This window comes from Harpia harpyja, chromosome 22, assembly GCF_026419915.1.
Source record: "Harpia harpyja isolate bHarHar1 chromosome 22, bHarHar1 primary haplotype, whole genome shotgun sequence".
NCBI classification, from domain to species: domain Eukaryota; kingdom Metazoa; phylum Chordata; class Aves; order Accipitriformes; family Accipitridae; genus Harpia; species Harpia harpyja.
In genome coordinates, this window is record NC_068961.1 from 5,563,782 (window position 1) to 5,635,870 (window position 72,089).

The 72,089-nt window shown below is 37.8% G+C and overlaps 1 protein-coding gene across 3 annotated transcripts; it reads left to right on the plus strand.

The window, feature by feature from the left end:
• The first annotated feature begins 29,822 nt into the window (after positions 1 to 29,822).
• Positions 29,823 to 53,982, plus strand: PNPLA4 (patatin like phospholipase domain containing 4). Of its 3 annotated transcripts, none has more exons than XM_052773969.1 (8): positions 29,823 to 31,111; positions 31,817 to 31,943; positions 37,653 to 37,837; positions 41,520 to 41,614; positions 41,795 to 41,930; positions 45,362 to 45,427; positions 51,014 to 51,166; positions 53,140 to 53,982. In XM_052773969.1, exons 1-8 carry the CDS (start codon positions 30,881 to 30,883, stop codon positions 53,269 to 53,271), a joined length of 1,125 nt encoding a protein of 374 aa, XP_052629929.1. In that variant the 5' UTR covers positions 29,823 to 30,880; the 3' UTR covers positions 53,272 to 53,982. The 3 variants fall into 3 exon arrangements, with proteins under 3 accessions (XP_052629929.1, XP_052629930.1, XP_052629931.1); XM_052773970.1 differs by lacking the exon at positions 29,823 to 31,111 and adding an exon at positions 33,675 to 33,822; XM_052773971.1 differs by lacking the exon at positions 29,823 to 31,111 and having other exon boundaries at positions 31,925 to 31,943; positions 37,653 to 37,742.
• Positions 53,983 to 72,089: the final 18,107 nt, after the last annotated feature.

Sequence of the window (72,089 nt, forward strand, 5' to 3'; positions counted from 1 at the left end):
AGTGTATGTGATTATGAAAGCCTACTGCTTATGTAGGTTTTATTCAGATAGACTCAGAATTTAGCTGGACTGCATCTAGGGATGGAGACCGTTGGAGCCGGGAAACGGGCAATACTTCTGGATCCTGCAATACATTTCTAACTTCTCATAATGTCAATACAGTTACAGTTAATAGGCTTGGATTCACTGGTTTTTGGCCGTAAGACTGGATTATGGCCAACCACCATGCCAAAGCTAACCAATAAATGACATGCAGTAAGTTTCTGCCACTTAGACTGCATTGCACTGTTTGCTTTGGTTCCTTACAGAGAATCCTAGATCTCTCAGTTGAGCTTCAGTGCTCTTGACAGTTGCATTTCTGGTTTTGGTGATAACCTCCTCAACAATTACATTTATCAGAATCAATTATAATTTCCTTAAAGATTCACACTATTGGCTTTTTGTGCACATTATCCAGTTACCTTATAACTAAAAAAAAAATTCACCTTCCATTGAGGAACAAATCCCTCCATTCTTTGTTATCAGAAACTGCAGCAGAAAATGTATCTTACAAAATTACAAATTTCAAGTAAAGCACAATTGCAACTAGATTTAAAATGTTTGCCAGTTTTTGCTTCCAGGGTTGAAAATCTTAATCTGCCCAGTAATTCATAATTTGTTATTAATATTGAACATTCAAATTACACATTTTTTCTTACCTTTTCTCAGGTACCAAAGCTCTATGGTTAGCAAAACAATCTTGGCTGATGTCATTCCTAACAAACCAGTGCCAATTACTGTAGGAAGCCTTGACACTAACGGAAGTCCTCAAAGTTTGTTTCAAAATTTCCCCATGACAACTTTATAATTTTAATAACAGCATAAGCAGACTTCCTAGGAAAAGGGTTCAGATTTGCCTTGACTAGTTGTTAGGACATTTAGCTTACATTTTTCAAAATTACCAATGTCAACAATTGGGAAAAAAACTTCATGAAGAAGTAGCAGTCTGGTTCCTCTTCCCTGGTGCAACTCTGGGTGAATCACAGAACTTTATTTTCCCTGTGAAAACTCTCACACCACCAAACTGAGACTACATGTAGGGAAAGAGAGAACATGCTTGCGATGGACAGCTCTGGGCTGGTCCTGGTCACCATCCTCCTCCCAGATCTGCTCCCTTACTGGGTGCTGTGGGATGGGGCTCTCATTACGGAGGGCCCAGACCTGCTGGCTCTGCGGCCACCCTCGGCTCCCAATTCTCTCCCTTGGCTGCACCCTAACCATAAAACCTGTTAGGAAAAGAAACTGGGCGAATATGTCTTTTGACGATAGGAAATGACTATTTGGGGTGTTTCAGGTAACCTAAAAGTGGATGAGAGAGAACAGTCCACCCAACCTCGGTGAGGTTCCTCTGATGACAGCCAGATGGCTTCCTCACTTCTCAGGGACCAAAGCTATTGCACAGGATACTGCCTTGAGAATCTAGGAATCTTTGGAAAAAGACTTCGGGTGGATGTAGGGGTTCTTAACATTGGTCCTGTTAAACCACAGGTGATCTCTTGGCCAGATGCAGCTTTTATTTACCAAAACTGCTTACTCTATATTCAGCAGAAATTATGGTAAGGATATGTCCACTTGAGTTTAAGATGGCAAAAAATCTTGACATGTGACAGCCAATTCAAGAGTCGGTGTCACTTGAATGCACAAGTTTTAAGTCCCTAATACATTTCACATCCTTTACAGTTTCACTTGGTTCAGTAACAAAGCCTGTAAAGGCCTAAATGTCGATAAGAACCTAAGATCTCTGGAATTTCATGGTATCTTTTATTTTGTAAAAATAATCTCAGAAAATAAAGACTCCTACAGTTCAGCTTCTAAACTTCTAACCTTCTAAAGTTAATCAGCCATATCCTAACTAGAAGTTTCTTTCTCAGCTCTCACGGATGTATGATATGTGTTCAACATTAATGAAGAATAGTAATCAGGTCATTAGACCGAGAAGCCTGTTAGAAAGTGGGACAATGCAATGAAAATAACACTTCTCTAAATTAATTTCTCTGCGTGAAAGATTTTTATAACATGAATCGCTGTAAGATTCAAAAATAAGGATTTTTTTCTTCATTTCAACCTCAAGTAATACAACTAATTCTGTTACTTTCATAATTTTAGGCTCAGGAAATGCCATTTATGAGTTGGGACTGCCAAAATGTCTGCCTCTAGTCATCAGTAGGCTTTAACTCCTTTCTGAAGAGAAAGTCTTCCTGAAAATTAGATTTGAAAGATGACACTGTTCATGTAAATGTGTGACTGTTGATTATCCTGAACACCCTATTCCTAATCCATAACCACAAACAGACTGCATTCTTCTGTGGCTGTCCCTCACCATCTGAGGGAACAGTTGCAGTTTTAATATATAACATTGTCATAGACAGGCAAAATTATTCACAACATGCCTGTCATAAGCCGGCTCTTACCTTATGAAAATTGTCACTTGTTGATAGTACAGAAAATCTTTGCATACAAAACAAATATTACAAATTTTTTACAGTTTAGTATGTTTTAAAAATGTGTTTTGGAAATGTGATTGTAATTTAGTTCTGCTCCTGGAATAGGCTCTTAAGGCCAATAAGGGCCTATATATTCCAGGAAAGAGAGAAATCTCATTTTTCTCCTATGAGGTAGGTAGTAATATTTTTAAGAGGGAGGACTACATGTCTTATATTAAATTACGAAATCTCCTTGCAATATACACTTTAACTTTCTGGTCACAAGTTATTTTTTCTTTTGCTGCTCCATGAGATGGAATGGAGGAATCACTACTACCCTGAGAAGTGATTCGCCAAACAGCCTCTCAGATTTCCTAGAAGTACTTTGTAGGTGCTTGGACCTGCACCTGACCAGTACTCTTCTGAAGCATTTCTACTGCTCTGTACCATGGTAGTAGGCTCTTTTGGCAGGGAATACTTCATCTGGGAAGAAAGGATCTTGCTTTATGTACACCAAGGAATGGGTTAAATGAAAACTGAAAACAAGAGCAGAGAAATGAATGAAGAGGCTTTTTAAAAAATAAATAAATAAGGAATAATCTATTTATTCTCCCCTTGAAAGAGAGAGAATTTGATGGACTGCAGGGCTTGGTTGCCTAGACTTGAGTAGTCAAAGCTGTGCAACCTGGGGTTACCTTCTGGTGTGGTCTAAGATACCAGAGGTTGGCTTGCCATGAACGTCTATACTCCCCTCTGTCATCAGCACTCAACTACAAAATAGTGCCTTTGTAATTTTGTAACAGCTTTGTACCTGACAGTCTCTTGCATGATTCACTTCCTTGATTCCACACCTGGTTTAGAGACTAGGATGAAGAATGAATTTCTCTATTTCTCATGAGCTGACATATCCTATCCCTGTCAAGCCTTTGGTAGTTCTCACCTTTCCTCGTCAGATCCTCTGACTTTATCACATCCTGAAGACCTCTTCTATTGTCAGTTTACAAAAGCAACATGAAGTCTTTCAGTAGAAGGTTTGTGGGTGTCTTAAATGCTCCTTTTATTTTTATGTTTTTTCCCTTCAGCCAAGTTACTAGGCTATTTTCTAATACAAAATGGAGATAGAGAATATTCTTTTGGCTTCCACCACCACCTAGTGCAATCCAGTGTAACAAGGAAGTAAAAGACTCAGTGTGCTGACTGGCTGAAGGCAAACGGGGCCCCTTTGCCAGCATCAAGTCTGTCTTGAATTCTCAGAAAAGCTGAAGAAAAGAAACAGGAGTTGCTATGTCCCTACCTCGGGAAGGAAAGCTACATTCTACAGCAGTAGAAGACTGGCAGATGTAAGGGTCTGACCAGATTGTGGGATTACCACCAAGGCAGAGTAGTTATTTCAAAGTGCTGTCAGTAAGAAACACTACAGAAAATCAGTTTTTTTCACTGTGGCTAATTCCTGGGTCCTTGGCAATAGCAATGGTATGGAAATTACAAAATAAGGTGTTCGAAACAATGACAATGAGATTCATACCTCAAACCCACCCAGCACAGAATAAAAGACAAGTTTTGAATGCAAGAGATCTTTCTGTGTGCTGGTACTAAAGAATCCTGTCCCAAAGCACTGGCAGTATTAAGGCTTTTTTATTATTGATTGGTTAACTCCAGGTTTAAAACTTTAACCGATTTTTCCCAAAGTTGCCTTCCGACATCACTATTCTATATATAGATAATACTAGAGCAATATCTAGGAGTAATAAACTACTTCTCACTAGAAAATTAAATCCACAGCTGCCTTTTTGTGTTTACCACTTGAGACTAGGGTGAGGAAGGCACATAACTGGCTCTACATCAAGTGATCAAATATTTTATAGCTAACCAAGGGCATTACAATTTTACAACATGAGCTTTCAGTTTTCTTTTGCATTCAGTAACAACGGAATTACTTTGTAACTGTCGTGAGCCAATCATCTTTCCTGACCTGTATATCTTTTAAACAGATGTCATTCTAGCTAAAGGAATTTGAATATTGAAGAATCTGTTGTGTAACTTACAACTACAAGTAAACACTGTTGATAAGATGCATATTTTCTATCTTCATTTTATTGTGCTGGGGTTTTTTATATGTCTTTTTCAGCTTTCTACTATGGAAGGAGAAAAGATGAGCTGAAAACCTTCAAAATGATACAAAAATGGAAATAAAAAGATATATGTTTATAGTCTTCTACTCCATCACTGTTGTCCATAAAATTCTATGTTTTGGATCTTGTAAACTCCCCATGAACAAAGAAATAATTATCTTATTCACATAAGACTTGTAAAGGGCTGCAAATTGTGGTAAATGAAGAAAATGTATTTTAAGCCAAAACTTCTAGTATGAATTCTTGGGATTCAACCTGAATGCCAGAGCCCTGACCTTTAACACTTCCTAGACCAAAAGGGAAACTATAACAAATATGTGTCAAGAGGTGATGACTCTTCTCTCTGTCATCTTAAGAAACCTAGCAGTATCTGTGCCCTTCCAAGCATAAGCATTATTACATCAATAACAAGTGATGTCCAGATGAAGCAAACAAATCTTTAACTAATTAAGAATTAAGCTGTTTTATATTGCTCACTATTTGGTTAGCTTTCATTTGATAAATGCTATCAAAATCTTTCTCCTTCCTCAATTTTCTCATTTGGGAAATGGTACCTCAAAAATAATCATAGAAACCTACTTTTGATCATCGTAACATTTACAATTATGAGACTTACCAGTTGATCTGTTAAGAATATAAAAATACATCTGCTTTCAGTCTAGAGGGCTATTAATGGAATATGGATGACTAAGTAAAGAGTTACTGACACACAGAATACAGCCTTACCTGAAAAAACTGGTGAGGAAATCTGTAAGAAAACTCCACAAATCATTTAAAAAAAATGTGGAAGTTAAGTCAGTTAAGAAATTTGTATAAATGAAAGGCACATCTGAAATAGATAATGTCACTATATTAGTGTGGATAATGTATTTTCCTTTTTGTGGGGATTATATGAAGCTACAGCAGTTTGCCATGCCTAACGGTAATGCAACTCCAATGCTGGTTTTTCTTTTTCCTAGAACATTGTCAAAGAGAGAAGAAAATGGTAAAAACCAAATCATTGGTTTCTTCTTCACAATGTGACAGAAAATTACTGTAATGCTAATGCAGGAAAACAATATAGTAAGTGAATTCTAATGGCCTTTAATTCAATTTTGACTAAGATAGAAATAAGGGTCTGCTGCAAGAACACAATGGTTATTGCAATGCAGAGAGTTTATCAGAAAATACAGAACATCAGGAACATGGTGTCAAATCTTTGCTTTAAGACTACAAAGAAGCAGCCAACAAATCAATAACATTTATAAGCAGTTTACTGATAAGTCCTGGAAATCAAATGATCTCTAGTCAGCTAAGCCTCTAATCTACAATTACTGTACCATCAAAATAGGTCTTCCATTTTCCCTGGGTATAACTGGATACAAACAAATTTGCAGAGATGACTGACTCCATTTTGAAAGAATAGCAGTCTGCTATCATAAATCACACTGCAACTAAACCAACTAAACCTTATAAGTCATTATAATTTGACTGCTAGTGGGAAAAGGGAAGAGACACAAAAAAATGTCATTTTAGGAGTGAAAGGGAGTAAAATAAGTTGCAGCTACCACTACAGCCATTCTACTGTACTTGCAGAGCTTGGATAGTCTTTTCCTTTTGAGTGGTTAGTAAATCCATCTCATCACCTTTTTCCTCCCAGTGACAGCTCTCAGGTCTGGTCACCTGCCCTTTTTGCTGACAGTTACAGCTTTTTTGTCTGCTTCTAAGGAGAAAGATTTTCCGTAAGTGAGAAGCAGAGAATGGTTGATGCAGTGTTGACAAATCAATGAAATCTGTATCAGGCCATTTGATCATCATATTCTGCTTGTATACAGAATCATATGTACATATTTTGGTACCTTAAGAGTGTAATTCCACAATTCCCAATGTTTATGTCTATAAGAGTCCATCTATTAACTGTGAAGTAGAAGTTATATATCAACTGGTTTGCACTCATTATAGGCTATAAATCTGTAAAATTCTACTACAGACAATACTTAAAGAATAATATATTTAATGAATTCTATGAAGAGTGACAAGTTATCCAACAGCACTCTCGTGTATGTGCATAACATATTAGCTAACATTTTATATTAGAACTGCTGGCCAGCTGAGATGCCATTTCTTGTTTCCTCTTTATAAATATAATTATAGCTATAAAAAACTATAGCGAGAGATTCATAATGTTTACAGACTAATTAGAATCACCAAATTAGTGAAGATATTTGAAATGTTATTAATGGATCATTTGCAAACTCTTTTTGTATACTACAGAAACTATAATTTGCATTTTATGTCCCATTTTAATACTATCATCCCAATACTCCTCATCAATGTCAGTAGTGCAAGAATACTGAAAAGTGTGCTTCAGCATGTAATTTAAATCTTCCTAATGTGACTTCTAAAACACTAGAGAAAAGTTCTTTAATGTCTTCAAAACAACTTGCCAATTTCTGAAAAAGAAGTCCAAAAAAAAAAAAAAATAGTCCAAACTTGACAGTCAAATGTCATAAAATGTTATCAGACAAATTGGTTGGAAAAAGTCCCAACAGCTTTCATTGCTCCTTTTCTTTGTATTGCAATGCCCCCTGCAGGTATCAAACACCCTCTGTTTCTCCATAGCATTTTCTTTAGCTCTTTGAGTGGAGCATCTCCTCTGAGAAACGCATGACTTGCAAAAGCCTTGCTAATTGCAAAATATTGTTTGAATCACAGAACAAACTTATAAAGTAGAAAACGGAAAGTAGAGGAAAAAGAAACTTGATCTATACTGTACCTTAGATGGAGAAGACTGTATGTGTAAGACATAGAAAAAAAACACGTTGCAGAGTTTAGTGAAAATTTGCGTCCTGACCTGTACTCTGTAAGTCTCAAGAGGTTTAAACTGGAGGGGAATATGACGGTCCTTTAATGCAATTTGAATGCAAAACTTCTGGCCTCAGTCTTAAATGAGCTGCTTGTTGTTATTATTTTTCTTAAATGAACACAACAGAAAAAGTAAATTAAGTCTTTCAGGATGATGACATAAGATCTCTGGGAGACCGTAAAGTGGCCTTCCAGTACCTAAAGGGGGCCTGCAAGAAAGCTGGAGAGGGACTTTTTACAAGGCCATGTAGTGATAGGACAAGGGGTAATGGCTTTAAACTGAAAGAGGGTAGATTTAGATTAGATATTAGGAAGCAATTCTTTACAGTGAGGGTGGTGAGGCACTGGAACAGGTTTCCCAGAGAGGCTGTGGATGCCCCATCCCTGGCAGTGTTCAAGGCCAGGTTGGATGGGGCTTTGAGCAACCTGGTCTGGTGGAAGGTGTCCCTGCCCATGGCAGGGGGGTTGGACTAGGTGACCTTTAAGGTCCCTTCCAACCCAAACCATTCTATGATTCTATGATAGATTTTGTGAACTACCCACCCACACCAATTTATGTTAAGCATGAACCCAGACAACTGACTTTATGTGATTACCATTATATTGTAGAACATACTTGACAAATAATGGATGCTCATACCTCTTTGACAGGTTTCAGATAGGGAGCTATGGAGCAGACAGTTGAAAAGACTGAGGAGGCAATGTGAACCTCTGAAACCCAGGTGGGGCCCTGATGCCACTCAACAGCAGTTATGTTGGTATGATTAGAGTGATTACGGGTCGATTCCAACTGCATTGTTAAACCTAGGTAATTTGAGGGATTTGTGGAAATTTTTCACAGACTAGTAGCTTGATTAAGGAAGCATGTCAAAAAAGAGAGAAAGCAAGGAGATTTCACAGTGGTTGGCAGGTAATATTTGATTGCATTAGTTAAGTGTCATGTTTCCTACTGTGTTAAACTCTGGAAGGATGTTAAGCAGAAACTCCATGAAGTAATTACAGCATACTCACACCAGATAGGGCATAGCTGAGGCAAGCAGTGGATACAGTGGTTTCTCCATTTTTGTGGAACATACACAGTCTCAATGTACGGACACAAGCTTCAACAACACCTGCAGTATATAAGGGTAACATAGATGAGTGTGTAGGCATGGTCCCTTGCCTGTCCCCCCATCCACAAATTTGAAATATGTAACTAAAAATTAATAAATTAATGCCTTTACTCTGTAAATTGTTTTCCCAAAGAAGCTGCTTCTATATAACTAGTACTAGAGTAAATTAAGAGAATAGTAATTGTGGTGGGTTGACCCTGGCTGGACACCAGGTGCCCACCACAGCAGCTCTGTCACTCCCCTCCTCAGCTGGACAGGGGAGAGAAAATATAAAGAAAAGCTGGTGGGTCGAGGTAAGGACAGGGAGAGTTACCCACCAACTACCCTCATGGGCGAAACAGACTCAACTCGGAGAAAATTAGTTTAATTTATTACCAATCAAATCAGAACAGGATAATAAGAAGTAAAACCAGATCTTAGAACTCCTTCTCCCCATCCCTCCCTCCCGCCCGGCTCAACCCCACTCCCGGTTCTCTCTCCCTCCTCCCCCCGGCAATGGGGGTTGGGGTCAGTCCGCCATACCTGGTCTCTGCCGCTCCTTCCTCCTCAGGGGGAGGAGGACTCCGCACTCGGGCCCTGCTCCGCCGTGGGGGGGTCTCCTGCGGGAGACAGTCCTCCACCAACTTCTCCAACATGAATCCTTTCCGTGGGCTGCAGTTCCTCACAAAATTCCCTGGCATGGGTCCTTTCCGCGGGCTGCAGTCCTTCAGTCCCAGCCTGCTCCAGCGCGGGCTTCCCCATGGAGTCCCGGCCATCTTGGGGGGCACCCACCTGCTCCAGCGTGGGCTCCTGTCTCCCCGGGCTCACCATGGGCTGCAGGGGCATCCCCTCCTCCGGCAACCCTCCTCCTCCTCCTTCACTGACCTTGGTGTCCGCAGTTGTTTCTCTCACATATTCTCACTCCTCTCTCCAGCTGCAGTTGCCCTAGCACATTTTTTTTTCCCCTTCTTAAATCCGTTCTCCCAGAAGCACCACCACCGTCGCTGATGGGCTCGGCCGTGACCAGCAGCGGGTCCGTCTTGCAGCCGGCTGGCACTGGCTCTGTCGGACATGGGGGAAGCTTCTAGCAGCTTCTCACAGAAGCCACCCCTGCAGCCCCCCTGCTGCTAAGACCTTGCCACGCAAACTTAATAAAGTAATTCAGTTCTAACTGAAGCTATGTAAATATATTATAGATTGTAAAAATGAATAAATAATGTTCCAAAATACTTTTGTATTTACAAGTAGTTTCTGCTAATTTTAAATCGACTTGGTCTTCAGCAGCACTGCATTATAATTTTGGAAGAGTAGAAGAGCACATTCTAGCTCTAAGGCTTTGATTGTAAACTTTTTTCCTTCAATTTTATAAATAGCTATTGCAGTTGATTAATTAGTAGTGACTGATCAAGTTGGTCAAATGTTATTTTTTTACCCATTAGATATATGTTGCAGACTTTGGAATTGAAAATACAAGGCATTCATAAAACTAGGTGACGGAAGTCTCATTAAGGAAATGTCTGTCAACAGATATAGCTCAACCTCCTATTTAGTGATGTCAGCTTATGGCACGAGGGGTTACAGTAGTAAAAAAAATATATATCTACTGAAATATAGATGCACATAAATGCACATGCATACCTATATATGGGCATGTCCTTCAGTTCAGAACTATTTAATACCTCCACTAGGCTGTATCTCTACCTTGAAAATCAAAACCAAAACATCCATGTGGAATTTTATTCTCCTTAACCCTTCTGACAGTGACAGATTCACTCAGGATGTATATTTCAGAAACAGAAGAGTATAATATTTAGGAAAGGGGGCAGGGAGGGCAGTTGTCACATGTAAGTACTTTCCCTAACTTCTGGCTTCTTCTAGAGTCACCTGCTTCATGTGCTTTTCTACTCACCTTTCTTTTATATCTGTATTTCTTCCTTCCTTTTCAGATGTCTTGCTGATCACTACTTCAGACACTTTTTCTTCTTGTCATTAATGGAGAAGTGTTTATAAACACTGAAAGACAATAGGTCTTAAGATAGTAGATGAGGACATTATTACAACAGCATTTTTGTTTAGGGTCTATAAAGAAGTGGCCATTTCCTATACCTCGCTAGCACCCAAGGTTTTGCTGTGTCTTGCGATCAAATTACATACCTTGGTCATTAGTGAGTTTTTTGGTATGACTTAGTCCTTGCAAACTGGATGCCCGCAAATGACCTGTTTGGTCACAGTTCAGTTTTCAGTATTGGTCAATCCATCTAATTAGTTAATTTAATGTGTATCACATATAAGGTGTTTTTTAAAATTGAAATCCTAATCAGTATAATTAAAGAAAATAACATACTTGAAGCAGTGCATGATTTGCTAAGCAAATTCAGAAGGTTAAATCAAAAGAAATTTTTTGTTGGCCTGCAGAGAACTGGAAATTCTAGAAAGAATTGGCTGCAGACTTGGTTTAACAACCATGTCTCATCTTATGGTTTATCTTAGTACTCTTACACAAGAATATAAAACCACATTAAAAAACCCCACAAGTACAAAAATTTCAGAATGAAATATAAAGGCTGCCCAACTATCATTTCTGTTCAGTGCTGAAGAGACACAGGAGATTAGCAAGCAAAACTTATTTTAATGCTTTTCGTGATTCATGTCTCTAAATTTGATTCTTCTTATTGAACTTTGGCTACCTACTCAGACGAACACCATGCTAAGTATCTGAAAAGAAGGTATTTAGTTGAAACTTATTCAAGGCTCCCTCTGCAGTCTGTGGGATGAGGCAACCCATCCCATGGCAGATGTCTAAAGGGCAATGGCCTTGATTGTTGCCTGGAGATGTTGATCCCCTTCTCCCCTCAAAGCAATCCAAGAGGGTATACAGTAAATAACAAGCAAACAGTGTTGGTTTTCAGTGAAAATTTTGAGAAGTAACAGTGGATAAGTGGAATCTTCTCTCACAGTGAGAAGAATGTGTGAATACAATTAGATATACAGAGCCTTAAGTGTTAAAGAAAATCACCGAATAGTCAGAATTAATGGATATACAATGGATACAGGGAAGGAGTTACACTGGGTTTGTAAAAGTTCCGTGAGACTAAGAGGACAATGACAATCAGTACATAAAACACAGTTAAAATTGTTGCCTAAGAAATGACAGCATACATACACTTTTGCTTAGGGAATTACTCAGAAAAATCAAAAGGAAGATATTATATTAAGAATTCTTAACCCATAGAAATAAACTACAACTATATTTATTTAAATATTGTAAAATGAATCATAGAAGAACTACATGTGATCAGGAATACACAGTCATTTTAATCTGTGCCTCTGGAATAGGAAACAGCTTTTTCTGAAAAAAAACTTTTCTTTTTTTTGTTGGCAGGACTGGGTCGTGAGTGATGGAGGACTTAGGAATAAGAGAAAAAGGGACTCCCTTTTCAACAGCAGCATATAACTATGCAACTTTTACAGAAACCTCTAACTATGGGCTTCAGCTTGCAGGGAACTAGATCCAGAGAGCAAGAAGTCTCTCCCACTTCTGTATATTATTGAAAGTACTCAGAAACTGAGGACAAATAACTAACAATTTACGGGGGGGGGGGGGGGGAAGGTTGAAAGCAAAAGCAGGATGAATCTACCCTAGACTAATATCCTTCTATAATCAGTGAATAAAAATGGACCAGACGCTATGTCTGAGTTCAGCAACTACACATAATTAACCACAGCACTAATATTTTGCTGTAATCCTGGAAATGTTTGAAACTAAATCCTTTAAAGTTCATGTGGGTGAAAGTGAAACAGCTTCCCTGTGCAGCACTGACAATATACATGTAAATACATTATGACCACTTTTGGATCATAAACACTTGCTTAAGATTCTTAACACTATAAATTAAACTCCAGACTAATTTGGTTGTATTTGATTTTCCTAACAGTCAAAAGATTGTGGCTGTGGTACTGAAAGAAGAGCTGAAGTGAACAAAATTAGTGACTTTTACTTTCATATGCTTGACTCATGGAGATCTGTTTCTCTACCGGTGCAGAAAAATATATAGCCCATCTTTTTTCTTTGCAGAGAAATCCAAAAGCTAGGCCTATTTTCATCTCTTAGGTTAACCTCTGCTTTTACTCTGTTAAACGCTTATGACATCAGTGATGACATTTGATGTTCAAAGATAAGAGCATAAGGTGAACATGAAACAACAAGGGCATTAACATGCTATGACAACCAAGTTCTATAAAGTTCTAATGCTTTTCTGAAAAATGCTAGATGAAGTTTCATCCAGATAAGTCATATGTGCTGATTTGTTGCTTACAAACAGCTCAAAGGCTGTGTCATTCCATTAGCTGAAAGAAGAAAGATACTTACCTACATTTCTTAAAAAAACCTAGCAAAAAATGCAGCACATTCATCTGAATTCAGTCTGAAGGCATCTATCCACACTTTCTGACTGAAAGTGCTAAAAATTAATCAAACACTTAAGAAGTTGTTTCACTCTAGCTTTATAAATACTTAATATCGAGATTGGGCAGCTCAAAGATAATAACTGGCATAAGTAGAACTCTTGCTCTAGAATGATCAAACAGCACTGGCATTTTGGAGTTTGTTACTTTCTTAAAAATTAGAAATCTCGTTCCATAATATCCTTTCTTTGATTCAATTTAAAATTATATAATTTTTTTTATTCAAAATAGGAAAGCAGAGAAAACTGGAACTGCAGTAAAGGTTATGCATAGGTATACCCTTTCAGAACATGCGGTGATGTAGCCCTAAGGTCACAGCTCTAAAATAAAACAGCTTTCCTTCCTACTGCAGTTTAAGGTCCAAGATACTACAGTCTTACAAGTGTGTCATATCCAGATCAATTTCTGACATCAAAAAATGAAATAACTGCTGTTATTTCTGCTGTTAGTTGGCCTTCTTATTAAGGGGGTATTTTTTTAGATAGGTATATATTGAATGTTACAACTGAATCCCAGTTCTGTTTTCCTTCAAAATGTGGTTTTCTTTTGTCTTACAAATTTACAGTGTCATGAAAGTTTTTCAATTCCAAACCACAGAAATTAGGCAAGCAGAGATCAATTGTACAGAAAAGGGAAATATAATGGGAGATATGCAAACCTGCAATCAAATTTATCCCAAGAACATTACCACACAGATTGAACTATTCCAGGAGCAGGCTAAAATGATAGAGGTTTTTCCCATTTGAGGATATTTGCCCCTCACTGATTGAGCCAAGCGTATGCAAATTTCTTCATTTTGTACAACTCATGATTACAAGGTAAGAATCATTTCCTCCTGAATTCACCTGATTTGAAAGCATAAATATCCAGAAACTGTCAAAATATATTGTGTCAATCTTAATTTAAAATTTAATAAATCAGACTCTAAAAGATGATAAGCAAAATCCTTTTGCAGTAAAAAAGCCTGAAGCAAAAAGTACCAAAATTACTTTTAGTAAAAAAAAGGTAATATACAAGGAGAAGATTTTTGCCCCAGATAGTTGCAATAATGTCACAGATTTTTGCTGAATAAACTTAATATTTTGTAGCACAAAGTCTATATGGCCACATGGTGGATTGTCCTGGGTTTGGCTGAGATAGATAGAGTTAATTTTCTTTCTAGTAGCTGGTATAGTGCTATGTTTTGGATTCAGTATGGGAATGCTGATAACACACTGATGTTTTCAGTTGTTGCTAAGCAGTGTTTAGACTAAAAGTCAAGGATTTTTCAGCTTCTCATGCCCAGCCAGCAAGAAGGCTGGAGGGACACAAGAATTTGGGAGGGGACACAGCCAGGGCAGCTGACCCGAACTGGCCAGAGGGGTATTCCATACCATGTGATGTCATGCCCAGTATATAAACTGGAGGGAGTTGGCCTGGCAGGATCGCTGCTCGGGAACTAACTGGGCATTGGTCAGCGAGTGGTGAGCAATTTCATTGTGCATCACTTGTTTTGCATATTCCAATCCTTTTATTATTGTTGTCATTTTATTATTGTTACTATTATCATTACTAGTTTCTTCCTTTCTGTTCTATAAAACTGTTCTTATCTCAACTCATGAGTTCTACCTTTTTTTTTCTGATTCTCTCCCCCATCCCACTGGGTGCGGGGGGAGTGAGTGAGCAGCTGTGTGGTGCTTAGTTGCCAGCTGGGGTTAAACCACAACATGGATTTACAGCATTTCACTATCTGACAGCTTGCACTTCAAAAACTTCCAGTTGCATGCATATTATCTGAACATGGACTGTCATAATTAAAGCTAATCAAACAGTAAATGGGTCACATATACAGATCAAGACAACTATGAAATTGTAAACAAACAGCAACTGAAAAATTTAATTCCTTTTAGAGGTTCATCTAACTCTTATCAAAACATCAGTCAGCATATACACTGATTTAAACAGAGAGGCATCACAGCCTCTGTCCATGAAGGTCTCATCCAGGTTACAACAGTACAGGCGTTGCCTTCATTTCTCCGGTGACAACAGGTTTACCTTGTGGTTTAGTCTGGTTGCAAGGGCAAAAAGCTATTTATGCCCTCAGAATTTTTAAGGTCAGTTATCACTTCTGAAAGCCTTAAGGCCAATTAAGTGTAATTGAGGTTTTTCTTGAAGTTCACACATTCGTGCAAAAGTGCAAAGAATGATTATTGTATATAGTATAATTCTAAAGCTACAGTTTTATTATTTATCAAATAAACTAAACTTTATATTGCTTACAGAAACAGAATGCTTCAATGAGCCTTCAATATGCATTTGAAGGCTGTGTACTTACTAAAACATTTTAAGATGTACTTTTCCCTGCCAGTTGCACTGACTGATCAAGAGGAAATGAAAATGCAACTCCCTTCTCCCTCGGGTTCTGCAGATTCCCATGCAGTCAGAGAGAAGCAGAGACAGCCCATCTTCCAAATTCAGGAGCTATGTATTCACCTATTCTACACATGATGGAGGCATGTAACCAAAGCTGCTTTTACGTCTCTTAAAAACATGTAGAAATACATTCTTTTATTCCCAATTTGTATAAGATGTTCATCAGGGGTTCTAACACTGAGCTGTCTTTAATTCTCCTGTGTATTCTGTAAGCATCTTTATCCGGAACTGGCATTTCTCATGAGGATCATGATCATGAAGATTGTCATGTATTTTAAAAATACCAGGAGTTATTTATTCACAACACAATGCTGGCAGAAGAGAATTTGGGGGGGTGGGTATCACTAACACTTCCAGCAAAGAGAAATGCTTTGTCCAGTAAGGACAAAGAAAAAGCTTGAAATGAAATATTTCTGCTTAAAGAGTTAGCTTCATGCTTATTTAACTATCTGAACTTATGCAATGCTTTCAATAGTTCACGTTCAGATTATTCAGAAATTGTCACCCATCTCTAATGATGATTCCAGAAAAGTATTTGCTCATTCCACTTAGTATTATCGCTCCAGTTCAACAAATGCTTGGGGAAATCTATTCATTGACTTGTAAATTATGAAAGAATTAAATTTAAATGCAATTTTTACCAATTAATAAATTTGCTGAATATTTAGGGAGATTTTTTTTGTCATGATCAAACCCAATAGGAAATTCACTAAAATACAGTTTTTGAAATTATGTTCAGTTCTGGAAGGTTATTATTATAGTGTATTTCACCTATGGTTTCCAAAGTTGGACTTTTTTTTGCAACAAAAATTTAATAGATTTAATTGCTTGGAAATTAGACTACTATCAATATGAAAAAATATAAGAAAGGGTGACTGACAGTAACTCAGAGCAAAATATCCCAATATTAAGCCATATTCAGATACCATACACTTAAAACACATTGATGCCCAAAGTCACCATGATCTATCTATAGCATTTAAAAGCTGTCATAAAATAACAAATTATGCTGAAAGTACCCTGATATTTTTTAAGTGTGCTTGTAAGGAAAGAAATATTTTTAGTTTGAATTTCACCTGTAAGAATTCCTGCACTCTGAAATTATTTTGTTGTTCCCAAAGTGCTCCGGTCTCCCCCAGGCTTCCCAGAGGTGACGAGCCTTGCTGTGATACGAGAAAGGTCTGGGCTGAGAATTGAGAAGTCCTTGCTCATGGGTAGACCTCTTTGCTCCCACTTAGGATTCCCAAGAAGCAGAGTCAGAGAATCATCATTCGACGGCAGCTCCTGCTGTTTGTTGCCACGTGTAACCTGGATTCAGAGAGACTTGACCCTTTCCCTGCTCTACAGTGGAAAACACTACGAGATTGTCTGTGCAGTATCTACAAAGCTCGTGCGAAGGCTCCTGAGGAGAGGATACACAGCAAGAGAATACAGTCAGACAGGATTGCCATGCAAAGACACTGGAATTTTTCAAGCATTTGTTTTTACCTATAGAAGCAAAACCATTCAAATGAAGACTGACTTTTAGAAAAAATTCTCAGGATGGCATTTCTGGTAGAAGAGCGTGCCTTCCCCCTGTGTGACTTCATGTTTAGACAATGGTCTTCATTCTAAACCCAGCTCTGCCCCATCTGGAACAGATTTCAACTCAGATGAGCTTTTCATCACTTAGCTATTTCAGGATAGGTATATTTCCACAGTTTCTATTGGAGCTAAGCTATTTAAATGCCTACTGAATTAAATTCACGTACCAAGAAAAAAAAAATGTTAGGGAGATGGGAAATGATATGACCAAACAGGAATTTTTATGTCTAGAATTCACATCTTAGAAATATTTATAAAACACTAGCATTGACAACATAAGTTAATTGATGGAAGCAGAGAGTTCTTTTATCCTTTTCATACAAGTCTTCTTTAGACTGTAATAACTTCATCTTCCCTATATTCCCCAGCAGCAAGGTTTCCACTTGTTTCAGGATATCTTCAGTCAGGCAGAAAACAGTATTACTGGATAACATTTCATCAAAACCCCTGCTTTGTCAGGGTAAAATCTTGATCTCCTGGTAGATAATGTTATCAAAATGATCACACTTTGTTCACCTTTATTTCTCAGGAAGATTCAGCAAATCTGTCAGAAAATGTTACTACAGCAGTCATGGTTAGTAAAGATGTTCCAGAGAGTGGCAGATTCAACTTTCCACTTTTTTGAGACATCAGATAGTTTAAAGTAAACATTACTAAACTGTTGATATTTCACAAATTCTTCTTTCTGGCTTCAGTTCCTCACTAAATTCCTTTGAGTCTGGTAATGGTTATTATTTTGTAATCATGGTTGGAAAGTGGTGGACATACACAAAACTTTCAGCACATGAACTTCAGGCAGGTTGCTATGAAGGACTGAAATGTTACATCTACTTTTGCCTCCTTTTTAAACTATTTCTTGCATGAATATATTGTATTTATACACCCGTGTCTATTACAAGATCTCCAAGCCATTTAAGCAGATACTTACTATAAAAGTGAGTCATTATATTGGACGGGTGGTAGAATCCTAAGGAAAGGTCCTGCAAACTCTTCACATTTATAGTTTCACTCTATCTCTGTCATAGAGTACAAATTAAATCTGACCTGTACTACAATAATGTAGAAGGAGCTTCAATTAGCAAGTGTTTGTCTTATGCAAATGTTGTTCAATAGCTTTTAATGATACTGCCAAGTACCATTCCAGTAATGTCTTTTGCTCATTTTACAGTGATGGAGATAATTTTAGCTAGTAAAGTTAACTGGCATAAAATATAAAGTGAAATAAGAGCTGAAGGAGCTGTGGAGCTAAAGCAGAACTCAGAACAGACAGATCTGATATTTTAAAAAATTACCCAATACCTTATGTGCCAAAACAGATCAAAATACAAATTGGAATTTAGACAATTTTGTCTTCTATTGCCTCCTGTCTACAGAATCTCTTATTCAGCCTCACCAAGCCCTTTCCTATTATCCTGCTCAGCAAATTCTCTCTTGCTTTGCATTGAAATTGCCACAGTTTCTTGTGAACGGGTTATTTTTAGATAAAGAAGAATGTTTTGTCATAGTAAATCAACAAATAACTTTCTTCTTGCATTCTAGTACTGTCCCAGCCAGAAAAGGAGACATTTAAGTTAAATGTTAGTGATGGTGTAGTTAATAGTATCTGTAGATAGTACAAAGAGATCATCTACTCTTGAGTTGTGTTACCTGGTGAAAGATAGGACAAGTCACTTTGGTCACTAAATGCAATTTGTGAGCACTTTGAGGCTGTGTCAACTCATCACATACTGCCTGCATGGAAAGAGGAAGCTGTGTTTTCACAGGGAAGGGAGACAACAGGTCATATAGAGATCAGAAGTGGTCCAAAAAATCTGAAGTGATCATTTATGTCCTTACTCAAGGAGTCTGGCTTTTTCCTCCATTCCTTTTTTTTATATTTTTACAAAGCTATGCATAGAAACAGAAAACAAAGATGAAAACAAAGCTGAAAACACTTTAGTATGTTTTGAGAGCTCTATTTTAACATCCGAACATTTTTTATGTCTACAAACTCAGTTATGACCTTTTTGATTCTGAATCAGTAGCTACAAAGAATTAATGGGGCCTAACTAATCCACTTCATATTCACACCATTAGTTTATTTAGATAAATTTTCTTTACTGTTCCTATGTGGACAAAAGCTTAACAAAGACTAATAAATTGATAGAAAGCATATTACAAAAAATAAACCCAGTAGTAATTTGCTTAATTAGTCGCTGAAAGACAAATGTTGTTACAGCAACACTATATTTAGAAATGTTGCATGCTAAATGTAGTGGATACATGGGAAATACTTATAAAGACATATGATGTAAGCATACGCATTAAGTTTGCCACTGTACATACTTTCAATTGGTTTAGCATGTGAAATAGAAAGAAGACAAGATAAAACAATGGGAAGGTGAGATAAAGGGTCAAAAGAGGACAGATGGCAAGAAGATAAAAAAAACAGATGAAAAATAATGACTTCTGGTAACTGCACATACAAGGCATTATGCAGTACAGGGAAGTTACCAACAGTATAAAAACTTTTAAATCTTTTCCAATCCACATAAGAATTATTTTTGCAAAGGTACTATAGGACTGGGATAAAAAAAGATAATTTCATAGAGAATCAGGCAAAAATGTAGTAAGTTATCAGTCTGCTAAAGTTGAAGTGTTAGGGACTGTGAAACATGCAAAAAAACCTAACTACCTGCATATGGAACAGGAACTCAGAAAGGAATGGTAGCCTACACATCAACAGTGATGATTATGCGCTCTCACTGTTTACAAACACATCTCTTCTCATTCCTGCACCAAACCTCAGTTACTCATATTTAACAGAAGAAACAACAAACCAACATCTACAGAAGGGTTTTCAGAGGAAGTGGTAGGGAAAAGAACACAAAATCACAGAATCATAGAATGGTTCGGGTTGGAAGGGACCTTAAAGGTCATCTAGTTCCAACCCCCTGCCCTGGGCAGGGACACCTTCCACCAGACCAGGTTGCTCAAAGCCCCATCCAACCTGGCCTTGAACACTGCCAGGGATGGGGCATCCACAGCCTCTCTGGGCAACCTGTTCATGGGCATGGCAGCTGTGAACCTGAACACAGGCATCCACGCAGGCTGTGACAAGAGGAAAAAGATGGAGTGCAAAAGTAGACACTTTAAATAATGTGTTAGGAAATGAAATGAGACAAATTGTGAGCAGATGGAGTGATTTAACAGCAATGTGCCATTCCCCTTCTATAGTGTCCATTTTTCTGACTGGATTTTCTACTTAATGGACTTCAGGTTTTGCTCTGGCTTCCAGACAGTAATTCATCTCACCTCAGAATTTCAAGTGATGGTGGACTCAGCATTTGGCAGCCAAGTGAGTCTACACCATTGCCAGGACAGAAGCTCCTTCTGCCAAACTTCGATCATTTACCTCTAAGGTGGTTTTCTTAGACCTTCCTCAATGTCAATAAAGAAGAATAAGCAGTTTTAGAGAATGATTCATCTAACATATTTTAAAAGTCTACTCTGGGTTGAAATGAATTCCTTTCCAAAATGTCTATTTCTCTTCACTGACCAGTGAGGCAGCTTAGAATGACTAGCTCAAATATCCAAGTCTAGACTGTAGCCCATGCTTGCATTCCTTTGATGAATCCCACTCAAGATGTCAAAAACTGAGAGGGAAAACATGAAACTGTCTGTTTATATGAAAACAAACAAGGAAAAAATCGCTGCACCTGTTATGAACTATATGGACATTTATGAAAGAGAACTCTTAATACCAAACGACATGCATACCTTTGGGATGTAAAAAACCCCCACCTTTATCTGGAGGAGATTAAAGAACCAAGAACAAGTCTAGATTGCCCAACAAAAATCTTCATTGTCAGGTAGGCCTTTGGCTTCACCTATAAAAAAATCAAGCAAAAACAGAATAGAAAAAGAACAAAAAAGCAAAACCACTACCCGTGTTGTGACTGCTCCTAATTTCATTAAATATTCCTATGTTTTGTTCAATAGGTCATAAGATTACCAGGAAATTTTTAAAGACAGTTTGCAACATATGACAAAGATCTGCTTTACATTTGCAGATTTATAATAATTTCTTGGGTTTTTTAATTGACGTTTTTCACTAAATTAATACCTTGGCAATATTCACCATATCTTTTTATTATTTTTATTTAGAAAAGATTTGCATTTCAGATTTCTGCTTGACTCCTTGGCCAGATCAAAGGTACTATGGAAGTGGCAACTGGAAAGGTCAAATGCCACTTAAATTGACAATATTGATCTATAAAGACTAGGCAAACAGCAGTGCCACCTACCGTTTAGACTTTAACTACAGAAACTCCTAAGAGCTGGGTCCAGGTACCTTATATGGTTTACACTGGAAAGTTCGCTTTGAGGAGTTACTTTCTGTAAGTGACACAGTGTAGCTTAAAAAAAAAAAGTTTAAAAGCAAAATTAAAAAGAACTAGCTCTGCATGGGTGAGATCACTGTCTTCCATTTCTGTCTTATTTTTTTCATGCAAATTATTCCAGTTGGGGAAATAAGAAATTTTAAAATGTTTTTAAATTAAGGGATAAAGTGGGAAGGCAACTGATTTCACAGTCACATGGTCCTTTGATTAGTTACATGATTTTGGAACATATCAACTGCACTTGAGCTTCCTACACAAACTCTCAATCACTCACAACACACACACATGAAATGGACTTGCAGACTGAGGTGTTCCTGAAATTAATGATTTTTTCTCATAGAGACAACTTACAGAAAATAATGTTATTTGCAGATTAATTGATAAAGGGCACATAAAATATTAGCAGATCTTATTTGGAGGAAATGTTTGTACTGACGTTTAATAAGGTATCCAGGACCAGCTCTTACTGTAGGGGCAGTGGAGTCCATCTCCACGAGAACTTTATAACCCCTCAGTAAATCTTTGAGTCTGATTTCATTCTTGCATCAGACCGAGGCATGGCACACGCTAGGACAGAGCCGGGCACCACAGATGCCAGGATAGGAAGCGCACCGAGCCTGCGCATCAGCCCCCAGTGATTTCCCTGCAATCGCCCTAAACCCCTACCCCTGCCAACAGGCATGGGGCAAGCGGGGCTGAGCAGGGAAAGTAGCACGGAGAAAAAAGTTATGAGGTCCTTTGGGAAGTAATGGCCATTTGTGGGGGTGGGGATGTTTTTCCAACTTGTAACAACTAAATATCCTCCTCTTGTATTACCCAGAAAATGAATAACCTACAGTGCTCCTTCCGTGTGTGTGTTCTCTTAAACCTCAGTTGCGTTACACACAGGTACACGTATATACACCAGCCTATTACAACATTTTCTGTTGAGATCATCACCAGTGAAAAAAGCTTTAGAGAGGCTCCTGGTGATGCCATTCTAGAAAGTCAGGAGTTTTAGAATCCCCATCCCTCTTGTAAAATGATTACAATATTCCAGTAATATACGAGTCCCTAAATATAGGATACATGCTAATTGTTGAAGCCACCTGACAGTAAGGCTTCTAATTCAACCTGAAAGAAGAGAGGCCATTCAGAGGGTGAGTCACTTCATCTTAAGTTATGATATGAGCTGATTTATCTTACTGCAAATGAATGTGAATGTTTACTTTACATATATATAAGAATAAAAAATTTTGGCCTAAATTAATAGCGTAGGAAAATCTTTAATATGGATCTTTCAAAATGAAGAATTTCAAATCTCATTTCAGAGCAATGCTTTGTTTTAAAATTCATGACTTTTATTTTTAACAGGATGAAGTATACCTTGACCTGTAATTTTTGGTTTTGGGTAGAAAACAGGAAGTGTCTATTCACTATCATTCCTTTTGAACAAACTCCTTTGCACATGTGCTTTGTGTGACAAAGAAAAGCATGCATTAGCTTTACAGGCTAAGTGTCAGTGAAGACAAATTTTCTAGTCTGAAGTGGTCAGTTGTATGCTACGAAGTACAAGTAAACTCTTATTTTACTTCCCATATCAGTGTTACAATAATAATAAATATTGAAAACAACTTTTAATATCATAACTAGGTGATAATATAAATATGTAAAGGCATGACCTAAACTCTCAGAGACCACTGGGAGATGTAAAGCTGCTGAAAGGCTGTACTGAGTTTGCATGGCAAGGTTTCGGTAGCAGGAGGGCTAGGGGGTGGTTTCTGTGAGAAGCTGCTAGAAGCTTCCCCCATGTCTGGCAGAGCCAGTGCCAGCCGGCTGCAAGACGGACCCGCTGCTGGTCAAGGCCGAGCCCATCAGCGACGGTGGTGGTGCTTCTGGGAGAACGGATTTAAGAAGGGGAAAAAAAACTGTGCTAGGGCAACTGCAGCCGGAGAGAGGAGTGAGAATATGTGACAGCAACAGCCCTGCAGACCCCCAGGTCAGTGCAGAAGGAGGGGAGGAGGTGCTCCAGGCGCTGGAGCAGACATTCCCCTGCAGCCCGTGGGGAAGACCATGGTGAGGCAGGCTGTCCCCCTGCAGTCCAGGGAGGTCCACGGGGGAGCAGATCTCCACCTGCAGCCTGTGGAGATTAACAGGGGAGCAGATATCCACCTGAAGCCCATGGAGGTTAATGGGGGAGTAGATATCTACCTGTAGCCTGTGGAGGATCCTGTGCTAGAGCAGGTGGATGCCTGAAGGCGGCTGTGACCCCGTGGGAACCCCGCGCTGGAGCAGGCTCCTGGGCAGGGCCTGTGGCCCCGTGGAGAGAGGAGCCCACGCTGGAGCAGGTTTGCTGGCAGCACTTGTGACCTCGCGGGGGACCCACGCTGGAGCAGGCTGTACCTGAAGGACTGCAGCCCACAGGAGGGACCTGTGCTGGAGCAGTTCATGAAGGACTGCAGCCCGCGGGAAGGACTCACCTTGGAGAAGTTGGTGGACGACTGTCTCCCGTGGGAGACCCCCCACGGCAGAGCAGGGCCCGAGTGCGGAGTCCTCCTCCCCCTGAGGAGGAAGGAGCGGCAGAGACAAGGTGTGGCGAGCTGACCCCAGCCCCCATTGCCGGGGGGAGGAGGGAGAGAGAACCGGGAGTGGGGCTGAGCCGGGCAGGAGGGAGGGATGGGGGGAACGTGTCCTAAGATTCAATTTTTATTTTCTCATTATCCTACTCTGATTTGATCGGTAACAAATGAAACTCATTTCCCCAAGTTGAGTCTGTTTTGCCCGTGAGGGTAATTGGTGGGTGATCTCTCCCTGTCCTTACCTCGACCCACGAGCCTTTCATTGTATTTTCTCTCCCCTGTCCAGCTGAGGAGGGGAGTGATAGAGCAGCTTTGGTGGGCACCTGGCATCCACCAAAAAGGCTGACCTAGTAGAGTATCTAGGTGGCAAAATCAGACTAAATGCATCATTTAAATAATATTACTCTGTTCATTCTAGATAGATGAGGCCTTTGGAATCTGAGAAAGAACTATCTTCTCTTTGATACTTAGAAGTAACTTGAACATGTCATCTCTGGACTATGTAGCAACTGTGAGTCAATCCAGGGGAAATCCCACCCTCGGTCTTTCTGTTAGCTGCTGTTACTCAGTTTTAATTAAAAGAATGCTCCAGATAAAGCGCAGACAGGTGTAAGGGAATAAAAATGAAGAGTACCTTGCCTACTCAGCTTGATCAAGGTAAATTTAAGTGGCACCCAAGTGATAAACTGGGGGCAGAAAGGAACAGACAGAAATCAAGATCAAGACAAACTTTAATCAATACAACCACAAAAACTAGCGTTATGTGTTCCTCGTAAATTATATTGTACCATTTTATTTAAGGAGCCTTAAATTACACAATGTCAGTAAGTCTTTACAATAACTTTTGCTTAGTTAACTATGTCAATTGTAGCCTCGCTTGCTGCTGAAATCAACTACGTGCTGGTCAGCCTGCAAGTTATATCATATAAAGCTAGTATGCACTTTTGGATGCAACTAAACTCAAACAAATTCCTTCAGGCTTGGACTGAACCTCTGGCAAGGTTCAGATCTATCCAGCTACTGCGTACTACCTATGTACTATATTGTATAGTACCTTTTTGTTCAGAAAGGCTGAGACTGTTAGCCTCTGCCTTGAATGATTTTCTTGGCTTAAATCAACTAAATAGAACTGTCTCATACTTTATGGGTTTTTTTTTCCTTGTTGTAATTCCGTCTGAGAGGCCATATTACAGGGCTGCATCTGGAAAGTCCATTGTTCAATAGACTTCTGGTAACCTATGTTCCAGCTTTCTAAATTGGAGCTTAAGATAGGTTCTTATTTTGTAGCATATGACAAATAAAAGACTTCTTGAGCATTTCTGAGGACAATTTAAACTGGGCAATTTAGGGGGTTTCCCCCTTTAGTCGACTCTGTGATAAAAGCTTATTTACCAGTTAAAGTTTTTGATTTAACAGATTACAGAGGTTTTTAGATTTCTAAAGTACATTCAAGCTAATGATGCAATGTCTATCCAGCTGATCATGATGGTTTTCTTCTGCTTACGTACTGTTGAGAGACTTGGCTTCAAATACTGGTAGACTGCAATTATTCAGCATATAATCAAAAGAATAGTCAGAAACTAGTAAGTAGTAATTAACAATACAATGCCACAGTAATTACTATTGTAACTGAAAGTTACTTGTTTTCTTGAGCAGCAGTTAAATCCACTTTCTTCTTCATCACCTTTGGGTGTTTTTCTGACATTGATATTGTGATGAACACCATTTTCCTTTCCTCATCACACTTTTGGATCAAATGTGGTATAGCTTTCTGGAACTTCAAACTTCAAGTACCGAGCATCTAGCTCCTCCTCTCACTAATCAAAAATCTTTCTCTATTTTGCTTTCACTAGAATTTGTTATTTGCAATGCCAAACCCAACAATTAATGCAAGCTGTACCTATTTGATGAAATTCAAGCCCACTCTTAACTGTGGACTGTTCCTTCACTGTTGCCTTGGCTTTAGTAATGTTACTATTTCCTAACAAAGTTCACAAGCAAAGATGTAGTCCCACTGTTTTATGTTTGTTTCCCACAGACTTGAAAAGAAGCAGGAGAGGAGCTGGAAAAAGCAATTAATGAAAAAAAATAACTGCACTCCCTGCTCTGAGAAATTATATTCCCATCTGATGCCCCAAACAGCATTTCTGCTTCAGATTTATTTACAGTCAAACTAAATTGTCTCTTTTTCTTTCTTGTAGGTATCAGTCACAGAATATATACTTTTTAAAAAGTACTTTTTCCTGAAAATTCCCTGTGGAAGTACACTTTAGATTCCAGTCACGACTCGGTGCACTGGATCTATTTTCACTTTGCCTTTCAACAAGGTGAATTTAATTTTGTTTTTATTTTCCCCTTTTTATTAAATATTTCAATCTTATGTCTATATCATTTGGAGAGAAGATCTTTGCTAGAGGTTGCTAACTTTAATTTCATAAAATTGGCCAGTAGTATCACAGCTGCTTTCCAAGCCAGCTGTTGAACTTGGCCTTCTGAAAGCCTCCTGCTACTGTTCTTCTCTTGTGAGCCTCAACACATCTTCAGCTTTGTTAACACTTCCTTTGTCCCACAGTTCCTTTGTAGCTAGACATTTCCATCCTAATTCCCCACCTGCTTCCACCCTATGAAGTCACCAGTCTCCCTCCCAAACCAGTTGTTTTTTATCTGGAAGCACCTCTGTTCTTTTGAGCTCACTTTTTGGGGGGACAATTCCTATACTTGCTTTATCTGTGAACTTCTATCTCCTGTAATCATTCATCTTTGGGTCTCTGTTTGGACACCTTAGCCAAGCACAAAGTGATTCTGCAAGTGGCATATACCCAGCTTAGAAGTAAAAAATGTATTTATTGGTTATCATACAGAAATGATTTCTGCTAGGTTAGGCATTAATATGCTCACCACCTTTTATAAGACACATGCAGAGTCTTTGCTAGTCAGGCAGGCAAGAGTCAGGAGGAGAAGGGGCAGTTCCTGCAGCTCCCTGGAGCACAGCTGCAGTTGTGCCATCTTCTGACATGCTGGTTTTTCTTTATGATTTTATACCTGCCCATGGCAGTGCTTTTCTTTGTCTTACCCTGTCAGCAATTTCACCTTTCTCATCTCGCATGAATCTCCTGTTAAGACTTTGACAGCTTTTTTTTTTTTTTTTTTCTTTTCTTAAACAACTCGGCAATTTCCTCCTAAGTCAGCCATGGTTATGTAGCTGTGTAGTATCAGCAATGGGCCTGGTATCCTTAGAGCACAGATGCCCAAACAGACTTCAAGACAGGGAGTCACACTCCTCTTTTTTAGCACTGAGATGACTGTGACAAAGAGGTAAGGAAATGAAGCAGTTCTAAGTGGCTACCAGTCAAACCTGTAGGTTTGAGTACCTGTTGCTCAGCGGTAACCTATATGCTTATGCTTTAACCCATAAGAAAAGCTTATTCTTTCCTTTTGATACACCATTAGACATTTCTTCAGATCTTAATATACTGCAATAAATCATTACATTTTCTTGAACTTTTCAATCCATGTATCAGCATTTGGATGTAAGCCAATTTGAATTAATGTTGCAAAAAAATGCATTAAATTCTTTAACGACACCTATCCATAACAAGTCTTCCATCTTCCCCATGAAAATTTATTATGCAGAGCTCATAGAAAAGAGATAGTCAGTAGAAGACATAATTTGTGAAGATATACACTTGTGAATTATATGCATAACAGCTTTGTCAGTAATAAAAGAAGACTTTCAAGGTAAGTTTCACTCTCAATGATTTTCTTTATATGTCTCCTCATTTTCCATGTTGCACTCAATCTGTGAAGTAAGAATTCAGTCTCACTGCCAGACACACCTTATAGTAGTCACAACACTAACCAATTTAATTGTGCTGACCAAAAATGTAACAAAGTTAAAGTTGTATTACCAAAAGCTCCTTTTGCTGCTGTAGCTTAGGGAACTGATTTTATATATACTTCCAAATAACTTGTAACTTAACTATCTATCTGTGCTCCAAAATACCTATTCTGGCACACACCATGCTGTAAAACCATCGCAATGTTTATATAACTCATGTAAGCCTTTTTTTTTTTTCTTGTACATTTTATTCTTAAGAAAATGGCAGAGTATTACAAAGAAAAACTATTAAAGGAGCAAAGAATAGAAGATGTGTCTTGCTATAAAAATGTTGAATATGGATAAATTTATCTAACCATGAACTTGCAGCAGATAAAATAAGCTTTGACACTTGAAGGATAAGGGTCTGATGCTTCAAGGGAAAGGGAAAACACTGAGTTGAGACAGGGAGCCAAAGAAGTCTTTTTTTTATAACTTTCTTCTAAAAGGGCAAAAGAGACATGAGTGCCAGCTGCTACGTTTGAGAGACACTATCTCTGTTTGCTGTCCTTGGCAATGACTTGCTTTGCCTATACTTGGAACTATCCCTGATTAAAGGTTTAGTTCTCACCAACTCAGAAAGCTTAATCTACATCGCTCATTCTCCAATTCATTAATGGATCAGACACAGTACAGAAGGAACAAGAAGCTAATGTACTTGAGTCCACATTTGGAGGGATGAGAATGAAAAGGGTCCTCCTGCCGTGTTTGTGGCCTTTGTACTTGCCATAGCTGTCAACCAAGTATCACTTTAGATGTATGTGTGGTCCTAATGATACTACTGCCCACTACAAATTAGAACCCTGTAATTATAGCAAGATTTTTTTTTTTTTTCCACCACTAGGGCTTGTCTGGCTTTCTCATCTAAAAGCCCACTCTGTAAACAGGGGGAAGGCGTGCAGGATGATGAAAAGAGAAGGCAGTAACTCCACCATGAGATGGTTTGGCTGCTGTAATGCAATTGCAGGGCTCTGCTTTGCAACTATTGCTTTTTAGCCCTTGAGAAGATGACTAAACTGTGCGCAACCACTTTACACAACAGAACCTCTTGAGGTTCCCCCCAAAAAAGGCTGTACCTCCTCCTATCCCAAACCCACACCAGCCCCTCCCATATACCAGTAAAAAGTAAGAATAACGGATGCCAGAGGTGAAGGAGGCTCTGAATCTGTGTGAAATCTAACTTTTTTTTTCCCCCAGCTAGCTTAAAGCCCTGTCAGACCCCTGGGAGAGTTCACCCATCTGCACTTTTCTCTCAGACGTCTTTGCTCTCCCCAGTTTTCTTCACCCGCTGCTGGCTACAGGATCCCTCTCCATCTTGAATCTGTGTGCTGACTGTGGTACTCCTCTGCCAGAAGGCTGAGCGGACTCACCTCATGAAAACACAAACGCACAAAAAAGAATCAACTTTATTGCCGCCCTGAGGTCACCCCTTCAGCAACAAGAAGCCCCTACACAGCGGCCGGGGGGGGCACAAAGGCGGTGCTGGGGGGGTGTGTGGGCGGACATTTTCCCTCCCCCCGTCTCCCGCCGACAGCGACAGCTGACGGCGTGAGGAAACGCAGCCCGCGGGCCTTCTCCCTCGGGAGGCCGCAAGAGGAGGAGCCCGGCCCGGCCCCGGCCAGGCCGGCACGCCGCCACACTCGGCCCCTCTCGCGATCTTCGGCGCGAAGACAAGGCGCCCCGCGGACGGGGGCGACCGGCGCCTCAGGGGGGAGGCCGGGCCGGGGCCGCCCGGGACCCGCCGCGACCCCCTGAGCGGAGGAGGGGGACGGACGGGGACGGACAGACACTCCGAGCCGTCCGGCGGCCGCCGCTGCTCCCCGCCGGAGATGTCTCCGTGGCCGTTAAGGAGGGAGGTGGGGCCGTGCTGCCGCGGCCGGGGCGCCGGGAGGGGCAGGGTGCCGCCGCCGCTTCGCGGAGGCCGCGTTGGACCCCCCGGGAGGGTCTGAGGCCGGAGCCTGCGGGGAGGGAGGCGGGGAAGGACTGGGGGGGCGAGCTTCAAATCTGCAGGGACGCGGCCCGCTTAAAAATCGCCCTTCTGCTGGGAGTTTGCAAGTTTAGAAGACGCAATGACTTTTCTTAATGTTGCGTTCGCTTCAGTTGTCGCTTGGCCTTTTGTATTTGCTACACGTAAACATTCTGTCTCGTCCTTTCGGCTCTTCTGCTTGTATATATCGGTTATTTACTGAGCGAAAGTGGAGGGAAGAAAAACCAAATTGCATTGTAGGCCTCATCTCATGGCACGCAAGCTGAAGCAGAAAACCTGAAACCGACTTGCTTGATTGGGATTAAATCTGAAGTTGGTAGTATACCTCTGAGACCTCGTCTACACAGAATCACACTGGGTTTGTTTGCACTGGTAGTCAGGGCGCTAACCTGCTCTTCATCTGAACAAGTGCTTTTCCATATGTTGTTCTTTATGGTCAAAGCCTTGCTAGGTGTAAACCAGACTTACGTTTGATTTGTGAGTCACTCCTACAATATCCTTGTAGCGTAGAAGATTACAAGGCAAGCTTTGTACCAGACAGCATGCTTGAGCTTTTCTTACTAGGAACTTGACATCAGCGCTTTGTTTTTGTGAACAAGTGGTTTGAAGTTGCTGGAACACTCCTTGCACGTTTTTCAGCTGAGGTAGAAGGAACAGTGTATTCATGTTGTTAATTATAAGGGACAGTTTGTTCACTTGTTCTTTGCGTTATTAACAATTTTAGTCCTTCCTGTTTCTGAAATGAACAGTTTACTTTAGTGGTGAACAACACGGTGCCAGATGGAGGCTGGCGAGAGAGAGAGTAGCTGCTGAACTAAAGTTCTGCCTAGAACTGCTTCGTTGGCAAGTGAATCAACTGTTAATGCATCTGTTTTAAGTGAGAGGGTTGTGAAGAAGGCCTTGTTGCAGTATCAGGGCCTTGATGTGCAACTACCTTTCAACTACACTTTTTTTTTCCTTTTTTTTTTTTCACTTAATGTTTTTAAACAGGTTATGTTTAGCAGAGAGGGAGTTTCTACTGTGTACTTCTATGGTGTCCAAGCTCATCTATTGATACTTCCTTTTTAGATACTTCCTTTTTAACTCCATGGTAAAACAGCTTCTGAGAGTATCAGTTTGGTTGCCACATCATCTGGATCCAGAGATCACTTTTAAGAAAATGTGGACTGCTAAAAGTCTTTGTAGTGCTCAAATATTGTTGCTTCAGTTGAAAGAAGGCAGATGGTATAGTTGCATGTTTCCAAAAACTCAGCAGTTCTGGATTGGAATTCTAAACAATTGCACCGTAAGAGCGCCATGTAACAGAGTTCAATTCCAGGTAAGTATTTTTGTGGTGCTCTAGGTGTAAGTGATGTGCATCAATACAGTGGTAATAGAATTTCTTGTAGAATCTACAGAGCTAAGCTTTTCATCTGAAGATGCCTTTAGTGTATCAGGGTAAAGGGGCAGGCAGCAACAAGTTGCAGGAGAACCAGTGTTTCAAAATGAACTTTTTGTGTCTGATAGTTCTAAGTTGGGGAGGAACATTATTTTTTTTCAAATTATACTTCAACAATACTGTGTGATAACTGACAGGCTTATTAGTTAGAGTGACAGCTGTTTAGTGAAGAGTAGGAACACAGTTCTCTGGAAAACTTTTTACTAACGCAATATTGCACAAAAAAGGGGGAAAAAAAAGTCAATTTTTATTGGATTGGTAAGGTAGGATAAAAACATAAGAGTTTGATTATAAAAAAATACGTGTATATAAATAAAAACAGTGGGAAAGGACACAAAATTAAGGCTAATCTTGGACACTGACAGTTCCAAATGGCAATGTTTTTCTTTTTCTGGATGTCTAATTATGTTAATCTTTAAAATACAAATTGCTGCATGTATAAATAGTGGAACATTGTGGTTTCAACTAGTTTAGTGGGGGCTAAGCAATTGAGAAATAGTAATCTGTTTAAGCATAAATAATGTTCATCTTATATTTGCCTGTTGTTTCTCTTTTTAATAGTAATATTTGACTGTATGATTGTAGGTTTCCAAGGTAAATGATAAACGATCCGTAGTAGATACAAGAATGGCTACTAGTGCAGAGGGAACTAAAATAGCTGCTGGAAAAAGTCCCAGTGGAGTATGTGATGGAAGCCAACATTCATTAGAAGGTATTGAACCTTTTGCCACCCTCTTCTTAAGAAGTCAGCCTTTCCTGTCCTCTCTAGACATCTTGTATTAATGGTCAAGATGATCTAAATTCCTAATTTGAAAGTTTTGTATCATATGATGTGTTTATTTTTTAATTTTAAGGGGATTATACACAATTATTATAGTTTGCAAAGACTTAGTAACTTTCCTAAATATCTCTTTGGGTGATTGGATTGTGTACTTATTATTTTGTACTTCCAACTTCATCAAACTCTTACAATGCTTATTCCGTGTGACTGGATAGATGCAAAACTTAGTTTTCCTGTTTTCTTGCTAGCAACTGTGGTGACTCTTAAGTAGAGTACAGTGTGTTGGATGAGTTATTGTTTTGTGTGAGCCTATTTTTGACTAGGAGAATCAATTCTTTGAGTATTCACTGAAGACTACAAATGGTCTGTGATGCTAGTGAACTTTTTTTCGGTTATAAATGTGAGAAAACAAACATTCCTGTGTGAGTGATGATTTCTGATTCAGGTAAATTGGTAGTTACAATTATGACCTTTGTTTTAGCAATGCTGCCTAGCTAAACAGTTCTTTCCGTAACTTTGCTTGTTTTGCCATTCCTAGCTAATAACTAATCCTCAAATGTGCTGTTACGCATCATACATTTTGGCTCCTGTGCTTCAGGGTGCTTGGTCATTCGCATTCTATGGATATTTAATTTTTGTTTGTAAAGGCGTTTTAGTCAGTTGCTTTGGGCACTTTCAGCTTCTGTTTACAAACGGGATGACAGGGAGGTAGCTATGACTGGTTAAGACACTGAGATTGTACACTGTTTATATAATTATATTGCTCAGGAAACAGCAGTGTGAGAAACTGTTGTGCTATTTCTTGTGCATGACAATTAGGAAGACAGTACCTGTCCTAAAAAAATCTATATTGTACCGTATCATAATTCTGCTGTACAGGCTTGTCTCCTTACATACATTCTCTTGTAGGTTTGCATTACAAATGGATGAGATACTGCTGAGTAAACAGAAATGACCCCCCCCCAGTGAATTTTTAATCATCAGTGAATTCTTCTTTTTTTTTTTTTCACAGATGCGAGAATTTTTTAAATAGAACTCTTAGGGTTATGTTTATTTCTGAATGCTCCTGCATTATCTGTAAAATAATGAGATTGAACAACCCCAGCGTCCTAGTTTCTTCTTGTACTCATCTTTTCTTAATGCTTCTGTTTTTTCTTGTGGACAACAGAAGGGTACCTATCCCTTTAGCCAGTTAAAATCTTTATGTTTTGAAATTTGCCATTCATGTAAGATGACAACGTTTTTGGAAAGTAGTGGCAAAAGCATTTGCTATGTCCTATTTACGTCGTATCTCTACGGTGTGTGCCCTGTCCAGCTGAAATGTACTTGTGCATCTCTTAAGGTTTATTGAAATTTTTTCTTAAGACATGCCAATATGATAACTTCGAGTTAATAGATAATATCTTTAATGGTCAAAACTTAGGTTAAACCCTCTAAGAATATTTGTTCTGAAGTCTTGTGGAACAGGTGTTTCATACCAAGCAAGATTTCTGCTGTTTGCTCAGGCAGCTGAAAAAATGGTCTATGTCCAGATGTGACTGTGCTCCTATTTCTGGTACTCTGTAAGAAATTGGCAGGGAATAGTAATACTGTAGACATAATTAAATTTCTCTGTATGTCCTCTTGGGAGTTGTTATAACCCTACTATTCTTTTTGATCAAGAGAGCAGTGATCTACCAGTTCATCAAAGCAAAAGACATTTTTGAATCATACTGTCTCTGAAATACACCATTCTAACTTGCAAATCACGGGTTGCCATGACATATTTGCAAGAATCAAAAGAAACGGGAAAGTTTATATTCTTATAAAAGTGAGTATCTTGGTTTCCTATTTCTTGCTTTTCTGATTTTACAGGACATTCATCTCATGAATGCTTTCTTATCTTTTCGTCTTACTCAAAGATTCCTTTGCAAGGTGAAACAACATTGCTTAACTGCATCTGTCAAGCAGATAGTTCCTTATAGAACCATGATTCTTATTCATCTCTATCACCTTTGTAGGTTAAGTGCTTTGTTACAGATCTGTTTTAAGAGGGCTTCAATTCCATATACAGAACCTCCCAGCAGGTAGATGCATAGTGCTGAATGAAGATGTTAATGTTCTGTTGTTTCTTGTCTATAAGGCTGATTATTTGCAATGCTGTACTGTTTTTAATATTCTGAAGAAAAGAAAGAAGACCTGCTCGTTTCACCTGGCAACAGATACTAGCTATCATGTAGGAGCTAAACATTATATGATTTTTATGTTAACAGCTGGAAAAAGTCCCAAGCAACGCAATTTGATCTGATAGGTGACCCTGTTTTGAGCAGAAGAAGGTTGGGCAAGAGACCGCCTGAATTACTGTATGATTCAATGATTTTTTCTCATTATTTACCCACTTGTAGGGTTGTTACATGTATGTGCAAAAACCCATTTCTCAGTCATGCAGCTAGATGTAACCACTGGATCTGTTATTTGAACATGAATGTCATCTGCCAATTAACATTTGTATATTTTTAAATTTCATGTATATGTGACAAATACATAACGTAGACCTGGGAACTGATAGTAATTAATAAGAATGTAGTGTCTTGATAACACAGCCATCCTGTGGCTACTTCTGATTTGAAGTTCCCTTGGGGAATCTGTAAAACAGTGTTGTATTGCATGCCATACAAATCCAGTGGATCAAGTACTTCTGTTAAAAAGAAATTTTTTTTTTTTTTTTTTTAAACTGCTTTCTGGTTGCATTCATTGCGTCTTTTTGGACTTGAAATTAGTCTACTCTTAACAGTGTATGAGACTACCAGCATTGTTTAACAATATTCCTTTACTTGAAATCTTAGTGTTCTTTTTTCTTTTTGCATGTTCGTCTCTCGCTGAATCCTTTTGTCAGTCAAGAAACTGATGTGAATACTCATCCAATAATCTCTCTTTCTGTCTCGTGGGTAGGGGAATGAAGAAGGAGGAAGAGAAGTATGGGATCTAAGTGTTAAGAAATTAACTCTCATCAAAGACTGAATGCCATGTATCCAGACACTCCAGAGAACAGTGATTCCTCACAATAGTTGATAATTAGATAGGATTAAAGCTCATATAAGAAAATAAGATTTCCTCACGAAGCCTTGTAAGAGAATGCATGGACATCTAACTTGAGTCAGTATCTTTTCAGCAGTTTTTGATCTGATATTCAAATCATCTCTTCAGTTCACATAACCTCTTCTGTTCTCGCTTTAGAGAAAGTGTACCAGCCAACTCCTTATACAATGAAATGTGATTGTCTTCTACAGTTGTAGGGATTTTTTTCTTTTTTAAAAAAAATTTAATCTAAAATTTCTAGCTGTAACTATGCTTCAGATACTCTTTTTAGTTTTCATCTTTTTTTGATTTGTGAACATCTAAATATTTTCCAGCAGGGAGAGATACGTTTTAGAATGCTTTGTAGATGAGCCTTGTAGGTTTAGAAGATGTGTATATATATATATGTACTTAAGTGTACATATGCTTGGTTTTATTTACATAACCTTATTATATTACACTTGTGTTTCTTAGTTACATTTCATAGGTCCCTTAGACATAATTCTTGGGATTTGTGAACTCTTACTTTGCTTGTTTATTTTGTGACCAATCAACTACGTAAACACAGTCCTTATTTCATGTAATGTTTCACATTATTAGTGTCTTGAGCCTGAAATCTCTTTTGGACAAAAATGGGAGTTAGTTCTTCCATGCTTGCTTTTCTTCCTAATTAATAATGCAGTTGCTTTAACCAACTTCACCTTTTTGTCAGAGTGGCCCGTGATGCAAATGCATCTTTGCTCATAATTTGTAGAAGGCATGGAAACAGCCGCAGCAGTTGGTTAAACTCCCGAGAGTTTAACTAGCCTGAAAGGAAGCACATCATGGCATCAAACTTCAAAGTCTGTTTTAGTTTTCTTCCACTCACTTCAAGGATTTTTTTATTCTTTTTAAGTAGACTTGTGTTTGTTGTTTTCCAGTAAAATCTTAAGTATTTTTTTTTAACTTCTGTGCAGTACAGTGATTTTTCTTTAAAGTAAAAGATGCTTTCTCTTTAAAAGTAGTAACACGATTTATCATTTGCTTCATTGCAAATGCCTTTCTCATTGTCACAGCAAGAGCCAACCTCAAATCATTTCTATCAGTACAAATGTGTTAGATATAAGTTACAGGTATTCCTACTTACAAGTGGATATGCAAGTGTTTCCAGTGTAAAGGGGGTGAAGCGCAGGTTGATACATTACCTTATGATAGCGTAGTGTTATAGCAGAGTGACTGATGCACCAGACAGTATGGCCTGGCACTACGAGATCTATGAGATGCTCGCTTTCTCTGGTTCTTTTTTTTGGTTGGTTGGTTGGTTGGTTGGTTGGTGTTTTTTTTAGGAGAATAGTAAATCTGATTAGACCCATTCATGATATGATTTTAATCATGTTGTAGGTAAAGCAGCTGAGTTTAGCATGTCTTCTTATCTAGTGGTTTTGAAAGCTGTTTCTTATCCTACTCTTTCCTGCTTTTCCCATTTCCAAGCTGAAGAGGCAAATAAAAACAAAACCTGTTGCTGTACATGTTTGCCTCTCTTCATCAGAACTGATACCACAGTGTCTGTAGATTATTTCCAAAACAAACATCTCATCAGCTATCCCATTACAAACCAGAAAAATCAATATATTCCTGCGTGTGCTGTTTATTTTTTTTAGTCCCATTCATATTGAGACATACCCAAATATACTAGGAGTTTATTTTTAATTCAGTACTAAGATAATCTGTACAGTATCTTGTATATCTGTACAATATAATCTGTGGAATATCTTGCTCTCATAATTGTAGTTATCTGCAGAAACAGAAGACCTAATAAATATACAGCCTTACATTTTATTTTTTTAATAAACCACCCCAACAGATCTGAATTTATGCTTCCTAGTTTTTTTGTTAGTTTTAAATTCTATCCTTCACACCCTGAGTGTGTGTGTTTTCATACATTTAGTGCTTTGTATTTTACTTCGATTTTTTTTTTTATTCCTTCTTATTTTAATAGTAGCAACAATATGTTGTGTGTTTTTCTTTTCTAAATAAGAAATTACTTTAAATAAGAATTTGTCTATTCATGATTACTAATAATACTAGTAAGCAAATGAGTTCCAAAGGTGAAGGAAAAAAATTGCTTTCTTAGAGCATTATATTGGGTTCAAGGCTGTGTGTATGTAAGGAGAGTATGATGACCCAGTAGCCAGCAGTTTTATAATTAATTTTTTACTCTAGGTGGCTAACGGTGTTTGCTCTCCAACAGCATTCTTTTATCATGTTTGAGTAGCTACTTTTATTTTGTATTTCTTTGACAAATTAGATGAAAATGTGCATTTACATTGTATATAGATAGATATATATTTTTTTTGATTAAAAAGGGGTTTGTGCTATTTTAGACTTGTGTGTATTTTAGACTTGTTTTCAATTTTGGAGATGCTAAACTAACTGCTACTTCTCTGATCTATTTGGTAATCGAAAGTTTATACTGTTCTTAAATAAAATGCTTTTCGTTATGTAGATATAGTATATTATATGTTCTGTGTCAAAAGAATAGATGTATATTATAAAATAAAATTAACTGATCCTTTTTTTGACTTTGAAACTTTATCTCCACAGCAAAAATGAAACACATCAATCTGTCATTTGCAGCTTGTGGTTTTCTGGGTATTTACCACTTGGGGGCAGCAGCTGCTTTTTACAGGCATGGTAAGAAGTTACTGAAAGTTGTGAAAGCTTTTGCGGGAGCTTCTGCGGGATCATTGGCTGCCACTGTCTTATTAGCGGTACCAGAAAATATGGAGGTAAATTAATAAACTCGTAGGTATAGGACATGATCATTTTCAAAGGATATTTTTTGATATAATCATCTACCATTAAGTTTTTAAAAATATTTTAGTTTTTGTTTTTCTTCTTGCCTCTTGTAAAGGAACAGGACTTGTGTATATGTTTTCATTAACAACACATGTGACTCATGGGCAAAATGTTTATGAAGCAAGTGTTTCTTTATGACAAAAATCTGTCATATGAATTTCATATTTTAAGCTATATAAATATAAATTTCATGTGCGTGAATGTTGAGTTGTGTGCAACCAGATATACTTTAATATACCGAAATGTATATGCACTTAAATACTGTACATTATGAAGTTAATCATTGTTTTCTTGGCTAGAGGTAGGCTTTGTTAAGCAAATGCATAGCGCCATCCTTTCATCCTTTGTGAAAGGAGGTGAAAGTGGTAGATGGAATGTATGTTCATAAAGTCAAAGAACACCACACACTGGCTCAAATTTTTTCCTTGCTGTCTGTGCTTCATTAGACAGTGCCAGAAGTGGCTTGTGCACTTGAGTCCTTTAGAGTCAGTACAGCTCATGACTTAACAGCAGTAGCCCCACTGTGTGCCAGGGAGGATTAACCCTCACAGTATTCTGTTCTGACATGCTGCATACATGTGTGTTTGGTTTTTTTTTCTCCAGAGGTGCCACTCTTTTCTCAGCATGAATATGGTGTCATGTAGAGACAGCAAAGTTATGATCAATGACTACCCTCTTACAGGTTCTGTGGGAGAGCATTAGCTGTTCTTTGTTTTTTGTTTGTTTTTCCCCATAGGTTAAGGCTGCTTTGCCCTCCTGAAGTGCCTGTAGTGACTTTGCCTTAATATATGTAGAGGACTAGGCCTTGCCAAAATGTTAATATTTCTTTAATATACTGAGTTATAATAAACAGCATTACTTATGTGGGACAAAAAAAAGGCTGTTAGATTTTTGTTGTAAGTACACTTAGGTTTCAGACCAGTGAACATCAGGTAACTTTCTCCGAGCCTCGCTTATTACAACTTTCACTGCATTTGATTCAAATAATAGTCCTGGCCAATACCACACTTTGCCACTGATCTTTCTGTTTGTTTGTTTGTTTCTGCTGGAATATGAACTTAACTTGCAGAGTTAGCTATACTTCTGTTGCTTTCAGCAGTAAGTTCTTCCCTGGCTTCTTTCCACCCTCCCCCTGTCCTGCCAGGTGCATTCTTTATATGATTTGGTATTAGGCAAGTTCCACTCTGTTGTGAAGACAACCTTACTTGTATTCTGTTCAGGTGTTAGTCCTTTTCTGTAGCCTCTGACTAGTAGTTCAGTTTCAGGTTTGCCTGCATACCTCTGACTTTAATCATAGAATCATGGTTTGGGTTGGAGCGGACCTTAAAGATCATCTAGTTCCAACCCCCCTGCCACGGGCAGGGACACCTTCCACTAGACCTCTGTGGTGAGCACAGCAGCTAGCCTTTCTTAGCCCAAGGAAATTTTTCTGCTTATTGTAGGCTCTGGGTGTGAGCATTTGTTCCCAGCCTAGTGCAACTTCCAAAAATCTTTCAAAGTAAAAATACTAGAACAGGTTTTATTTTTTGTTTGTGGAAACTAAGCCTATATTACATTGAGTCTGATGGATTTTTCCTTGAAAGTGTGTCATGTTAATACAAACTGAAGAACATTTCATGAACTTTTTAGTCCTTCTAATTTTTTTAATATATTTTTTAGTCATTCTGTTGTATTGCTTACATGGAAAATTGAGAGCTATTTTGTGAGGGGAATAATTCTTCCTAATTCTCATGGAATTTAAGTAAAGGCAGTGTTATGTACTGAATAGAATTAACTTTTCATATCAGGATAATTATATTACTACCTTTATTACATTCCTAACTTGAAATATTTTATATCCACAAATATAACTCTTAACATCCGTTAATTATTTTTTTCTTTTTTTCCCCCCTCTCCCCAGAGATGGCTGTGTTAGACAAGCTATAATTAGGACTTTTTTCCACCTCCTAGTCTCAAAGCATTAATACAGCCTTTCCTTATCTTGAGAGAATGTAACGTTGAGGATTTCTTGTTTTGACTGTTGCTGTTCTAATATGACAGTTTGCAAATGTTTTTCTGTCGTATCTTGGATTTTTGTCACTGTTGAAAAAGCATGGGACTTGAGAATTCTAGGGAAGCTTATAGACTTATAGAAAAGTACCTGTTTATTTCAAAAGTACCTTGATCACGTTTGATGCCAAGTTTGCTTAACTCAATACAAGCAGTTACAATTTCTAAACATGTTCTCAGTCACTATTTAAAATTTAGATGTACTGTTTAAAGCTTCTAGCACTAAAATTATAAACAATTCATAGCTGTAAGAAGTTGTCCCTTTTGGCAGCAAGAATTGAGAGTCTAGGTATGGTCTATTCTTAGTACTTGTAATATGGAAAGTAGTTTTCTGTCATTCACCTAGGTTTGGATTCATCCAGCTCCCTGTTACTCTTAGCTCCTCATCACTTTATTAAAGCATCATCGTTATAAAGGTAGTAGTTCTGAGTTGCTTCTATGTAGGATTTAAATCCTGTACCCTCCTTCTCAGTAGGACACATCTACTTTTCTTTTTTGTGTAGGTTTTTTCTTTCCCCAGTCACATCAATCATGTATTTCGTTACTAGCAACATATTTGTTCTTCATGCAGGAAGCTAATAAGCCAGGAACCCCAAACTATCTATAGACAGATCTTTTACTCTGTAAACATGTGGTTATATAGGTGAATATGGGTATAATATGTTTATTGAGTACCAGTTTCAGAAAGTTGCATAAGATTGGATTTAGTTTTTTCCCCAAGTCCCTAAAATCATTAGAGAAGTCTGCATGAAAGGATAAAAAAAGGAATATGAATACTTAATAGTGAGTCTTAAGCCTTCAGAATCATAATTCATTGTTTCAGAATCTTTTTGCTAAAAAATAAATGCTACCAATTCCTTTACTCTTTTAGAGTTCTTATGGCTCACCCTTCAAGCTATTTTCCTGCAGTCATTTCCTTGCGTAAAAGAGGTTCCCTGTGCAGTGGAATCTGTTGCCTCGTTTTCTGCAGTGTCTTGTCTTCCTATGTCATCCGTCGTAGTATTCCATTCATTAAATACTTCCATAGTACTGTATTCATTAAATATGTGTATTTGTTAGTAGCATGGTTTTTGAATTAGTGAGAAGAAATTATAATAATTGTAATTTTTTTAGTGCTTATAGGCATCTTAAGGTACTTGTGTCTGGTTTTCGTACTGAAGTAGTCTTTAAAATAGAAGGTGGCATTACTCTTGAAATACAAATGATTGTTCTTGTAATGGTGTGATTCAGAGGACTGATTATTTAGCAGTGGTAATATATAGAAAAATAGCCTTTAACTTTCCTTGATTGTTAAAGTGGTATTCTTGTGAGGGTTTTTTATTATTATTAATTTTTATTTTTTCTTATTAAGGATCTCATTTTCTTACAGATTAGTTCTTATAAAAGGATCAACATTTTATTATGCATATCTTGTTACAAACCAAGCACATATGGGAAAATATTTCAGTCTGATCTTATAACTCTCTTGATTAAAGCTTTAGCCACTATTATGTTTTAGATACCACAGTTAACATACTTCCCATAACTGAAACATCTTTAATGCTATATATTTTTAATTTCCAGAAATGTAAGCAGTTTGCCTATGGATTTGCAGAGGAAGTTAGAAAATTGGACTTTGGTGCTGTAACGCCTGGTTATGATTTTATGAAAACACTTAGGTACCTATCTTAATGCATCTGTAAGATCATTTTTGTGTGAAGCACTCTGAATGAAAATGGAGAGTGTGCATATTTTTTCTATACTGTGGGGCACTCAGCACTCTTTCTTTCACCCCCAGCATATTTGCAAGGTTTTTAAATAATGATGGTGAATAACGTTTAGCATTTTCTTTACTCTAGGGAAGGCATAGAGTCTATTCTTCCTTCTAATGCTCATGAGATAGCTGAGAACCGGCTCTATGTGTCAGTCACTAACACCAAAAGTGGGGAAAATCACTTGGTTTCAAATTTTGCCTCCAGGGAGGACCTCATTAAGGTAATGAAATTGAATATTGCTGCTTTAAATAAAGATACTTGAGTTTCTTCAAGGCTTAGGAGTATGTTATTAGCTGTACAACAAATCACTGTTTTACTCAAGTAATCACTTGTACTATCAGTGGTGCTACAACCACAACATAAACAATGGAAGCAGAATTTGATCCTACAGTTTCACAAGTTTTGCTAAAATTTATTTTGTGTGTGTTTCCTTCATGTGTTTTTAAAGTACTACCTTATACGCAAAGTGTGTTTAAAAAGTAACAGGGTAACTAACGGTTATGGTAGATAAGAATAAAATAGAGGATCTCCAAATTTTGTAACAATTCGCTGAGTCTTTTTGCATCTTCTACTTCACTGATACCATTTATATTATATTTCATCAAAAAAGAAAGTAAAGAAAAGGAAGTTAAAAAAAATTAAATCCAACACTTTATACAGGTCCTTGTGGGGAATAGGTATAATGTATTGTTAAGTACCATATATAAACTGCATTTTAACTGTCACTGGAAAGCATATCTTACTGCCCATCTCTTCTTTTGAATGCCACTTTTTAAATTTGAATCAGGATTGTATACATAAGCTGATATGAAGTGGTAGGAGGAATTCAGATGCATGTAAAGCAAATGTTCTTTCTAGTAGTTGATTGTATCTAGTGGAGGACATCATAAGATATAACAGAATAAAGGAGGAAATAGAATAAGAAGGAATTCCTTCTTTCCCTGTCCTTGTGGATGCTTAGAGTAAATAAGAGCTTCTTTATAATTAACACTTAAAGAAAAAAAACCACACTTGTTGGCAAAAATCTCAAAGTATGCATTGGAAGTTTGCCTTTAAAGTATCATTTTTTAAAATCTTGATGCTGTTATATTCTACACGGTCAATCGGTTCTCCAAATTTGTAGGACTTAAACTTTTTGCATAATTATCTTTGCATGATTATCTCAAATTATGCACTGTTATTTCTAGCCATAGTAGCCAGCAGTGACAAGCATGGAGATTATTATTCTGTAGGTTTATGTTTTTTTGCAGTGAAATCTTCTAATCTGAAGATGATTGGAAGTGTCAAGATGACCTTGGAAACACATACGTTTTATTAGTATTTCAAAAGTTCTTTCATTGACTTAACCATTTCTGTTCTATTCTTTTGTTCCATATACTAGCAGTAGAATGGGTTGGAATAATAGTAATGAAATTCCAAATAATTGCTTATTGGAACATATTCATATTGTCTGTTCTTCCAGTGCATCTCGTAATACATGTTTTTGTGCATCCTTCATCTATGCATGTATCATTTATACAACAGTCTGAATGTTGGTGGCTGCCCTGGTAGTATGGAGGATAGAGCTTGTTAGGTTATATAATTGTATTATGCCTAGACACAATCTGCTATACCCAAGGCATGGATAAAGATACTGCTGGGCAAACAGTGCTTAATAACAACAAAACTCCTGTGCCCTGTGCCAGAAATCTTTCAACTTCCATAGGCAGTTAGTTTCAATGCTTAACAAGCCTTATGGTTCCAAAGTTTTTCATAATGGCTAAACTGAATATATGTTGCTACAATTTTAAGCTTTTATTTTCTTTTGCTATTCCCAGTGGACGTGGAAAGGCAGTCAGTAATCTTCCTCTTTTGAAATAATCTTTACGTATGTGAAGACAATCATCACATACCAGCGTTCCTAGACTTGCAGTTCTTAAACTGGAGGTGAGGGGGAAGAGAGGCATGATTTGTATGTTTGTGAGGGAGCAGGGCACCAAGCACTGTTGTATTTGGTTCGGAAAGGTGGGAGCAATGCATAGGAGTCTATGCTGGTCTATTAGTAGTAGGGAAATGTTTGAAGAACTAACATTTTCAATTTGTCCGTTCTCGCCTTGCTTTTGAGATCTAAGTGACTTTATAAGGAAGGCGAACTGCTTTTTTCAGTCTTGAAAAGAATTCATGCTTTGCCAGGGTCCCCTGGTTTTGACTCTTTTCCTTCACTAAACCTTTTGTCCCCATTTCTTTTAGTTCAGAAGGGCCAAAGTTACTGAGATGGAGTTGAACGAGAGAGAGTAGAAAGGGGGTTGAGCAGGGGAAGAAGCTGATGTTGGGAACTTGGGAACCCTGTGGGATGTCACTTTTGAAAATCTGGAGAGGAGTGGTTTCAAGGGGGACCTTATCTTATGCTTTTGTGAGGGAAAGGCCTGTCTGGTAGAGAAATAGCTACAATTTCACATTTGGAAAATAAGAAGAGAAAGCCTTTTTATCTAAGCTCAGACAAAGCTCTGGTGCTCTAGATCATTGGGAAGAGAAATAGGCAAGAAAAGGGTTCTCGAACTGAAAGTTAACGACTTTGTATAGAGTCTTAGTTAAAACTTGTTAGGGGAGGAGAGGTGTTTAATACTGAAAGTAGCTTAATTTGTTGTAAAAATAAATGCAATTCCACCAAAATACCCTCAGGCATTTTCTTCCATACTCCCCATGGATTGTGGGGGGTTTTTTTGCACCTGATCATCTTTCACATAGTATATACTCCAGTCTGTAACCTGCTTCTGTTCCACAGATTTGTGTCTCATGCCGCCATTCAAGCACATGCATGTGTATTCACCACATCTAGCTACATGAAAATTCCTGACATATTATACCTTATCCACACATCTACCCCTTCTCTTTGAAATGCTGTATACTGATTGCATGTATATGTATGTATGGGTGGATACATAGGTATGTAAATACACACACACTCTCATAGATATTGCTATGAGTGGATAGAAAGGTATGTGTGTGTGCACATCTGTACGTAACAGAAGAGGTGTCCTGGTCTAAAAAAAAGTAAAAACTGAGAACTGCTGTAGACAGCAATGTAGGTTTACAATAGGGCAAGTAGTAATTTGTTACTTCGCATTTAATACATTCAAGTATTATCAATACTGATAAAGATATGCATATGTGAATTTTCAGGCTGTTTATAGTATTTTGGAAACTTTGAATTCTTAGAAAATCTGATTTATTAGAAGAGTAAACACTATATAAATATGCCAGCAGAATGGTAGGGTCAGCTTATTTGACAATACTCTATATTGCATTTTTTTCAGCATATGCATATTTACTTTCTGCAAAATCATAGATTTACTTCACATTGTGTAAGACTAAGTTCATACTCTTTTGAATCACATTAATAAATGAGTTAATTTGTGGTGTTTTGTTTTGAGAGTTGTCACTGTCAAGTCTTAAAAAACCAAATGCTATTGAGTAGTTTTAATCACATTTTGACATACCACAACAAGACATTTTGAGATGACAATGGTTTTATGTAAAACTAATATTGACTGATTACTGCTGTATTATTTAATATAGATAAATATGTATGAAAATATTTATTGGTTCAGAATTACTTTGTTGCCTTTTTTTCAATTTTGTTCTTTATTCTTTCTGCTTGCTTTTCTCTAGGTCCTGCTAGCAAGTAGCTTTGTACCAGTATATGCAGGAATTAAGCCAGTGGAATATAAAGGAGAGGTAATTTTTCAATAAGTTTAACTACCAACATTTTTTTTGTGTGTGTAAGAGCATTCTTAATTTATGATGTACTTATGTGATCTTAAGGGAAGGCAACTGCAGTACTATATTTTGTAGCATAATTATTGTTTCTCTTGATACTGTAGATTAACACCTTGAAAGATGACATGAGTTTGTTCACGTGTTGTTTCAAAAATTGTGGCTGCTGAGACTGAAATGATCTCTGTAGCATGAAGCTGTTTCCTGAAGATAATGTCTAACAGTTACCATGAGAAGAAGCTTCTCTTAGTAAAGATACTTCTCATGACAAGCTGTGTTACCAACTCTAAAATGGTTTTTGCAACTTAAAGGTCCACCATTCTGCTTTTCTGTTTAATGGAAGGAGTGATAAGGGAGGTCTTGGCAAATTGGACGCTGCTGGAGTACATGTATGTGTTTACATACGTATTGTTCTCATGTTCTGTACAGAATTACGTGCTTACCAGGTACCTTCAAATCTCTTGCCTCTGGACAAGCATTAAAGAACAAACTTTTTTTTCCCCCTATAGCACACAGCTATGAAGTTTTCAGAGGTGTACACTACTATAAGAAAACCTTTTCGCAGTTGCCTGTACTTGGTTTAGCTTCAAACTATTGTTTTTAGTAACATAAATACATTAACATTTTAAGAATAATTTTGACTGTTTAGTCTGTTTGTAATTACTAGAAGCATGAAAATAGCCATTTCTTTCTTTCTGAGAAATACTATGTGATACTTTTATTTTTTCATAGGGATCCAAATGATACCTTTAGAACATCTATAATTCTCACAGCCACCCTGCCAAAAAACCCCCACAAAACCATGTGCATTTGTCTCTAGGAAGAGGGAGCTGGAGTTTGTTACATCAGAAAGCTTATCAGCTTTAGAATTACGTACACTGCAATATGTATCAGCTAAAATGTTTGAAGGGTTTAAATCAGTATTGCCTGACTGGTTGAGTTAAATGGAGACTGCTCGCAGCTTCCCGGGGTCTGGAAATTTTGTTGATTGGAGTCTTTACACGTTGCTTGTGCAGTTCAAAGGACATACATGGATGTTTTAGGTTCATTCTGCCATTACTTAAAGGGAACGAAGTGTTGTTGTTAAATTTCTTGTATTGTTTCAACTAAGAAATTGAAAAGTTGGCTCAGAGTTTTGTCCAAAACTTACTTAAAATCCATTTTACTGCATGAACACTGCTATTATGATTTGCATAGGTATTGTAGTATTTACTGAAACACCTGCAGTCTCTTCCTAGTGGACAGTTCTCCTACCTAACTTTATTTTTTGCATTCAAAAATGAAATCAATGAATGTTTCACGGACACTGGTTCTTCTGTTACTTGAAAGCTTGTTGTCATTCCTAAGGCTTCTTGCTACTCTCCTTAAGTGAGATTCAGAAAAGGCAGTTTCTGGGAATGAGGTTGCTTTCATTTATTGTTATTTGTTGGAATGATTAGTTCTGCATGTCTGCACTGACTTTTTTCATAGTCTGTAAAACTGTGCATTTGTGGTTTGGGGATTTTATTTATTTATTTATTTATTTATTTTTAAGAAAACTGTTGCCTGTAAATGCGTGTGACTGCCATTCTTTAGTCCAAAACACTTAGAGCAGGGTGAGAGCAAAAAACCTTAGGATCTCTCTTGCAATAGTATTTCCTTGGTTTGGAATAGCGGGTAATGAGGATATTTGAGTGGGTAATAGGGGCCCTAAAGCATGCAGTGTAGAGCGAGATACACAGCATGTAACCTCATGATCCAGACATGGTAAGCACTGAAGTCAGTAAGATGGATTGGATATTGATTTGGCTCTGCGAGGCCATCTATCATATTAGCATCATATTCCAAGTTTCCTGAAAGCTTTACTATAACAGTCCAATGTTCTGTCTGTCTGCATTTACACTAGTTTCAGGGAGTAAATTCCTTTGGCCATATGGTCCATGGCAGCATGGAATCAAGCTTAGTCCCTGCTAGCCGGAGTGCCTTATCTGTGCTTCAGAACAGTTGATCTGTATCTTATCTGGGTTACATATGTCACCTGCATACATATCACCAGGTCATCTGGGAGCGTTTTTAGAATGTATTTCAGTATTGAGGTACATGATGCACAATACACGAGAGAGTAGGGTGCACTTTTGCTGGAATAGTATCAGAACATAGTCAAACCTGTTGCTAGCTTGTCCATACTGCCTATAGAGAGTGAACCCTAGGGTAAACTGATGGCAGCATTGCACTGTAGTTTTCTTTTTAGGAAGAATACTTTTTGGGAAGCATTTGGCTCACGCTGGGATTAGCTAACATACCTGTAGTGTGCATGCTTGGAGGCTAGACTTTTGGGATGAGTAAGCTAAATTGCTTGGTAGCATAGACATAACATCAGTCTGTTCATAGTATGTTTTCTTCTGGTTTGATGAGCCTAAAAATAATCTGAAGGAAAGGGGACTGTAAGATAACATCCGAGAATTTATAGTCTGTTAATGGCCTTAACCAGATTGAGCTATCTTATTACCTGGGTTGGGGATTTAAGGTGGCCTTGGACTAAGCTTCCAGTAACATCACGGCAAACTTACTCCATGTGAAATTATCTTTCTTCGAGTTGGTTTGGTGTCCTCTGAATCTCTGGCAAGGTTAATGTTTAAGCCAGATAAAGATCTGCAAATGATTGAGTTGACTGTATCTGATGATGAGGCTGTAGTTTGTGTCACTGTAGTTCTTAGAGAACAGGTTTGTAAAAACCATGTACTGGTAAATGGGTAGATTCTGTAAGGTCCAACCCACATCCTCAATTTCATTGTCTAGTTTGGTTTTCATTGCATGTTATTTCAGAACTTTCTCTGTCTTTGCACTGTACTTACAAAAGAGAAACTAATTCAGAACTTAGCAGCAATTTGCCTCATCAGTTAAGAAGCATTTTTCAAGAATTGGTTAATGGAATTACAAGAAGCTGGGACATTACATCCTTTTATTTGCAGCATATAAATGTTTTATTTTAACTATGTAACATGAGGGACTGTGGAGCTAAAATATTTTTTGACTGAGAAGCAGTTACTCCCAAATGCTTGAAAGAAAATAAAATGACAGAGGGCACGTTGGCCAGGAATAACAGAATCTACAAAAGATAGTGCTTAATAAAAAGTATTGCCCTTGCCTTGGTAAATGTTTTGATTTTCAAATAAATATGGAAGTTACATAATAGGAGAGGGGAAAAACCTAAATAATCAGAATTTTTAAAAGTGGGAGGACTTTTAGGTGGTAAAAGTACTAAGCTAGACTTGTGAAAGACATTAATAATGTCATCTGTTATGGTGTCTTTGATGTGGCTTAGACAGGGACTCCACTGTTCTTTTCACTGTAGGAATCACAACAAAAAGCCACTCCAAGGAACATTGCATATAAATCAATAATAAATTACTATTTATAGACACACACAAAAAAGCCTTGGTGTTAGAAATGTTAAGATATGTTGCAGCTTTACTCACAGTTATCACAGCAATGGTGTAAGGGAGTTTGAGAAATCTGAAAGATAGCTTTAAATGGTTTTGGACTTTTTTTTTTTTTGGCCTCCTTTTCTAAGGCAAAACAGTCTCAATCCTAAGCATTGATAAATATGATTTTTGTGGAAAGTGAAGGACTTCAGTGGTGGATTGTGGGTACTGACATCAGCTAATGTCAAGAGTCAAGCTCTAAAGCATATTATGAAATAATAGGGTGAGAAGGGCCATAGAAACTATTGAATGTGAATATTTGTAGCTTGTATTTTAAGCTCAGGAGCATAAAATTCATCTGAGAGAGTGCAGAAGAGGGCAGGGTGGGAGGACAAAGCACACACACACCACCCCCACCCCCACGAAAAAGAATGGTGCTTGCTGTATATCTGTGTGTAAAAGAGTAAATCCATGTATTGCCAAATATGGGGGTTGACAGTGGAAGGAGGGGCAAGTGACAACAAAGTCTTTTGGTTGCATGAACAGCTCAGAGGGATCTACACAACAAAGTGAGAGACCTCAGAGAATCTCAGGGGCTTCTGAAGAGCAAACACTGTAACCTGAGATAATGCTTCCTGTATAGCAGTCGCTACACTGACAGCTAGTGTCTTGCCAAAAGTTTGAAGACAAGTTTAATTAAGCTGTCATAACCAACTTCCCAATAGTATACTTTTTGTGGGAGATTTTTTTTTTTTATTTTTGTGACTAAATTCCTGTGGTGTTTTCAGGAATTTTGTAGGAAAACTTGCATTATTTTGCCATTTCGTAATGGTCACATATAGTGTCACCTACAGCAGAAAAGCAGTCTTCTGCCTGATTAGTGGTGAGAAGTACTAGTACAATTTGCCATTTTTTTTTATTGTTAATGAAACTTGAAGATGATATCCTGGAGTATTCAGTTTACATTTGGGGAGGTCAAACCCTTAAGAAGCACTGAGGTGAATCTTACAATATTATTTCTTAGAGCATTTCGACTTGCCTAGCTTTAAGTGTCTACAATAGTCTACATCTTACATAGTTAACGTATGTTTCCTTTATAATTAGTGGAGAAGAAAGTGCAATTCAAATCACATGTAAATACCTACTTTAGGATAAGGTGAATCGTGTGCTAGAAGTGTTTTCACACCCTTGATGATAAAGGAAGTGTAGAATAACTAATTGACTGTAGATGTGTAAAGTTTGATGAGGTGCATCTGATCACCAGACCTCATGTACAATGTCAGTGAATGCATCTGGCCAATAGACTGATGTTGAGTTTTGGGTTATGCATGTAAGCACAGAAAGAAAAATGAATGTATAAAATATATTGGCAAGAGATGTCACAGCTGTCCTTGCTTATACTGGAATAGAATATGGCTGTGGTCCCTGTGAAGATCAGTCTTGTGCCCCTAGCCTGCCTTTAGAACCAAGAAATATGTGGGGCTTTGCAAGAAATTAATTGGTTGCTTTTGTTTTTTCTTTCTTGTTCTTTCCTGTATTCAACTCCTGTAGCAGACTTAATATCTGCTCCCTCCTATGTGCCATCATTGCTCAGCTCCTTCCCACCTTTACCCTCCACTTCCCAGCTATTGCTGTCTTGTGTTGTGTATGTAAGACAAGAGGCTCTGGAAGACTAAGAGAGGAGTCATGTTTGGTTTAGCATGTGCAGTCAGTTTACCTGCACATACAGATTGTCCAGCTCCTAGTTTGAATCAGAGTAATGTTTCAGAGGAGTATACATTGTCTGATACGGTTCACATGTAATATTAACAATCTTACCTTTTCATGTACGTGTTGAGAAAAATTCTGTGTGGGGCATTTTGTTATTAGATTAACTAACAAGCCTTATCAGTAGCTTGATAAATACATTACGCACATATTTACACATTATGTCGAATCGTCATTGATTAAACACTCTGTGTATACATTGTCAGTTCCTTGATTTTTATGCCTCATACTCAAGCTTATTCATGGTATTCTAAGAAGGAAACTTGTAAGTTTTCATGAGGGTGGGGTGCAGGAGGCAGGGACAGGAAGGATGAAATGTTCAGTTATGATCATGTTATAGTAAGGTTATTTTGAAAATATTTCTATTTTCCAACAGAAGTGGGTTGATGGTGGCCTTACCAATGGCCTTCCTATCTTGCCTGTTGGAAGAACTGTGACGATTTCTCCTTTCAGCGGTCGATTAGATATCTGTCCACAAGATAAAGGACGTGTGGATCTTTATGTTAAATTTGCAAAACAAGATATAATGGTGAGTTGCTTGTTTATTAAATAACTTCAGAAGAACAGGTAGTTGTGCAGTTAAGGTTATGCTTATTTTTAAGTGTCTATTTTGTGCTTATATGTCAACTTAAGTAACGTTTTGGCATTTTCTATTTTGCAAATGGAGGGTAAACTTTTTCTTAAACACAAGGGAAGGAAAATGTAGAATAAAGAAGAAAGGTTGAAAAGCATTGATCTAGTACAGAATTGAGCAAATTATCACAGGCTATTAAAGGTAAATAATTAAGCTTGCTTTAAGTATTAGCTGTCTTTGGCTAGGCAGAGTGTTTATAGAAAAAAAAATATTAAGACTTCTGTAGAATACCTCAGGAGATGGAAACTCTAGAACATACCTTCATACTTGTTGAAATCAGCTGCTCTAACTGAATTTAAAATAAAAGTTTAAGTCGTATATTTGAAATGATATACAATGACTTGTCACCTCATTGCTCAAGAGAGCTCATGAACATTTGTGACCACAGCACTTTTCCAGAAGTTATTTTGTTAGATGTTACAGAAACATTTCTGTGTATTGAAATATAGGCTAAGACTGATTTTTATGGCCTCCTTTTCACCATTGACATTGCTCTCTTTGCAAGCTTTGTCTCACAAGCTTTAACCACAGTATTGCTTCCTTTGACATCATGAAAGAGAATACTGAATAGCAGTAGACCTAGCTGTCAAGAAATTACATTAGAAAGAAAAAATAAAGATTAATAATAATTGGTACTTTTTTTTTAGTTTCTTTTAGACAGTTCTTAATAAGTTTTCTTAATTTGAATAACGTCAGTGTTATGTAATGTCATTCTAAATTGGACCAAATTTCTGAATCTTTGTAATGTTTCACAGAGAGATTTTAAGCATGGTAGTACTTGGTAAATGATCATAAAGTATGAGATTATTGATTTCACATACATTGAAAATATATGTAATTGCTTACTGTATATTTCTTGGTCATGATTTGTATCTAGTATCTAGTGCATGTAGAGGAGAAAAAATAAGCTGGTGATTAGATAAGTTTAGAGATAGAAAATTATTTGCAGAGGTACACTGGTTCTAGGGTCTTGCAAGTGCAGACTTGTGCAGAATCTCAGGCAACGTTTTAAACTATTCTGTTTGAAGCACCTTTAGCTTTTAGAGCTGTAAAACCATGCACTAAGAATAAATTTTTTTCAGCAATACTGTAATCTGCATAAAATGAGGAGTTGAATATCTTCATTTATCTGTACTGGAATGTGAACAGTTTTCTGTCACTTTGAACTTCCTCCATTTATTAGTGTCAGACTGAATAATTGCTTACTTCCAATAACAAAGATTATTTTGATGTTGTTTTGCAAAATTGTGTGTAATAAAGTATGTGGCTAAAGTATTAAATTAATCATATAAATGAAGTGTTCAGAACATTATTAAATCTAATTATATTTTAAATTTTGTCGTAAACAATTTACTAATGTCTGTGTTCAAGAACCAAGTTCTGAAGTCTTTTTACACCATCAAAGTGACCACTTGAGATGCTGAGTAGTTCTTAATTTGTTGATAATACAAACTACATTTATACTCACATGTTAAACATTGCCTGGGAATGTTCCCAAGAATGTGGTTGTTTGCACTAGTAAGCTGTCAAAATATTTCCTTGCACAACTTTAGCATGTGCCAGCTACCAACACTGCCAGGCAGTTCTGGGAATGTTTCCAAAGTTAAAATGCTTCAGAAACTTTGGGAAGTTTTACAGGCAGACAATCTGTCTTGGAGGCTGTGAGTTTGATAGTGTATATTAGTTTGTGCCAGTTTGTCTTGACGCTTGTGCCTGGACATGGTTAATTTACTGGTGTAGACATAGCCATGCTGGTCTTTTTTATTTACATATGCTACATGAAACGGGTGACAGAACAGATAGCAGCACAGTCAAGTCTAGATAAGTTGCTTTAATAAACTAATTTATAGCTTCTTGCTCTGTTGCAGCTGTCTCTGGCCAACCTAGTAAGACTTAATCAAGCTTTGTTCCCACCAAACCAGGAGAAAATGGAATTGTTGTACCAAAACGGATTTGATGATGCTGTACGTTTTTTACTGAAAGAAAACTGGTTTGAATAGGTGGTACGTAGAAAATTAACAAAACCTGATAGCTGTCAAAACATAGCTACAGACATCCTACAGAATCTCAGGGATTTCTGTCCCAATTTCTGTTTATGAAACTAAAAATCCCAATGGAATTGCATCTGCTTCTGCCGAGAAAGTACCAGTTGCACTCCAAAGACCTGTATAAACATGTCACAATAGGAATTGTACTTGCCTGGTAGTTGTCTTGGTTTGAGGAGGTTCAAGCTTAGACCCATTTTGCTTCAGCTGAAGACTTGAGTGTGGGATTTGTAAAAAGCTTGTGTTGTCATAGTTGCAGAAACTTGGAAAAGTCTTTTTCAGTGTTATTTGAGAGACAAATCAACGTTATACCATGAAAAATTACAGTCTGTATTGTTCACTTAATGTAATAGTTGTGTGCACTAATTAGATGTTTGCAGTATTGCTGATCTAATACGTATCTTGCAGTGTTCTAAAGGACTTGAACACTTAGCACTAGCCACAAGAAGTAAAACATTTGCACTCTTTCTTATATGTATTTTTAACATTAAAAGTTCTTGCCTTTTTAGTGAATGTGGTCTCTTAAAATTTGAAATACTAGTCGAAATTTGTGCCAGAAGTGTGATGTTTGAATGTAAAAATATCTTCTAAAGAAGGGTGTAAGAAATTGTTATATTTATTATGTTTTCTTTCTCTGCTAAAATTGAATAAATGTATTTTCTTGAAGCTTCTGTCAAGAGCTCATTTATAAATTTCTTGGAATGCTATAACAACCTAAATATCTGCAAAAAACCAGTCTGTTGGAGAGAAGTTGAAGTGAGTCAGCAGATAATGAACTCAGACTCATGTATCTTGTTATTTTACCATTCACGTTGTGCTGACTACCTTAAGTGCAAGTTCAGGATTTTCAGTCTTAATGCCTAAGTGCTAAAATCCACAACTGTTTATTTAAAAGCAAACAGTGTTTGTTTAAGTGTGTTTTTTAAAGTTGATTTCTTAATACTTAAAAAAAAAAAAAAAGGGAGATGTAATTAAACATGTATGAAATTATAGAAATCACCCAAAACAACAGAAAATCTGTGGAGGTGAGAAATAAGATTAAAAAAAAAATCTGTTGTAGCTGTTTGAAAGCCTCTTCAGCAGATTTATATTTGTACGTAGATTGCATCAGATCAGGATTTCTGTGGCAGGGATTTAATTTTTTTGTTACTGTTTTTGATAATGAAAGGAAAAAAACCCCAACAAACTGCTGATATAAAGCACCTTACTTTCATTTTAGAACACTAACTCTTTCTAGATTTATGAGGTTCTGTATACAGTGAAAACAGGATAGTGTGCATGATTTCCAGATCTGTAGGACAGCATTTTTGCATGTAAAACTGAAATAAGTTACCTTTGTGCTACCAAGGCACCTGTACCTGGCTCACTTCCATACTCGTTTATACAGAGGATAACTTTCAGCATGAATAGAAATAGTAGATAATGCTATTAAGAAATTCTCTTCTTTCACACTCATCTGCTATGGCCTAAGTCTCTGATTCAATGGTAACGCCTGTTTTGGCATTCTGGTGGAAACTTGAGACAGCTCTGTTTCGCTTAGTGTTCTGGGGGTTTGGAGCTACTCACCAGCTTTCAGAAGGGGCGTCCATCTTCTAATCGGTTACCTTTCTGAGCAATAATGGTGCCACATATATTTAGTGAGCCTGTACAAAGCTTGTTTATCTGAATGCAATTTTTTAAGAGCTGCTTTTAAAGGAGAAGGTTATTAAATGCAAAGTTTATTTACTGAGGATGCATGTTGCTTTTGAGCATCAACACTGTCACAGTTTGCTATGCTCTTCAATCCATAAAAATCTGACTTCTTTCAGCATGTTGTAGTGTCATCCACGGGAACATATGCAGTGTCGTGTTTACTGAGCACTAAGAACCACAGGTTAATGTCGAGTGCTTTAGAAATTGACCTTCATAAGTTTATGATTGGATGATAGAAGATTTTTCAGGAAGAATAAAATCATATTAATGCAGACATAAGCTGTAAAGTGTTCACTGTGATAAGATAAAGTGTGTGGTGGGGGTTATGTTGGGGCCTAAAAGTTGAAGGAGAACAGAAATCTGTTCAGTCATAACACTAGTGTAGTGTTCAGAGTGGATACTGCTGCATGCATTGCAAGACTCAAGAGATTTTTCAGTTACCACCATTTTATAAATGTTTTTTGATGCTGTATGACCTACCCAAAGCAAAAGGATGCAACCCTATTTTCTCAAAGTTGTTCAGTTGGTCCCAATGAAGCATAGTAAAGCACATTCAGAAATGCATTATTTTCAGCCAACTATGTTTAAGACCATGTTGTTTGTGTGAACAATGCTATCTTGTTTGAAAAAAAGGGGTATTGTTCAATTAGCATATTTGGGAAATACTTGCAAAAGGTAAATTGGGAGGATAGTCATAGTCTCTTTGTTTCATGTGAGAAGCCAAGGCTACTTCTAAGCAGTAAGGTGTTGTGAATACCACCCATTTTACTTCCTCCTTCCCCCAATCCCTCCACTGCATCACCTTGAAAATGTCAGATGTAAAGTTTAAAGAAAACCCATTTTTTCTAAGCAAAGTAGCTTTTTTACAGTAGAGACATAACCTTATTAAAGGTAAGTCTATTTGCTTTCTGGTTTAGTCTCTGTAATTGTGTGAATTGGTCATGATTTCTTCCTATGTATCTTTGTGAACTTCAAAGCCTCCTAATTTAGTTTTGTGTTTAGGTCTGTATTTACTGACTCACTATTTCAGTGTTTGAACCTGGACATGACTTTCATTTTAAAATCTCTAGTTTTAAGTGTATATCCCATATCTGATAAAATAGCAAAGTTTGTGTTGCTGAAAATTATTTAGAACAGAGGAGACCATATGGATGTGGGGAACGTTTCTGGTTTTGCGGCATGTATGTGCCATTCATGTTCACTACACAAATGAGGGGTAACCGAGGAATGTTTGCAAAGGTGGCTTCTAGGTTAGGAAGGCTAATAAATACCTTTATTTAGGTCAGTCTGTTTCATGGGAAAAGATCTGATCCCTTTTAGATAGTCTCCTACCTGTCTCCGTCTGTATTAGCACTAATCCTATCCATACCCCATCACAGCTTTCCTAGTTAGAATATATATGGCTGCTTATGTTCCCAACCTAATCATTTTTCTGTTTTAAAACTCTTCTATGGATAGTCTTACTGGGCAGTTATACTTTTACATTTTTATTGGTTAAATATTTTCTGTCTAAAAGAGAAACAGTGAGAAATCTAACAAGATCAGAGCCTCTTAGACTTTATTTTCTATTAACAGTAGTTGTATTCTTCAAGGAGTGAATATTCTTTTCTGAATGGAGGAAGCTCAGGGGTTTTTTACCACTTTGCAAGTTCTTCAGTTTGGTATGGATCTTTCCTGGCTAGTCATGCTGACTAGTAGCTGGAATTTTCTGTTAGAACATCATAAATCAGTTCTGCTGAAAAAGGATCCTAGCCAACTTGTTTAAGTTTCTCACAAAAGCCTAAGGTAGTAGGGAGTCCTCTTTCAAAAAGTCCTAAATAAGTGGAGTTGAAAATCAGTTAGCAATCTCTTTTGTCAAAACAAACCACAGTGAAACAGAAGAATTTGTAATTTTAAGAATACTTCTTAAATAGATTCTGTTGTTTCTCTTCTTTTAGAGGTGTTTTAGGTGTAGTCCTTGTGTGGCTGAAAGCAGAACCTGCACTTGTCAGAATTTCATCTTCTGATGGACTTGCTACACAAATAGGCTGCGTAACTTTTTAAAAAAAATGTTATTAGTATCTTAAAAAGCCAAAGGAAATGAAACTTGCTAAAACTCATACTTACTTTGTACCATGATGCTGTTGATAAGTGGTTACAATGAAGATAATTGCACACAGTACTTATAATTTCAAAAAAAAAAAAAAGGTCCCATTTCTGCTGAAACATTACTAGCTCTGCTAGCCATGTTGTCTGGGAGACCATTATTTTGTTGGTTTTTTTTAAACTGAGATTTCACAAATTCTTTTGAAAAACATTAGTACAGACACAGTCAAATCTAGAAGATGAGATAGCATAAGGTAATATTTTATCCTGAGGATGAAAATGTTTTTATAAAGCACAACGTTAATATATCTGTTCTGATATTACTATTTCAGTTTATGCTAAGGATATGCTAAGGTATTTTTTTCTTATGTAATTATTCCATACAGAATTATATTTAAACAGGTAAGACATACAAATCCTAAGAGATAATTATTAAGAATCGTTCATTTCTGTACTGCATCTGTATCTTTCCCTCTTGGTCTATAGATAGTAAAGAGTGTTTTACGCAGCACAGGTCCTTCTATGCTGAAATATTTTTACTGATTTTAAGAAACAAGTTTGAGATCCTGTTATATTGTAGAGAAGTGTCTCACATGATTTAGGTGTTGTTTGATCAGGGAGTCATTATTTTCTCAAATCATTTCATATTTCACCGAAGAATAGACTTGTGTTTGAGAATGTAAGTTGTATGCAGATACCATTCCTCCTCTAGTCAGATCAGTTACCACCATTTTTTTTATATGTAATGGCAAATTTGAAATATGTTTTTCTTAATCAGTCTTAGGTGATTACAAAGGAAAGAACTTGTGCAATTGTAACTGTACTAGGGAAAGACAGAGAAGCATTAAGAAGATTGTTTTTCAGATTTGTGAATTGGACAGCTGCGTTGGATTTCATGCCTTCCGTTTTAATTATAATCTTGATAAGGATATACAACATGACACCTACTGAGATTAGAAAATTGGAGTTTCACTCTGAGAACAGAAAAATGCAGTAAGTTTCTATCTTTCCTCAGGAAGCTACAAATAAATTCTAGAAAAGCTACTAACTTTGAAAGAAAAAACATAGAAGTACCCTAAAGAGCCACAGAAGTCTGTCTTTAACCATTAGTATTCTCCATAATTAATGAAGTTATGAATGACCCGCTCCTGGTTTCCTCTCTCCAACCCCGTTCATGTGTAGCTACCTGTACGTGTTCTATCAGACAGCAGAAATCTTAGTCCCCAGTCAGTGTCCTTAACTTTTTCTAGCGACGACAGCTCAGCTTTTGCCCTAAGAAGGCAGAAAACGCAAGAGCTCATCCCACTGGGAGAAAGCAGGGCTCGCCTCCGGGATCTCAAGGCAGACGTGGAGTGCTGTGAAGTTGGGACCGAGACCCTGGAAACCACCCTGATATTTACTGGGAAACTTGTGGGATGAAGGGAACGCAGAAGAGAGGTGTTCTTGATGAGCTCTGTTGCAAGGAGGTTACTGCTGCATTTTTCATGAATTGGTGATCCCGGTAATTTCATTCCGAAGTACAGTCGTGTCGCAGTCGCAGTCCAGGAGCCTCACAACAGTTGGCTTCTTGGACGCATTGAAACTTGTGCTACAGTTTTAACTTCCTACTCCAATATACTTGGACCAGGTAACAATCCGAATGTGGCTTTTTCTGTTGTGTTTTTTTCACGCTGTTCATTTTAACAAAGTTGTTACCTTCTTGAGACCTTTAATAAATGCATGTAGCATGCTGTGGGTGTTTGAAAAGGAAATGCTGCAGCTAGAGGCTTTTGGTATAGGCATGCCCTCTACCTCATGTCATGCAAAAGAGCCTAGAAAGGCAGTTTACACCAAGTCTTCAGTTAAAACTTCAGTCTCTTTGCATGCTGAGGCAAACAGGACAGCCTCACTTTTTAGAGTTGTTGAGGAGCATCACTTCAGTTCTTGAAACAGAAGAATCTTTGAACTCGTTACTGTGTGGAAATTGGATAGTGGTTGGGATGTTGCATTCAATTAATGCTTGCATTCTTGAATTTCATAATTTTCCATGTTTCAGAAGTGCAATGAATTTTTATCTGAACGTATCAATGCCCTGTCTAGGATATTCAGGAGTAATTCTGCCTTTTCTAACAGCTCTTGTTTTTCTAAAAAGACTCTGAACTCTGTTCTGACCTTCAAACCTTTGGTCATGTTTGTTTGTGTGTGGAGATTGGAAATGAAGATCACTATAAGTATGCAACAATTATTTTATTGGCTAATACAAATAGTAATTGGCTACGACTACTAGACTAGGCAGTAGTGCTCATCATCCAGATGTAGGTACTTTATGAGTGTCTGATGCCTAGACAGGTACTTTATTCCTTCAAGATCAGTTCTTCATATAACATCAATACCCATCCTTTTTCCTATCTCATTCTTCATATGAACATAAATTTCAATCACTTTCCCAATCTCCTTTCTCTTCTCTAGGGAAACTATATGGCATGCATGCTATTATTATATATGTTCTTCTGGGGTCCAGTAATTCTATGAAGTGTTTTCAGTCCAGTTTTCCACACTTTAAATGTATTTATACACAATACATCTTGAAACCTGTAATTACTGTTAAACTCCTAGCTGAGCATATATTTAATAATCCTTAATACCAGATGAAGTAATTGGAAGTTACCGTTTCAGTTACTATTTTCCTTTAGCTTGTCTACATGTTTCCTGTCAGAGTATATATTCAAGAGATCTGACGGTAAACTGGAGTCCAACTAAAATTAGCAAGAGTTCTGTCTCCACTTCCCAGAGGGCGAAGACTCCATCCTTCATAAATTAGGTCATGAACTTGAGGTTCTTGTTTCAAGTCATTTTGAACTGAAGACATACACATGGTCCGGAGGGACGTGGACAGGCTGGAGAATTGGGCTGAAGAGAATCTCATCAAGTTCAGCAAAGGGACACGCAAGTCCCTGCATCTGCTTTGCACAGAAGGACCTGGGGAGTACTGGGGGACAGCACAGACCACGAGCCGGCAACGTGCCTTCGTGGTAAAGGCGGCCAACGGCATCCTGCCCTGCATTAGGCAGAGCTTTGCCAGCAGTTCAACGGCAGTGATCCTTCCTCCACTCAGCCGTGGCTAGACCACATCTGGAGTGCTGGGTCCAGTTCTGGGTTCCCCAGTACGGGAAAGTTACGGACTTCCTGGAGCGAGTCCACTGCAGGCCCAAAAAGATGATTAAGGACTGGAACATCTGATGTGTGGGAAGCTGAGAGAGCTGGGACTGTTCACCCTGGAGACGAGAAGGCTCAGGGGGATCTTACCAATTTGTATAAATACCCGATGGGAAGGAATGAAGAGACGGAGCCAGGTTCTTCTCAGTGATGCCCAGGAACAGGACCAGAGGCAACAGGCACAAACTGAAACACAGGAGGTTCCATCTGAACATCAGGAAACTCTTTACTGTGCGAGTGACTGAGCCCTGGCACAGGTTGCCCAGAGAGTTTGTGGAGTCTCCCTCCTTGGAGATATTCAAAAGCCGTCCGGACACGGTCCTGCACAGCCAGCTCTATCTTACTCTGCTTGGGTAGGCGAATACATGATCTCCAGAGGTCCCCTCTAACCAATGGTCCTGCATTTCTTTGACTTACTATAGGAGCAGCATTTCATATAAATATTAACATTCCTAACACTACAATGTACACTTTTCTAAAAAAAAAGGTATAAATTGAAAAAAGTGATATTTCACATGTCTAATATTAAGAATTTTTTGTGTTCTAAATTCATTCTGAATTTGGTCCTGATGTTTCATTCTGTGCTAAGCTGCCATAAAAATCCTTGACCTTGCTGACTGCGACATAACAAATAATGTCTTTTTATTATCCCTGTGCTTTTGGTGTTAGATGATGGAACATATTACCTACTATTTGTTTTCAGTCCCCCAGAACTTTCTGAATATTTAACCTTTCAGACTGGAAGTTTGTGTCCAACTTCTCTGGAAACACTTTGTAGAAAATAGCTCAGCTGTTTCTGAGAAGCATGTGAAAAAGTGCAGAAATCACGCTGACCTTCATTTGAAGGGCCATTGATCTGAAGCGGAGGTGGTGTTATAAAGTGGAAAGAAAACAGCCCCATTTGGTATATGAGTTATCTCAATGAGATGCTTTTTAAATGCACCTTCTAGTTATGTCTGCTAGATTAGGTACGAATCGTTGTCGTTTTTGCCAAAGTGCCAGAGCTGGAAGGTTCCACTGAATGCATTGACCTCTTTGTGCTTCTTGTACTTGAAGGTGACTTTGGTTCAGTGACTGCTGCCTTCAGTTCTTTTCACAAAACTGCATCTTTGGCTCAGATGGACGTCACACCTCGCATTTTAAAGGATGGAATGGCTATTTCTCTCTCCTTTAAAGCTCGATGCTAAAGTGTATAAACATTCCCTGTATTTAACCCCTTAATATTTTACCCAATTTATAATTTTAACTTTAAAATGAAGTGTTAGACATATTATATGCAACGAGGATTTTATTTTTTAAAGATTCTTAAAATAGGGAATTTGACCTGCTTCAGAAGAGGTAGTTTCTCTGGAAAAGAAATTAGTTACATATTTACATCCACAATTTGAGTCACTGACTCTGGAAACCTAAATATGTACGACTGCAGATGCAGTCAGTTCCCAGTTTGGGTAGAGGAGGAGGGAAGACCATTATTTAATTCCCACTGTCTAAATGGAAAAAAAAAAAAAAAAAGATTCTTCATGATTCTTCTCCCCTCTCCAAATGCTCAAGCAGTCTGTCTGTCTGTCCCTCTGAAAGTCACATTTCACTTTTTGTAAGTGTATTAGCCAGCACTTTCAGCAAAAGGAGTCAAATGCTCAGATCAATTTCTTGAATGAAAATTATTTTATTTGGCATCTTTACTGATAGAATAAGGAAATATTTTAGAAGAAGAGGCTAGTGATGAAGTTGAAGCTGAATCCAGCTTGTATCCTCTTCTTAACATCCAGCCTTGAGTGCCAACTATAAGACTTGCTGTCCCCTTTCGAGTGAACAGTTTATTCACTTTTTATAACTAGTGCACAATTAATGTATAAGGCTGTAACCTCTGTCATTTTATTCTATGAACCATTTCCTTTCTCATAATATCTTCAGTGCTAAGCAATTTTGAAACACAATTCAGCTTGCAATATTTGGGAAAAAAAAAGAAAAAAAATAATTTTCAACAATTTACTTTGTCAAAGTATTAATTTCCTTCAAGTCACACACACATAACTGTTCCAAGGAAGCACTTCCTCAAGTACTTCATTACTATCCAAATTACGATAAGCTCTTTCTATGCAGCTTAGTTCTATCGTTGTTATTTACATAGATTCCACAAGTATTCTAAGCACTTCTTTAAAACAAGTTTAAAAGACACTTTTTTAATCAAAATTGTTTATATTACAATCTTAGATATGGCACATACGTAGTAAGGACAAGCCCTACAGCAGTAAACCTGTATCTATGTAGTCTATCTACATGTCAAGATGATTTCAGTAATTCATGTTTCTTCAGAAAACATGTAAGTTACAACTTTTAAAAACACATTAAGTATTTTCATTCTGTTGGGAGATGCACGTACCCAGTATGCATTACATGAGTGGCATAGCTGGTGAAATAGTTAAGAGTGGAAGAAGTTGCAGGGATTTGTAAATGTGGGGGATGTGTAAGTAGTTAAAAATAAGGTCACACAGTGTGCATTGGGGAGCATGTGAGGAATTCCCCTCTGACAAACTCTTCTTTAAATCTGTTGTTACAGTGGACAGATACTATATTACAGAATTGCATTTGTAAAGCAAAGAAGCTGCCTTAACCTGGGTAAAAGCAAAATTTCAACTGTGTCCTTGTGTTTGAAGTAGAAAAAAAACCAGTATGTATGGTCAGATTTGTTGGCATTGAAAAGAGGTTTGATACCTTTAGCTTTTACAGTATTTCCATGACAGTTACATATATTAAAGTTCATTTCATTTGTAGCTGCATAGAGTGATAACTTCTTTAGTTTGAAATAAATACATGAACAGATGAAAAAAACCTGAACAAACCCCATTCCAAGTTAATTGATTTGTGTGTATGTTTCTTTTCTACCTTGACAGAAGTAGCACCCATCACACATGCTCATATCTTACATTTACAACTGCACGCACCTTGTTTTTCATATCATTTTCCTTCCAATGTCCCTGAAAGATCTTACTAGTGACATATCTTCATATTCTTGATTAAACCCATTATTAACTGGTCTGGATGGCTGGTCATAATTCCATTCACTTGGCAGGGTAGCACTGCTACCTGTATTTCTTGACTCATTCTTGCACTTTTTACAGCACTGGTGAATCTGTTGCAATATTCCACAAAATACGTTGTTAAGCAGTAAAAATGTTTCCATCAGATACCCCATCTTTTTAGAGAACATGTTCCCAACTTTACTGGGATAGCAACCCAGTGTTTGTTTTCAGTTGTTTCTGACGTTGTTATGCGCAGCACAGTCAAAACAAAACATGAAAATACTCATTTTAACTACACTTTCATGAACTGACAGATTATTCACTATTATTATTAATAAATGTTAGTAGTATGTTAGCTAAGATACTAATACCTAAGTAGTTATTGGTTTACAGCTTATCTGTTTCTAACTTAATAAATAAATGGAATATGGTCAGATGTGGACCATTATGATACAACAGAACAATTATGGTACGTTTTGGTTTAAAGTAAGAGTGAGAACTAATATTAAACAGTGTTAAATTAATTTATTTCAGTGAATTATCTTCTTATATGCTGAATTCTAAGCCTTTACGGGTCATTTCATGTTGTACTCAAGAAATAGGCAGAAAGTACGCCTGACTGTATACCAGTGATTTCATTTAATACTTCTCCAATTCCCAATACTATCGTTGAAGATGCATGTATACTGTTACCTTAGAAAAAATAGAGCATGGGAATGGGGGGGAGAGACATTCTCATTCATTCTTTATTCTTACGTAGCATAAACAATTTTTTTGGAGAGTGGATGAGATGGGTGTCTTCTTTTGGGGAGAATCCCCCAAGTGACAGCTGTAAGGTCTTCTCCATAAAATGGACACAGTTGTCACGCAGCTGTCATTGGGATAGCACAGTGCTGTGCCCTAGGCTGGATTTGGAAGCACAGGAAAAGTTTGGCAGAAGTAGGAAGCAAGGGAACAGCTGAGAGGACTTTAGACTCAGAAAAGGCAGGTCAGACCTCTTCTTGAGGTTAACAGCTCCGTACAGCAGCTCCCTGAAGGACTTAACCAGTCGTGACACGCTGTATTTAAGCAGTGGCCTGAAAGGGCCAAAGGGCCTTTGAGTCTTCTAGTACCTCTTAAAAAAATAAGTAAATAAAATAAATATTCCCCTTCCCTCTTAAATACTGCTGTCATTAGTTTACACTCTGATTTTGACACAATGTACATTTTCATGTCGGGAAGCATTTGTCATTTAGTAAAGAAATGACCTTTAAGAAGTTTTAAATTTCCTAACTTTTAAAATTTCAGCGTCGGTCTTTTTAGTCTGTGTGGTGGGTTGACCCTGGCCAGCAGCCGAGAACCCGCAGAGCTTCTCGCTCGCTCGCTCCTCCCTCACCAGTGGCACGGGGCAGAGAACAGGAAGAACAAAAGCAAAAAACTTCAGGGGTCAAGATAAAGATAATTTAACAGGTGAAGGAAAGAGGAAAAAAAAAAGAAACCCAACAAAACAACAAGTGATGCAGAGGAAATCACGGCTTCCATCCAGCGGACCAATGCCCAGCCAGTCTCTGAGCAACGGTCGCCTCGGAAGCAAAAAAACCCCTTTCATCTTCTTCTCCTACCCCAGCTTTTGTTGCTAAGCATGACGTTCTATGGTCTGGGCTATCCCTTTGGTCAGTTCGGGTCAGCTGTCCTGGCTGTGCCCCCTCCCAGCCTCTGGCCCACCCCCAGCCTGCTCGCTGGGCGGCAGGGTGAGAAAAAGAGAAAGCCTTGATGCCATTCAGGCACTGTTCTGCCAAAACACTCTTGTGTTTTCAACACCGTTTTAACCACAAATCTGAAACAAGGTACCATACGGGCTGCTGCGAAGAAAGCTAAACTCCATCCCAGCCAGACCCAGCAGAGTTTGCTACTGCTTGATAGTTGTGCTCACAGTGACTCATTTTAGGAGAGTCTAGGTTGGCTCATTTTGTCTATTCAGACGTGAAACAGCTTTTGGCAGGCTTCTGCTGCTATTGTATTTTAGCAAGGTTTGACTGTTTACCGTGTCTCTCTCTGGCATGAGTTTACTGTCTCCCCAGATTCACATACCTTGTCTTCTACTGCCTGAACTGTGTGAACATTTCTGGTTTTGATGTGGCTTTGAGGTAACCGTACTTAACAACTGGCTGTTAAAGAAAACAAAACCCAAACCTTACTTGACCTAGAAGGGCAATCGGATACCGTAAATGTCTTTGTAAGTCTTGTAACTTATGTCACTAGTGCTGAGTCTAGTATAATCATGAAGTTCTTGGCTGTGTGGCGGTATCAGCAGATGCTACCGTGCCAGGTTCAGTGACACTTCAGTAGTCCCTTTAAACTACAGAAGCTGAGAGCACAAGGCGAAGGAAATCCTGCCTTTCAATCTGGACTTGGCTACCTGAAAGATCAGTCTTTCTGGAGTTAAAATAGCCACTGTTTTAAAACCACCTTGAGTCCTCAAGAGCTAAGTTTTCTTCCTCTAAGCCTGTTAAGTTTGGTACTTATTCCATCTTGATCCGATTTAACTGCGTTTGTTAACTATTAAGGGAGTCTGCAATATTGGGACTCTACAAAATTGAGGAGAGATGTTGGTGAAGCACAAAGAATTTTTTAGGTCTCCTATAAATGATAATCTTTGAACTACGCTTGCACGTAAGGACCCTGTAAATGTAACTACAACACGTTGTACTGTTGAGAGTTAGGCACGAGTGTAACGCCATCCATGCCTTCAAAGAGTATGATGCTCATTCGCATCGTTATGGCATAGCTCAGATTTCTTCAGCTCATGTTTATTTCCTTCCAAATCGTTTCATTTACATAAAGGATATTCCTAAGTAGGATCAAAGTAGAGCTATTCACTAATAGCTGGCTTTTTAGGTTTTGGTTCCATAAAAAATAATTTATTAAAATTATTAGGAAGTTTTTCCTGAAGTGAGGAACAGAGCCACAACTAGGAAAGATGGAATGATTTTTAAAATATCATGGCAAGCATAAGAACTCACCTTGGGCTTAGACAATTTTGTATCCGAAAAAATGTTTTCTTATTCTCTTGCAAAATATTTTCAAGTATTCAAGTTGCCAGGGTGCTGCACTGCTGGCCAAGTAAATGTCAGGCAGTGGCCCGTACCGACTAGTGGGTGGGAGTGGGCATAAAACCCTGGCATGACTGGTTGGTTGGTCAGAACATGAGTAAGACAAAAGATGAGCAGACATTGATGTGTGTCCAGGGGAGCTCATGAAATTAGGAGCTGGAGCCCAGAAGCATGGAGGGAACAGGGTGTGTTTCAAACTGCTAATCATTTAGGCGATTTTTGTCTCATTCTTTTTTGTTTCCAGGTAAAATTAACGAGATCAGCCAGCAACACAGAAAATAGCTTCCCAGTTGTCAGCGAGCTCAGAAAAAAAACAGATGTAATTTCTCTATATGTCACAGATTCCTTTTTTTTCACAGCCATGCCCTGAAAACATTCACAGACAGAGGTTATACCTCTAATGCTTTAGTTAACAGAAAACAGAGTGACTTTTTACTTTGCTACAGGTGCATATTCAGGCTAATCTGCTTATCATTTCTTTCTGTCAGAAGATGCCACCCATCTTTAGGTTTGTAGCATTTATTTCTGAAGTTATTACTTACACCAAAGGCTATGATAACTGTGGTGACAGAGATGGTGTATCCAAGAAGAAGGAACCAACCCCACCAGGTTTTTTCTGATCTTATACAGTCTTTGCATTTGAAATCTGAAACAAAGAGAAAGCAAAGTAAGTATTTGAAAAAAGAAAATAAAGTTGCTTTTCTGGTAAGATATCATTTGAAGGATTAGTGAGGACTGACCAGGCAGCACAGTTATCTATTTTTATCACATTTTCTTTCATTGTTTTTTCAGGCTAAAAAGTTAAGCTTCTCGTGAGAGAACTGTTGTCTTCTTTTTACTTCAGACATGAGATTTTTGAACCTGTTGTAAGCTACTTATGAAATGGATAGTAAGCAAAATTCTCAGTTTACTGAAAGTGGCATACCCGAAAACATCTTTGTTATCTAGCACACGCTTAGGTAATGATGAAAAAGCCAACTGAAATGACAGTTATCTTACTAAGTCTCAGACAACTTTTTCTTCCTTTTTTTTTTTAGACTCAACCAAACCAAACATATGATGCAATAGTCAAAAGAATTTCGGGGACTGCTGTCATTTTTTATGGACTCAGAAGAATTGCATTGGACAATTGTTAAACATAATGTGAAATCTAGAATTAGACACTTTGCAACATTTAGCATTTGCTAGCCAGATTTGTCTGGAAAGTCCACATGGAGAAAACTTGGCTTGTCTAAAATAGTGTATCATCTCTGTCACTGAGGTCACATCCCCAGCAGGATTACAGAAACTGGATTCATAATTTGAGGATAGGGGAAGAGTTAGAAGGCGTTGAAAATGATTTTACAATCAAACAGAAAGAATTTTCACTCCCACATATCCCACTTTCATGTACACGCTTTCTAAAAACCCTCACACTGCTGTGTGAATTTACTATTCGTTTTTCAGTAACTGGAAGAGGAAGCACAAACTACGTGTTTCAAAAGAGACCATTGGCTTATAAGGAGTGAATAAAATTACAAAAGATAATGAAACGTTGTCGGGGATTTGGTTTTTTGGTTTGTTTGTTTGTTTTGGTATGGAGTAAAGCAAAGAGCCAGCAAAAGTTTGTGGAGAATATTCAGAAAAAGTATTTTTATTTATATATATATATATATATATATAAAATTAATGCTATATATGTAAATGCATAAAATATTTAGAATATATAAAATATAGACTCAGCGTTCTACTGCACAGTGAACTGGTTTAGACCCAAAGTCTCTGTCCCCGAGAAGTCTGTCTGTCCAGCTGTACGAATAGCTCAAACAAAAGACATGCCTTCCCTCCCCTACTCATGCAACTGTAGACCCAGTTTTTTCCCACCCTTCTTCTGGCAGAGGCGAGTGGTGGGAGAGAAGGCAGTAAGGCTGAAGGAAGATTTAATTCACCTTGCACACATCAAATCCGTTTCTGTCACTCCTGAACGCTCCTTACCATGCACGGTCAGCCTGGTGCCGTTTCCACATTTACCCTGGATTTTCTGGGTTAGCGTCACGTCGCAGAAATAGGAGTTACTGGCGCTCTCGTCAACGTTGCTCAGTTTTAAGATGGAGAATCCCCTGAGGGTGTTCTTTGTAATGTGCACCCGAGCCCTGCCCATGCTGGGGCTGGACTGGAGGCTCTGCTGGTTGTGGCAGTTGGGGCCTTTCCTCCAGTACACAACTGGTTCCTCGTTCTCCTCGCTGGGGTACTCGAATACACACAGCATCCACACCGTGGAGTTAAGGAGCACGCTGGCATCGTCAGGGTATTGCAGGACCGAAAGCTCTGGGCCACTGCTGCCTGGAAGGTGTAAATAAAGTACATTCAAGTAACCAGAGGTGTGCTCTCTTGGGAAGGGTTGTCTTGGCCAGCTGAATACGCGGGCGCAGCCAATACCTCGATGTACAGAGAGCCACGGCTATAGGCACGTAGAGCGAAAGGTGCGCGCGAGTGAGGCAAGCGACAGTTTTGCTACGGCCTTCCGAGAAACCAACGCTGCAGTCAGCGTTCAAAACAGAGTTAGGAAGATGATAGTCATTAACTTTGCCTAAAGATCACGTATCAAATAAATTACACGTAGGTTGTAAGAACTGCAGGTGCAGGAGTTGCAAACAGTAGGAGTTGCAAACAGAGCAGAGGACTAGATTAAATTTGTGTACAGTTCCTACTATTTTTAAACTTTTGGGATGCCTTCGTAACAAAGCTTTGCTCTGGGAAATTTCAGACAATCTTTTCAATTTGCAAAAAGTTCTAGAAAAAATACACATACTTTTACAAACTCAAAATGTTGTTCTGCAAGTGTCTGCACTCCACCTAAATATTGTATTTCCTATGCATACAATAGTTTCTGGCTCAAATTTTATTGTCTCTGTCAAAGTTTGTCAGATACATTATTGACACTATTAATAATGACTTGATAATCATTGGGCATATTAAAGTTTGTATGAAAATGAAGGATGACACTAAAACTCATTTTGGCAACAATTTACTGAAAAAGCTCTGAAAATACCTTTATTCTGATCAATGTGCAAAACTGAAATGCTCTTTTCACAATTGCTGTGTATGTGCATATAGTATTTTTAATGAAGCAGTTTTACCAGGAAATACATATTGCCAATAGCACAGATACAATTTACAGTATGAGATAGTTATGTCATTATTAAACTAATGAGAAGATGTGAAAAGTCTATTTCCATGCTGTGAATTTGAAGGAAATCTGGGGAAAAATGGCTGTTTCAATTGTTCTAGAGGTTAATATCACAAAAAAAGCCAGGATTATGTTAAAATTGTATTAGACCAAAGGAGGCTAAAGATCATTATTACATTCATTAAAGTAATGTTAATGCTCTGTTAATTTTATCCTATTATTTCAATACTTCATTATTTAAATATTTGCATGCCCTTTGTTATGGGCAGGAATACTGGAGAACAAGGAAACACAATTACAGCTAAACAGGGTAAAAATTAAAATGAAATAAACCCAACAGTAATGAATACTTTAGGAAAAAAGAAATTCTATGCTTGTAGTAAACTAAATATAAGGATTATTCAAGTTTGCTCAGACACACTGCTTGGAATATTTTCTATGCAATCTCAGAACAATCTTCAGCTTCCATATTTTTTCAGCTTTGGTAGTCCTGACATCACATTCCAAAGTCTTCAGGTATTTTTTTGATTTTTCAAGTTAAGCCTTATATGGATGCTATGTGCACATAAAATAACTGTATACAGTTAATGCAGAAAGATGATGAATCCATAGATGACGGATATTTTGAGAGAAAATTCTTGCACATAAACAGGCAGCAATGAGCAAAATGACTGGGAACATGCCTGAAGTAAATCTATTACTGTGCTTTGAACAGCTAAAAGGAAAAAAAAAAACCCAAACCCCACTGTGAACAAGACAATACACCTCAAGAAACAAATCTGATATTAATTGCAAAAGATCCAGAAGGCTAAAGTGATAATGCAGTTAGGCATTCCCTCTTCCAGAGGCAATCACTAACCAGTCTAAAAGTTGGCAGGCTGCAATGTCCACATTTCCTCCCGCGCCACAGGCACAATGGCATGAGCCAAATTCTGGAGGCCACTGAAGTGCACTGCACTTAGGCAATCCTCAACTGGTGAATAGTTAAAAGGGGCTTTTCCAGGCAGCGTAGTGATGAACTCTTACAATTTCTTCTGAATAACAGAACGATCCCCCACTTGACACCCATTTCAGGTCTCGTCTCACTCTGTAGCACCTTACATGACTCAACTTTATCTGCGTTTGCGTTTTGAAATTTTAATAAATCACCTGAGATTGTTCTACTTTAAGGTCAGTTATTTACACTTTAAACATCCGCATTTAAACACCTACACTTAACTGTACTCTCCCTTTGTAGTCAATAAATGGAAATCGTAACTTAAAGGCAGGATTAATTTCATCCCACAATAAAGGTTGAAGCAGATCAAATGTTGGGGGTTTTTTTTAACTATAAAAACACCTCTTTCTCACATAGAGTAATGAGTTCAGATAGACATTAAAAATTGTGTGAAACGAATCTTTTCCTTTCCATCTGAGGACATAAAACTAGATTTCCATCACAAATGTTCTTGTATTTATGGAATTGCTTTCAAATGAAACAGAGTTTGTCTTTTAAGTTTTACATCTGCATTTTTATACAGAGTATAAAAAATTGGAAAGTCATTACTAAAAGCAGACAAAACTTGCCTTTAAAAATATAAGAACAAATCAACAAGATGTTTTAAAACAGCTGGTTGCTCCTATATTTATATAGTCATTCTTTTTAGACTTTTGAACTTATATACTAAGAAATGTATGTTTAGAAATGACTGGGCTGTATTTGAAAGAGATTCCTGAAAGCTAACATGAAACATGTTTAAAAATGGAAATAATCCAGAGGAGTTTCTGAGACACATCTTTCATTTGGGTGAAAATAAATATCTTAAAAAAAATCAGTACATCACATTGATAGCAATATTTCACTACCCACAGAAAACCAGTCTCACCTCAGTCAATGAAGGAGAGGTAGCTAACTTTGTGAAGAGAAACAGATGCTCTTATCTGAAATATCTTTTGCATTTTCATCAGTCTATAAAAAAATTAGTCCCAAATAACTTTTATGGCTTTTTTTCTTTTGTTTGTTGGTATAAGTGAATACATACACTTTTAAAAGTACTCCAAGACCCAGTTTTATAAAAAAACCTGTTGGCCAGTTGACCTATATATAAAAATGTCAGTATAGATTCCTAATATGCAAAAATGAACACATATTTTTCTCCTTTTTCATTCAGATGTAGTTTTAATTTTGTGTCATTCAGGTGTAATTTTGATTTTTATCTACTCTTTTAAGTACTTTTATATTTTTTTCTCATTTTTGCTTTCCTCCATAAAACAGCAGCTCGAAGACTTTACAAAATAAAACTGAGCAAATGACACTTTCATCCTTGATTAAAACTTAGCAGTGCCTTCCTTGATCAGTTAGGGTTTGGAGAATTCTGGGGTAAAATTAAAAAAGCAACACCCCCCCCCCCCCAAAACCCCAACAACAACCAAAACCCCTACTTACCTGCAAAGTGAGCAAAGCAAGATATCATAATTAATATACCAAGCTGCATCGTTTTCTTGGGCTTGCTAATGCAGAAGTTTAAAACCTCATCC

What these genes read in the sequence shown, in the direction of transcription:
- PNPLA4 (XM_052773969.1), top strand. Translation starts at nt 30,881, where the DNA reads ATGGTAAAACAGCTTCTGAGAGTATCAGTTTGGTTGCCACATCATCTG. An exon ending in AAGCCAACATTCATTAGAAG is followed by an intron (nt 31,944 to 37,652) that starts GTATTGAACCTT and finishes TTATCTCCACAG; the next exon opens with CAAAAATGAAACACATCAAT. An exon ending in CCAGGGAGGACCTCATTAAG is followed by an intron (nt 41,931 to 45,361) that starts GTAATGAAATTG and finishes GCTTTTCTCTAG; the next exon opens with GTCCTGCTAGCAAGTAGCTT.